This window comes from Micromys minutus (genome assembly GCF_963924665.1).
Source record: "Micromys minutus genome assembly, chromosome: 1".
In the NCBI taxonomy this organism is placed as follows: domain Eukaryota; kingdom Metazoa; phylum Chordata; class Mammalia; order Rodentia; family Muridae; genus Micromys; species Micromys minutus.
Window position 1 is genome coordinate 30,552,793 of NC_137969.1, and position 69,335 is coordinate 30,622,127.

Here is a 69,335-nt window from a genome sequence, read left to right on the forward strand (position 1 = left end):
CTCTGCCAGGAGATGCAGTGGCTGGGCCATGGAGAACTGCCTCAGGCTGAGAAAATGGATGTTTGTGTGTGAACAACTTCTTGGCCAGAAAAAGAAGTTGGAGGTGATAACCAGACAGCTTTAGGTCCTGGCATTAGACCTGGGGCACCCCAGTGTCCTGGCAAACATCCTCAGTGCTCGCACAAGTTGGGGAGCTGGGCTGGGTACCTGCAGGGTGTCTCCTTGGCTGGAGCTGGCTGCCCACTTCATGTTTTGCTTGGCTGGGCTTCTGGCTGAGCCGGCAAACAGGCAGGAATATGAGTCCCTCTACCCCACCCCCATACACACACCACAGCTGCTTATTCCACCTCTGATTTCTGCTTCCTCCTCATCAGACACTGCCTCTTTTTTTATTTTAAATATATAAATATAATATATATATATATATATATATATATATATATATATATATATATATATATATATATATATTCCTTAGATATCAGGGATCCTACTAGACACAGAGGCAAGAATATCACGTGTAGCAAAGTCTGTTAATTATTCCTTGGTATCTGTCAACTCCTTTCTTTAGAGACAGACCGGGACATCAGAAAAAAGCTGTGCTGTGCTTCCTCCCCATTTTTCATAGTAGCTGGCTGTGGCAGTGAGAGAGTTGTGAATGGAGTGAACCCGGTGCTCTGTGGAGGTTTTGTTGTTTGTCTCCTGGCTGGTGGGTTGCCTGTCTTGGGAAAGCAGGGGGAGGGGCTAGACAGGTTTGCTCTGTGAGTTTGAGGCCAGCCTGGTCTACACAGTGAGCTCCAGGACAGGGCTACGCAAAGAAACACTGTCTCAAAAGACCAAACCAAACCAATCAAACAAAAACTCAAAAAACAAACAAAAAAGCTAAAACAAAGGAACAAAAGAAACCACAAGGTAAGAGGAGTCAGAATCTCTGACCATTGTTAACAATTAGATTGCTGTACTCAGAACTCTCAGCCTAGATCTAATTTACATGAGTAAGAATTACATTACCATCATATTTTAGTTTCTACTAGACTGCTTACCACGCCCCCATCGTGAAGTCCTGGATTTGATTTACATCACTTTGCAAAAACCAGGAGTGGTTCTACCACAGGAGAAATGAAGGATGCAGGATCACAAATCTAAAGTAATCTTCGCTTCTTCTTCTTCGGGAAAACACCAAATGGCGGATGACGCCGGTGCAGCGGGAGGGCCCGGAGGACCCGGGGGCCCAGGCTTAGGAGGCCACGGCGGCTTCCTCGGAGGATTCGGCAGTCTTAGGGGCCCGCGGTCGAGGCCGAGGTCATGGTCAAGGCCTCGGGGCTCGTGGAGGTAAAGCTGAAGACAAGGAGTGGATCCCCGTCACCAAGCTGGGCCGCCTGGTTAAGGACATGAAGATCAAGTCTTTGGAGGAGATCTACCTGTTCTCCCTGCCCATTAAGGAGTCTGAGATTATCGACTTTTTCCTGGGTGCATCTCTAAAGGATGAGGTTCTGAAAACCATGCCAGTGCAGAAGCAGACCCGGGCTGGCCAGCGGACCAGGTTCAAGGCTTTCGTCGCTATTGGGGACTACAATGGTCACGTTGGTCTTGGTGTTAAGTGCTCCAAGGAGGTTGCCACTGCCATTCGAGGGGCCATTATCCTGGCCAAGCTTTCCATCGTCCCTGTGAGGAGAGGCTACTGGGGGAACAAGATTGGCAAGCCCCACACTGTCCCATGCAAGGTGACAGGCCGCTGTGGCTCTGTGCTGGTGTGTCTCATTCCTGCCCCCAGAGGCACTGGCATTGTCTCTGCTCCTGTGCCCAACAAGCTTCTGATGATGGCCGGTATAGATGACTGCTACACTTCAGCCAGAGGCTCACTGCCACCCTGGGCAACTTTGCCAAGGCCACCTTTGATGCCATCTCAAAAACGTACAGCTACTTGACCCCTGACCTCTGGAAAGAAACTGTGTTCACCAAGTCTCCTTATCAGGAATTCACTGATCATCTTGTGAAAACCCACACCAGAGTCTCTGTTCAGAGGACCCAGGCTCCAGCTGTGGCTACCACATAAGGGTTTTTATAAAAGACAAAATAAATGAACTAAGTCTGTTAAAAAAAAATAAAGTAATCTTCATCTACAGAGCATGTTCAAGGCCAGTTGTGAGCTACATGATTAAAAAAAAAATGAAGGAAGGAGGAAAGGAAGAAGGAAGGGAAGGAAGAAGGAAGGAAGGAGGAAGGAAGAAGAAGGAAGGAAGGAAGGAAGGAAGGAGGAAGGAAGGTAAGTGTGGGGCGTAGGGCACAATAGAGAGGGAGAGAGGAAAAAAGAGACATAAAACAAAAACCACTTGGTATATTTTGGGTTGATTTTTTTGTTTCATTTGTTTGTCTTTTTGAGAGCAGATCTCTCCATAACCCTGGTTGTCCTGAACCTCAGAGACCTCGGAGTCACAGAGATCTGCCTCCTGACTTACAAGTGCTGGGCTCAAAAGTATGCACCACCATGCCTGGCTTTGGTCTTTTTTTTTTTTTTTTTTTATGATTTATTTACCTTTGTTTTATGTGCATTGATATTTTGCCTGCATGCATGTCTGTACGAAGGTGTCAGATCCCTAGAACTGGAGTTACAGATGGTTGTGAGCTGCCATGTGGTTGCTGGGAATTAAACCAAGTCCTCTGGAAGAGCAGTCCGTGCTCTTAAGCACTGAGCCATCTCTCCACCCCCAAGACTTTTTATTTGTATATATATATTGTGTGGTTATTCAGCTTTCATGTATGTCTGTGCACTGAATGTGCACCTGGTCCCTCTTGGGGGCCAGAAGAAAGTATCCTTGAGACTTGAGTTATAGGTGACTGTGAGTTACTATGTGGGGGCTGGAAATAGAACCCAGGTCCTCTGGAATAACTGTCAGTCGCTTAACCACAGAGCCATTTCTCCGGTCACCTTGGTTTAAATTTAAAAAAAAAAATTATTTACGTACGAGTACTCTATCTGCTTGCACATCTGCGTGCCAGAAGAGGGCATCAGATCACATTATAGATGGTTGTGAGCCACCATGTGGTTGCTGGGAATTGAACCCAGGTCCTCTAGAAAAGTAGCCAATGCTCTTAACCTCTGAGTCATCTCTCAGCCCTTTGAGATCACTTTTATTCTTTAGGTCTTAGTGGAGAGGTTGCTTTTCTGGTGGTAGGTCTAGAGCCCAGGTCCTTTTGCATGCTGGATAAATGCTTTCTCTATAAGCTAGACATTTAAAAGGGAAGTAGAATCGAACTAACTTTTAAAATGCAGCTTCCCTACATCAAAGCATTACTGAGGCAGGCACAGACATACATACAGGCAAAACACTCATACACATAAAAACAAACATTTATTTATTTAGAGAGAGGGTTTCTCTGTGTAACCCAGCCTGTTCTGGAACTTGCTCTGTAGACCAGGCTGGTCTTGAACTCAGATCCTCCTGCCTCCTGAGTGCTACTGGTCAACTCCACCTTGTGCATGTGGGGAGAAGCATTTTTGAATGGAAGTCCAAGAAACCTGGTTTTTGGCATCTAGGCTCTAGGACCTCAGACACTGTCCCTTCTGGACATTGAGTCTTTCCAGGAACAAAACGATGTCTTTAAAAAAATAAAACAAAAAAATTTGTTTTCAGGCACAAGTGTCCAGATGTGTCTCCATGACACCTAGAACCATGACATAGAGATTTAATACTGTGTCCAGATGTGTCTCCATGACACCTAGAACCATGACAGATTTAATAGTGTGTCCAGATGTGTCTCCATGACACCTGGAACTATGACCAAGATTTAATCATGACATTTTGCCCATTTCACAGAAGAGAGAAACAGACTCAGAGATGAAGTCACTGACTCGGCACTCAGGAGGCTGAGGCAGGAGGATCCTGAGTTCTAGGCTAGCCTGGACTACATAGCAATTCCCTGTCCCAGACAAAGCATACAATGTTACACAGTGTGCCTTCACAGCAGGTTGGTCTGAGGCCACAGCTGGTTCCTGAAAGCACAGGAGGCTGTGGATGTTCAGTCTCTGGCCTAAGATGTAGATTCTTTTTCAAGCCATCTGTTTCCTTTGAAATTTCACCCTCAGGGATCTTGATTGTACACAGGGCCAAAGCTTGTATGCAATCAGGTTTTCTATCCAGGGCAAGAAATATCGACATCCTAAGCTGTCTGAAGTGAATTTTGATGAAGGTGTGTGGGGGCTGCAAATATTCATTTTGTTCATGGACCCCATTTTGAGGGGTCTCCTCCTCTCTGGCTTCACACTGGGCTGATATGTCACACTAAACTGTCACATGTCCTCTTCCCAGACCAGCAGGCTTCAGAATTACTCATCAGTACTGGATGCTTGCCCTGCCTGGATGTGGTGACCCCCCCCATTCCAGAGAGTCTCCCCACAGCTGGGCCCACTGTCTGCCCTGTGGTGAGTGGAAGGAATCCAGCACTAACTGCTCGATCAGCAGCCAGGCCCAGGGAGCCTGGACTATGGAAAATCACATGTGGTTTTCAAGTTGTTGGTAACCGAGGGGAGTGTTCTGCCAGTTGGGACAGCTAGCCGCTGCCTGGAAGAGCCAGGTTCACAGCCCAGGGAACCACCTCACTTTGTGGACTTGAGCAGCTGGGCTGCAGAGAAGGAGCTATCTCCAGATACATCCACCAGGGGAAGGAAAGGTCTGTCCTTTTCCCTTTGGTTCCTCAGAAGACCCAGTGTCCTGAAGGGACAATGACTGAGGTCCCAGAGGCCTGATGGTGAAAGCCAGGATTCTTGGACCTTTGATTTAAAAATGTTTCTTCCCAAATGTACATGGTGGTGTTGACCAGTGGATTTGGGAGCAATTGAAGAAAAGGGGCTCATAGGGCCTCAGTACACAAGGCTTTACACTTCCTCAGATGTTCCCTGAAGGAACTGTTGCCACACAGAACCCGGAAGCCTCAGGCTAATGTCTGCTGCCTAGCTCCTGGGTTCTTGTAGCCTCCTGTTCCTCACTGGATCTCTGGCCCGAAGGCCTCTGGCAGCTAAGTCTTGGTCTCTGATCAGGCTCTGGACTCAGCATCATGAGAGTGGTGCTCCAGAGCTGCAGGGAGGGCTTCCAGAAGGAAGCTGGCTCACCTGCCTTCTGTACTGGTGCTGCCGGGGACCTGTTGGCTGTTGGTGGGAGGCAACGGTATCTCTGGAGGGTGGGTGCTGTTCGGTCTCAGAAAGCTTAGCTGGGACTTTCTCTGTTGCTGATACTGATGCTGTTAGGGGAACAAATGACCTTTCCTGGGCCTTAGCTTCTCCACTCAGAAAGAAACAGATTTACTCAGCAGACTGTGCCTCAGGGCCCCACCTGGTCAGGACTTGAGCTTTCATGAGAGGTCCAAAGGCAGAATCTGGATAGCTGGTATTCCTTTACCCTCCTCCAAAGCAGCTTGGGGGTCCTTGTGTGAGTCCTTTTGTCTAGGGTCTTAGCTGTTGAGCTCCTGGAATCAGCCTTTTTCTAGCCCCAACTTTCCAAAGGAAAGTTATACATCTTTGGTGCCTGGAGTTCTGGCCATTCCCAAGCCAGTGCCCTGTTGAAAGCTCCATACATTCTATAGTGCTTTTATTTTCTGACATTTACTTATTGCAAGGGGTGGTGGTGCCACTACACGTGTGGAAATTAAAAAACAACTTGCAGGAACTGGTTCTTCCTAGGGGTAGAACTAGGCCATCAGGCTCAGTGGCAAGTGCTTTTACTCATTGAGTCAGCCATCTTGCTGCCCACTCTATAGCTACTCTTATTTTTTTTTAAGGTTTATTTATTTTTATTATATATGAGTACACTATAGCTGTCTTCAGACACACCAGAAGAGGGCATCAGATCTCATTACAGATGGCTGTGAGCCACCATGTGGTTGCTGGGATTTGAACTCAGGACCTCTGGAAGAGCAGTCAGTGCTCTTAACCACTGAGCCATCTCTCCAGCCCGTATAGCTACTCTTGAATAAATGCATAGGTAAGGACCCACATGGAGATGTGTACAAACTGCCTCGAAATCTCAAGGCAACTGGGCTGGCAGAAAGGATTGACTAGTATTATTCTGTCTTGCCCACCTGCATCCAGGCACGTTTACAGCCACGGAGATAATATTTCATCGGTTCCTTTAGGGAGTGCCACAGCATATGTCTCCTACCATGCTCTGTGAGAGGGGCACTTTCAAAGAGATGCCATTAATTACTTAGAAACTTCTTGGAAAGCCATGATATTCCTCAGACATGGAGTGTTTTAGTTACTGTTTTCTTTCTTTCTTCCTTCCTTCCTTTCTTTCTTTCTTTCTTTCTTTCTTTCTTTCTTTCTTTCTTTCTTTCTTAAGATTTGTTTATTATATATAAGTACACTGTAGCTGTCTTCAGACATACCAGAAGAGGGCATCAGATCCCATTACAGATGGCTGTGAGCCACCGTGTAGTTGCTGGCATTTGAACTCAGGACCTCTGGAAGAGCAGTCAGTGCTCTTAACCTCTGAGCCATCTCTCCAGACCTTACTTTATGGTTTTATTGCTGTGAAAAGACACCATGACCATAGCAAATCTTATAAGAAAAATATTCAAATGGCTTTAATTTAATCCACTCCCATCATGGTGACATGCGGCAGACTTGGTGCTGGAGAAGGAGCTGAGAGTTCTACATCCAAATCAGCAGGCAGGAGAGGGACACTGAGCCTGGTTTGAGCATTTGAAACCTCTAAGTCCACCCCCAGTGACACACTTCCTCTAACAAAGCCACACCCACTCTAGCAAGCCACACCTCCTAATAGTGCCACTCCCTGGTGACCAAGGAATCAAGCACATTCAGACCACCACATGGAGAATGAATAAGGAAGCTTGTGGCCACCACTGGACAAGGCAGGACTGAGATCTGAATACAGGAGAGATGGCAGAGTCACCAGCAAGCAGGAGTGGCTCTGACCCTTGTGATCAAAGTCTATCTGGTATTTCCTGGGGGCTTGAATGATCCTGCACCAATGACATATGCTGACTAGAACCTACTTGTCTGATCCAAAGGAGCAGACCCTTCCTCTTAGAGTGAACTTACCCCTTCCCATTGAAGCACAGGAGAACTAAGACCTTCCTCAATGTATGAGGAAATAGGAAATAGTACCCATCTCCGACCTTTTCCTGGATCTCTTCCTCCCACTTCTGACCCATCAGCAGCCAGCATTGACTGACTAAGCTTAGATTTATTTATTTATTTATTTATTTTAAATATTTATTTATTTAATGTATGTGAGTACTCTATCTCTCATTTCAGACACACCAGAAGAGGGCATCAGATCCCATTACAGGTGGTTGTGAGCCACCATGTGGTTGCTGGGAATTGAACTCAGGACCTCTGGAAGAGCAGTCAGTGCTCTTAACTGCTGAGCCATCTCTCCAGCCCCAGATTTATTTATTATTTATATTTTTGACACAGGGTTTCTCTGTGTAGTTCTGGCTGTCCAGAAGCTCTGTAGACCACCAGGCTGGCTTCAAACTCAAAAATCTACCTGCTTCTGTGTCCCAAGCAATTAAGGCATGTGCCACCACTTCCCAACCCACTCCTTTGATTTATTTTTAATTGTTTGTGTAGGAGTGTGTGCCTACAAGTACAAGTACATTGTGTGTACCATGTGCGTGCAGTACCCAGGGAGGCCAGAAGAGGATCAGATCTCTCCAGAACTAGAGTGGTTGTGAGCCACCATGTATGTGGGTGATGGGAACAGAAGTTGGGTCCTCTGCAAAAATAGTAAAGGCTCTTAACCACTGAGCCATCTCTCCAGCTCTTACTTATTTTTCGAAGCAGGGTCTCACTACAGAATCCAGGCTGGCCTCAAAATGGCTGTCTTCCTGCCTTGACCTTCTGAATGCTGGGATGACAGGTGTGTTTTGCCTGACCTGACCTATCATTTTCAATTTAATTTAAAATGTTGATTTCTTATCCTGCTTTTAGTGTCTCTCCTCTCCATCCCAAGAGCCTGATCCCACAATTGGCCTCTCATAACTAGGGAGTGGGTACCCTTCCTTCCATGGGGAGAGCTGATGCTGCAAAGGCAAAAGGGACTTTTGTGTCTGTTTCCATGTGACAGCTGTGCTTATGAACATCAGTTCTCTTTGCCTTTGACCCAACCTTAGTCTCTCTGTCCTGAGGCTTCCCTCTGGCGGGAGCACACATGGCAGATGTTCCAAGCCCTCAGAGGTGCAGACTACACAGACATAGTGCAGGACCAGAGGCTGGGGTGTCCCCATCGAACAACCTCTGTTCTCCCAGGAACTCTCCTTCTACCTCCGCGGCACTGAAAAAAAAAAAAAAAAAAAAAAAAAAAAAAAAAAAACTGAAGGACACCTTCCTTCTCTCAGGCCAGCCCAGTGCTGTTGTGTGATCCCTTGGATAGACCCTAATGCATTCACATAGAAAGCTGGAGTTGGGAGGGAGGGGAGTTACTGACCTGTCTAGCAGGCCTCAGGAGAACACTTGGACGTGGATAGGGAGTGCTCCTGGTCACGGAAGCCACCAGCCTCCCAGTTCCTCAGGGCTCTCCTCATAGGCTCTGGCTTCTCTGGTTATCCTCTTACCCCAGATATGTGGGCCCAGGTCAAAAGGACTTCCCGAGGATGGGATCCCCCGGGGAGGAACACCAGCCTGAAGTTATGTTCCTACCCACCTTTGTGGACTTTCACCGTGGAGACCTCACCACCTCAGGTCTCACAGGCTCCTCTGCTTACATTCCTGTCAGTGACTCACTGAGGCCCAGGAAAAGGCTCTCTAGACCTTAGGGGATTTTTTTTTTCTTTCCATATTTGAAATGGCTTCTGTTTTCCCTGGCAGAGAATATCCAGCCCAAATTCAGTCTAAGTATGACCCATTCCTCAGGAAGTGCCCCTCATGCATCCTGTGGCCTCCTTAGCATGACACACTGGACCCGACTGGGGGCACGAAGGCACGAAAGCCAGTTCCCAGCATAATGATTCAGAGGATGAGAGTGGGTGAGGCTTGCTTCACTCGTGCTGCCACAACCAAGCTGAAGTCTCTTATGGGGAGGCCTAACGCTGAGAGGAATGTCCTGGGATGGGGGAGGGGAGCAAAGTGCATGAGGACCAACAGCCTGTGGGATGCTAGGCACAGCACAACGTGATCCATTTAATATGCACACAGTAAGTTGTGGACACAGAAGTCCCCTGCTGAAATCAGATGGTTATGAGGGCAGAGATGGAATAGTTCCCCCCCTCCCCCCCAGGGAACAGTTCTTGGCAGAGTATCCCTGCTTCCTCAAGGAGAGCCAGAAAGGGGACTGCTGGGAGGGGGCTCATCTACTCCCAGAGAGCAGTGGGGGTACAGAGCCTAGCACCTGAAAATCTCCCAGTTTTTCTACCTACTCATGCAAGCTGGGGAGGGTCAGGATGAGAGATTGGGGAGGTGGGGTCCTGTTGGTGTTTCTTGACCTGTTTTTTTTTTTTTTTCTTCCAGCTGAGATGTAGACTCCCCTGTGTCAATCACCCTGGGGTCCCCATTCTGCACTGCGTCAGAGTGTCTCCCCGCCTTGGTTGAAAACTGCCTGCCATTGACCTGGACCTATGGATACAAGTCCACTTTCACACCTGAATCCTTCGGTGGTAAATGCTCTGGCATTTCTGGGCTTAGCTGTGCCGGCCATAAGAACCAGCCAACGTTTATCTTCTAGAAGCTAGGGGCAGACACCTTGGCACTTGGACTGATGTATTTTGGGATGCTCTGAGGCTCTACATACCCTCTGGGCTTGTGTGGTAGCTGACGCCATTGTAAACAATCTGTTGTTGTTTTAGCTGATTCTGGTTAGAGGAAGGAGAGAAATAGCTATGACTCCACATTGGGACCTGAGACCTGAGTTCTGGAGTGGTTGGGATGCTGAGAACAGTTTTTCACAGCCTCCCTCGGAAAAAAAAAACTGGCTCCAAAGATCTGTGATGTTGGTGATATCTGAACGAAGGTGATACCTGCTCCAGCACACAGCAGGTGACACTTAGAAGAACTAACCTCCAGAGAGTGGGAAGTAGGGGATCACCAGTACCCTCAGGGCTTCCTCCCTCCCTCTGCTAGCAAGCTTCGGGGCTCGGGCTCGGAGCAGAGGGCACGGGTCTCCTTAGACTCCGCACATTTCCTTCCCCATAACTCTATATTCTCTTCTCTTCTCCCAGGCCTTCCTTCCCCCTAGGCGCCCTGCACCCAGACCCTCTAAGCTGGGCGCTGACGTTGCTATTAGTCGGGGCTCCGTGCTGCTCCGCCTCCCTCCCCCGCAGTCCCCGGTCCAAGGCCAGCTCCTCCTCCTCCCCCTCCGGAAACCCGAAGCCCCCACCCTGGCCGGGCCGTCGCAAGCGCCTCTGGAGGGCGGTCCGCGTGAGAGCTAGCCACGCGGGGTAGGAGCGCCCAGTTGCTGCCGGAGCTGGGCTCGCCAGAACTTCTCCCGGAGGCCCCTGCCCTCCTTGAATCGCCCTCTCCCGCCCCTTTCTGGATACCCTCGACGTCCACGTTGCTCCTCAGGGTTCCTCGGGTCCTTTTCAGCCCCCACGCGGGGCGCCGCCCCTACCACCCAAGTCCCTGCTCGAGCCCACCCGGCTCTCGCGCGTGCCCAGAGCCATGGCTGCGGTGCGCTCCGCATCCCTCCTCTGCGGCCTCCTGGCACTGCTGGCGCTGTGCCCCGAGGGAAGCCCACAGACGGTGCTAACGGACGACGAGATCCAGGAGTTCCTCGAAGGCTTCCTTTCGGAGCTGGAGACCCAGTCCCCGCCCCGGGAGGACGACGTGGAAGCCCAGCCACTTCCCGAACCCACCCAGCGTGCCCGCAAATCCAAGGCAGGCGGCAAGCCACGGGCAGATGCAGAAGGTGAGAACTTGGTGGCATGGGTGACCATGGCCTCAAGTGAGCATACAGGGGCTCTGGAGGGTCTAGCCACTTACCATGTGAGAAACGTCTCTCTGGAGACAAGGCAACACAGTGCCAGGTGGTTCTACCTTAGAGTTTGGAGACCTGGAGGTATCCACAGCATAGGGTGGTACTGGATTTTTGAGGTTCTGAGGATACAGTCACCCAAGTTGTTCATCCCCAGGTCTCAAGAGAATGTAGGTTTGGGCGGGAGGGGAATTAAGATTCACCTCCCTGTTGTTCGAACTGGCCCTAGTCTGTTAGTGGCAAGCTTCAAGCCTAGGCATCTGCCTGTCTCCTCTCCCACAGGAACACACAGGCACGGGAAGGGGGGTGAGGAAGACTTCCAGGTGAAAGTGGGCAGTCTGAGATGGTCAGCGAGGTGATAGCATCCTAGAGGCATGTAACCCCGAGCCTCTTATGTAATCAGTTGTTGTAAATCTTAGCTGTTTTCCATGGCCCTCTGGAGAGTGGCAAAGAATCTTGTGATCTCTCTCCCAGGAGACTGTGAGGCACCATTCATCATCATTCCTGAGGTCAGCCACTCCTCCTCGGGTCCTCACTGCTGTACATCTGTCCTGCTCTCCCTACCCCTCACCTCCCTGCGCGCTTTGCCTCCAGCAACCAAGACTTTCTGGACATTGCCAAGTGACCTTGCTTCTGCGGCATGTTTTGCAATGTTCCCTGTGTTTCAGCCAATTGCCTATGTGTTTCCCATCCACCATTAAATTAAATTAAATTAAATTCTCGGCAGCATTTGCAGCTCCTAGAGTGCTAGGAGGGTGGCCCCTGATGCTAGACTTCTCTGAGAAGAGCCAGCACCAAGAACTACCAACCTCCCTGTACCTCTGTCCTTGATGTGGTACCCGGGACCTCCTGTTGGTTCTGGGCTTCAACTGGAACCGGTTTAGACTTCAAGACCTACTGAGTGCCTGCCTGCCTTCCTCCCTTGGGACAGTGCTAGGGAACCAAACCTAGGGCCTTCCAAATACCAGAACACTGACTGCTTTAGTACAGAATGACACCCCCCAGCCTGACTTGAGTGTCTCTTGGAAGCTTTTCTCCCCGCGAAGAGGCTCTAGGAAGGCCAAACCGTGTTCTTTAATTTGCCTGGCAGTTTGCTTGGGTAGCCTTGCTCTTTCAGGCTTTTCCCTGGACCTTCGATGCCTGGCACAGAACTGTGATCCAGGACTAGGCAGATGTATGAAAATGCAGATTATGAGGGACCCTGGTGGAGGTTTTGGCAGATGGAGATTTCTCTCTGGATATTGTGCCCCGAACTCAGCACGTCAGAGCAGGCAAGGGTTGCTACTAATCACGATGGATGGCCAGACAGGGGGCCCAGACAAGAATCTCAACCTACCACTTGAGCAAGTGGTTAATCTCAGTTTCCTGATCTGTACCAGACCAGGGACTGACAGGTGCTCTCACACCAGGCTCTGGACTTCCAGGGGGACCACGAGGGCACACAGATCTGGCTTTGATTGTCTGTTCCTGTGTCTTCATCCTTGACAGTACCTCCAGAAAAGAAGAAAGACAAAGAGAAGAAAGGAAAGAAGGACAAAGATCCCAAGGCCACAAAACACCTGGAGGGCTCTACCAGGCCCACCAAGAAACCAAAGGAGAAGCCACCCAAGGCCACCAAGAAGCCCAAAGAGAAGCCACCCAAGGCCACCAAGAAGCCCAAAGAGAAGCCACCCAAAGCCACCAAGAAGCCTAAGGAGAAGCCACCCAAGGCCACTAAGAGGCCCTCGGCAGGAAAGAGGTTTTCAACCATGGCCCCCTTAGAAACGCTAGAGTGGCCAACCTCCAACCCCAGCACCAAGGAGCTACCAGAGAGAGGTTTGTAGCAGGATCCCTGGGGCTCTGACCTCTTTGAGGACAAAGAGATGAGGAGAGATTCGTGGGACCTTAAGACAAGGGAACTTTGAGGTCTCATCATGAACTTGGTCGCTTTCTCAGTGACGGTCTGTTAATGCTACTCTTGGGCAGGGAGAAAGCTTGGGAGTTTATAGGTGAGAGCTCTGTGCCCCAGTCCCTCCTGCTTTCCTCTGGTGGCATCAGCTTCTCGGTGAGCGCTCCCACAAACAGCAGCATAGCTCTCTAGCCTCAGGGTACACTAGGACTATACTACATCCCAAGGACTCTGGGATAATAGATACTGTCATCATAGTCGGGGATCAAGTAGATATGACTACAGTTGGAGGGGGGTGCAACAGGGGCTTAGAGGTGGATCTGTGGAGGTAAAGTAGAAGTGAGCTTCCTATGTTCCTTGGAGTGAGCTCTGGTCTTAGGAGGGTACCAATAGCATCTACAAAGACTCTGATGCATTGTGGTCGGAAGCTCTCAAGGTGGTCTGGGTAGGCACCCCTGTCCATCCGTTCTTTGGACTTCTGTGTTGTAGGAAGAACCTTCCCAAATTCCTGGCAGGGTCAAGGAGAGGAGACCCAGGTGGAGGCCAAGCAGCACCGGCCGGGTGAGTAGCTGTCATCTCTGTATTTCAGGGTGACCTGCCATTCAGCCCTACTACACTGAGAGGTTTCCTGGACTGGGCCTTGGCAGGGTTGTCACTAGGCCACTGTTATCTTCCTCTCAGAACCAGAGGACGAGACCGAGATGCCCACACTGGACTACAATGACCAGATCGAGCGAGAAGACTATGAGGACTGTGAGTAAGGCCTCCACCTGGGCGAGGAGTAGACTCTGGCCTGGCTGTGAGGAGTCAACCTGAGGCCCACCCAGCACAGCTGCTCAGAATCTGTCTCCCTCTTAGTCGAATACATCCGGCGCCAGAAGCAGCCCAGACCGACACCCAGCAGGAAGAGGCTCTGGCCAGAGCGCCCTGAGGAGAAGACCGAAGAGCCAGAGGAAAGGAAGGAAGTTGGTAGGATGGGAGGCCATAGATTGGGGATGGGGTAAAGAGAGAGACCCTGGCTCACTCTTACCTTACCTCCACAGATCCACCTATGAAGCCCCTCCTGCCCCCTGACTATGGGGATAGCTACTTGATCCCCAACTATGATGACTGTGAGTATCTACACCTCTAAGTCCTTAGATGCGGGCAGATGGACATGTGGGGTGGAAATTGTAGTCAAGACACTGGGCTTTCTCTGCCTACATTTCTGGCTCTCGACTTTGCACTTGTCCCCCACTAGGGGTATCTCTAGGTCTCTTAGCCCTGTTTCCCTATGTGGGCATCTGCCTTCTCCAGTAGGGTTGGCTCACAACTGGGCCAGTTTTCCTGGAGGCCCCCTGGCACCAGGGACCCCAGGCTAAGCTGTTACCAGGACCCCAAAGATCATGCAGGCCACAAAAAACCCCAGGGGAGAGACACCCTACTGGACCTGAAGACCAAAACCCTGTGCCATTCAGGCCAATAGAGGAGAAACAGAAACTAAGGGGAAAACATCTAAAAAGCTCCCATCCAACAATGATAAAAGTCGGATATCAGCGTCTAACCCTATAACAACTGCAAGACCCAGATGGCTGAAGGCCAGCCTCAAAACACAACAGCCAGGGAAATATGGCACTAGCAGAACCTACTGCCTACTACAGCAAGCCAGGGATGGCCTAACAAAGCTGAAGCACAAGAAAATGACTTTAAATCCAAGGGGCTTGACTGATGACCTCGGCACACTCCTTTTCCGGATCCCTTCAAAGCTCTTCCTTTCTGAGCGCTGGACTTGTACAGGTCCTTACCACTTCCCTGCCATTACTGTTAATGTCTTTATCCCTGGCTTCAGCCCAGATGGCAAAGCCTGACTCCTCTTGGCCACAAATGGCATAGCTGCCACCCAGGCACATGTCTTATCCTGGTGCCACTCTCCACCCATCTTTGGAGCCCGGGCCAGCATAGGATTAGAGCCAGCTAACCCAGACTTTCTTTCTACAGTGGACTATTACTTCCCCCATCCTCCACCACAGAAGCCTGATGTTGGACAAGAGGTGGATGAAGAAAAGAAGGAGATGAGTGAGTCAGAGCAGGCAGATAGCATAGCAGGCTACCTCCTGAGGCCAGATGTGTCTACCAGATGTGCCCCCAGCTCAACTTGAATCCCTCTGTCCTCTGTTCAGCCTGATAATTATCTGCATACTCCAGGCTCAGTCTGACCCCTCCCCACATGTTCTCAGGTCAGCCTGACCCTCGTGCATCCCCAGCTTAGCCTGAACCCTACTCCATAGCCCCAGCTCAGCCAGATCTTTCCTGCTTGCTTTTAGGTCAGCCTGACCCTCATGTACCCCTAACTCAATCTGATCCTTCCTTATGCCCAGCTCAACCTGACATCCCTCCCCCATGATTATCCAGTTCAGCCTGCCCCCCCCCCCCCACTCCAGGCCTGGGTCCAACCTGACTGGTATCTTTTTTTTTATCTTACATGCCCCAGAGAAGCCCAAAAAGGAGGGCAGTAGCCCCAAGGAGGACACAGAGGACAAGTGGGCTGTGGAGAAAAACAAGGACCCCAAAGGTGCATGGCCATTCCCCATGGGGAAGCATTTGGCTTTTGATGCTGTAGGCCCTTGGTTTTAGCTCCTCCCTTTGTTGTTAGCAGGGCCCCGGAAGGGCGAGGAGCTGGAGGAAGAGTGGGCTCCAGTGGAGAAAATCAGTGAGTAGGGCGACGCGAGGGTGAGGACCTACTCAGGACCATACATAGGACCAGATTTCCTGGTGCAGCTTTGACCCCCAGAAGCCCACATTGTATGGAGGGCCTCATGAGCTGAAGACAGTCTTTTTCAGCTTCATGCATGCTCTGGCCTGAGGCTGACCTTCTTGCAGGGGCAGGTGTTGGGGGCTTGGAGGGACAGAACTTGTTATCCAGTGACTGGGTGATGGGATGAGGGCAGGGCCTCAGGGAGGGAAGGAGGTCCCCAGCTGCCTTTATAGGTTTCATTTTGAAGCCAGTGTGCAAATGGTCTCATCTGGGTGAACTCCCTGGGGACTTGGGTCTTATCATTAGTCAGGGGCTCATCAGCTCTTTCTTTAGATGGCAGCTAATGCAGAGGAAACAGGTTTGGGGCAGTTAGGCTTCTGGCCTGATCTGAGTCAACTGCCATTCACATGTAAGGGGTACGGGCCATAGGATTGTTGGCTCTGGATTAATGGAGGGAGGCTGAGTCCCTGAGCCGCTAGCCCAAGGTGTACATTTGCAGAGTGCCCACCTATTGGGATGGAGTCACACCGCATCGAAGACAACCAGATCCGAGCCTCCTCCATGCTGCGCCACGGCCTCGGAGCCCAGCGGGGCCGGCTCAACATGCAGGTGGGTGAGCGGACCGTCCGTCTGGCCATGGGCAAGGGTTCGTCTGCCCGTGCTCAGCCTCCCCTCTGACAGGCTGGTGTCAACGAAGACGACTACTATGACGGGGCGTGGTGTGCTGAGGACGAGTCACAGACCCAGTGGATTGAGGTGGACACCCGAAGGGCGACTCGGTTCACAGGCGTCATCACTCAGGGCCGGGACTCCAGCATCCAGTATGTGGTGGGCTCCTAGGCAGCGGGCAGGGTCCCTAGCACCATGTGGCGCATTCCAGACAGCCCTTGACCTGAATGAACTGGGAAGGCCCAAAAATATCAATGAGGGCCCAACCAAGTGTCCACCTCTCAGTCACGGCTACTCGGTCTACATGTCCAGATGGGCAGACAAGCTTTGCAACAGCAACTGCCCATGGCCAAACAGTCACAGAATCTGGCTCCAGAGATCTGGACCATTCTCCATAGCCCTGTTAGCCCAGAAGTTGGTCTCGGGGCATTACCTCGGGTGAGAGCAGCTTCGTCTTGTGTCTGTTCCACAGTGACGACTTCGTGACTACCTTCTTCGTGGGCTTCAGCAATGACAGCCAGACCTGGGTGATGTACACCAACGGCTATGAGGAAATGGTGGGTGTCAGAGAGCTGCTCATGTTTGGACCGGGGAGGACCCTTGGGAGAGGCAGGGTGGGACACGGAGGCTTGCTTCTCTCCAGACCTTCCATGGGAATGTGGATAAGGACACCCCTGTGCTGAGCGAGCTCCCCGAGCCAGTTGTAGCTCGTTTCATCCGCATCTATCCGCTCACCTGGAACGGTAGCCTGTGCATGCGCCTGGAGGTGTTAGGCTGTCCCGTGACCCGTGAGTGAAGGGGGCTGCCTGTGATTTTGGGGGTAGCTGCGTGTGATTTGGGTGTAGACCAAAGGGCAACCGATCCAGGCCCTGTATGCCTGCTCTTCTGCAGCTGTCTACAGCTACTATGCACAGAACGAGGTGGTGACCACCGACAGCCTGGACTTCCGGCACCACAGCTACAAGGATATGCGCCAGGTTAGGAACCCCAGTTACAGGCTGGGATGGGCCACGCCAGGGTATGGGAGAGCTTAAACTTAGCCCTGTTCTTACTATTCCAAAGGCATAGTCTTCCCTCAAGGGGTCTGGGTCACCCCTTGCTCTAGGGAGGAAACTGGAGCCTGGAGGTATCTGAGAGGGGCTGGAGTTACCTGCTCTTCCTGTAGAACCCATCTTGGGAGCAGGAGGATCCTGGTCAGTGACGCCCTATCTCCTCCCTGGCAGCTGATGAAGGTGGTGAACGAGGAGTGTCCTACAATTACCCGCACATATAGCCTGGGCAAGAGTTCACGAGGGCTCAAGATCTATGCAATGGAAATCTCGGACAACCCTGGGGAGCATGAACTGGGTGAGAGCCGGAGGACACTGTTCTAACCAACGCCCAGAGCACCAGGGTCCTGCACAGCTGTACAGTGGATATGCCCACTCACCGTCTCCTGCCTGACTTGGAGACCCTAGGGATCCGGGCTTGCCTTGCTGAGCACCATAAGCCTCAGCTTGCCTCCAGACCTTTTGGGTGCAACTGGGCTTGCCAGGCTCAGTGCTTTTGGTGGCTCCTGTCTTTGCAGGAGAGCCTGAGTTCCGATACACAGCTGGGATCCATGGCAACGAGGTGCTAGGCCGAGAGCTCCTGTTACTGCTCATGCAGTACCTGTGCCGCGAGTACCGTGATGGGAACCCCAGAGTACGAAATCTGGTGCAGGACACACGCATCCACCTGGTGCCATCGCTGAACCCTGACGGCTATGAGGTGGCAGCACAGATGGTGCGTGGTGGGTGAGGGGTGGGAAGAGATTGGAGGCATGGGCTCCCTGACTCTCCATCCCATAGTGACCTATGGTTTTCCTCACAGGGCTCAGAGTTTGGGAACTGGGCACTGGGGCTGTGGACTGAGGAGGGCTTTGACATCTTCGAGGACTTCCCAGATCTCAACTCTGTGCTCTGGGCAGCTGAGGAGAAGAAATGGGTCCCCTACAGGGTCCCGAACAATAACTTGCCAATCCCTGAGCGGTACCTGTCTCCAGATGCCACGGTGAGAGGCGTTTCTTGGCTTGCTGGATGGTGGCAGGCTTGCAGGGAGGGGATGTTGGGGTGTGGGTTGCTGACAGGAATCTGAGGGGCTGGCACAGAGACTCTGGAGGGCAAGAGGAAGACTCAGAGGGCCATAGATAGGGTGTAATGTGGTGCTTACAGAGGAATGGAGGCATGGCTTCTTTCATTTATTTTTAAATATTTATTATATGTAAGTACACTGTCGCTGTCTTCAGACACACCAGAAGAGGGCATCAGATCTCATTACAGATGGTTGTGAGCCACCCTGTAGCTGCTGGGAATTGAACTCAGGAACTCTGGAAGAGCAGTCAGTGCTCTTAACCACTGAGCCATCTCTCCAGCCTGGGACATGGCTTTATGTACCACTCATTCCTAGGTATCCACAGAAGTCCGGGCCATCATTTCTTGGATGGAGAAGAACCCCTTTGTGCTGGGTGCAAATCTGAATGGTGGCGAGCGGCTTGTATCTTACCCCTATGACATGGCCCGGACACCTAGCCAGGAGCAGCTGTTGGCCGCAGCACTGGCAGCTGCCCGTGGAGAAGATGATGAGGAGGCATCTGAGACCCAGGAGACTCCAGATCATGCCATTTTCCGCTGGCTGGCCATCTCCTTTGCCTCTGCCCATCTCACCATGACTGAGCCCTACCGGGGAGGGTGCCAGGCCCAGGACTACACCAACGGCATGGGCATTGTCAATGGGGCCAAGTGGAATCCTCGGACTGGGAGTAAGTCAGCCTGCAAGAGCCTGGGAAAGGCGGGTGGAAGAGATGGGGAGAGGGTGACCACAGGTCTGCATGTCTGCTCAGCTTTCAACGACTTCAGCTACCTGCATACGAACTGCCTGGAACTCTCTATATACCTGGGCTGTGACAAGTTCCCCCACGAGAGCGAGCTGCCCCGAGAGTGGGAGAACAACAAAGAAGCATTGCTCACCTTCATGGAGCAGGTGGGATGACCTGGGCTGCACAGAGGTGGGGTGAAGCTTGGGAGGGGTGCAGACATTGAATCTCTATGTGGGTTTCCACCGCGTCTCCCTTTTGAAGGTGCACCGTGGCATTAAGGGTGTGGTGACGGATGAGCAAGGCATTCCCATTGCCAATGCTACCATCTCTGTGAGTGGCATCAACCATGGCGTGAAGACAGGTACTTCGAATGTACTTTTTAAAAGGGTCTCACCATGTGTAGCAAGTCTCTGGCCTTCTGGACCATACCTAAGATGTTGGCTTGCCCAGGACTAGGGAGGGCAGGGCTGGGAGACCCTGGGACAATCAGGCCCATCTTCCCTATACAGCAAGTGGAGGCGACTACTGGCGCATTCTGAACCCGGGTGAGTACCGTGTGACAGCTCACGCAGAGGGCTACACCTCGAGTTCCAAGATCTGCAATGTGGACTACGATATCGGGGCCACCCAGTGCAACTTCATCCTGGCTCGCTCCAACTGGAAGCGCATTCGGGAGATCCTGGCTATGAACGGGAACCGTCCCATTCTCCGAGTTGACCCCTCACGACCAATGACGCCCCAGCAGCGGCGCATGCAGCAGCGCCGTCTACAGTACCGGCTCCGGATGAGGGAACAGATGCGGCTGCGTCGCCTCAATTCTACCATGGGCCCTGCCACGAGCCCCACTCCTGCCCTCACACCTCCCCCTTCCCCCACACCAGGCATTACCTCGAGGCTGTGGGAGCTTCTACCCACTACCACTGCAGGCTGGGGAGAATCAGAGACTGAGACCTATACAGAAGTAGTGACAGAGTTGGAGACAGAGTATGGGACTGATCTGGAGGGGGAGGAGGAGGAAATGGAGGGGGAGGAGGAAGAGACGGACACAGGGCTCATATTTCCAGTCTCAACAGTGGAGACCTACACAGTAAACTTTGGGGACTTCTGAGACTGAGATCCCAAAGCCGTAGCCCAATTCAAACTAAAGCAGCATTTCCCAAGCCTGTGGTAGACACATAGCCATCAGATGCTCCTGGGTGGGCGCCACTACCCCAGTGTGGGACATCAAAGCCACCGGCACCAAAACCAGAGTTTGTGCAGAAGCCCCAGCTCTACCTGCCAGCCTTTGAGGAGGGGCCGGCAAGGATGCCAACGTCACACCAATAAAACAAGCTCACGACACCACCTTCCCCTGTTCTGACTGCTGGACAAGAGGCTGGCTTGCTGGGTGTTCTCCCTGTCTGTCCCATCCCACACACTACAGGTTCAGACCTATAGAAATTCATGTTTTATTTACAGGGCACACATTGTAAGGGTGATGTCCTGACCCAGCTGCCTCTCACTAGGGACCTAGCCCCAGGTCTTCCAGGTCCTCTTGTTCTGCCCCAAAGCCTGCAAAGCTGATAGGCTGGCAGGTCAGGCTGCGCAGGTTCACTAGGCAAGCTGTCTGTGTGGAGCTAAAGTCAGGAACAGCCACCAACAGCACCACCTGATCCTCAGGACCTGTAAAACAATCGTATGCAGTCCAGCTTAGGTTCTGGGTAGGACCTGCCCTTCAGGAAAGTCCCCAGAAAGAACAGCCACAGTTGGACCATGTGCTTAGAGCCGGCTGAGACCAGTTAGCTACACCATGACACACACAGTAGCCTGTCTAATCCTGTAGGAACCTTTGTACCCAGGTGAGAAAAATGTTCCTCACAATTCAGGCCTGGAGCCTCCAAAAGACAAGACTCACCTCGGATGATTTTGGAACCGAAGCTTGGGGTGTTGCCACAGAAGTAGACGTGAGGGCATTCCAGACAAATGAACGGGTCAGTTTTGTAGAAGGGGTAGCACCCTGGAGAAAGGCCTGTTGGTGAGCTGTCCTACTAAGGGGTCCCTCCCTCCTCACTGAATGCTAGAAGCACCCCAACTGTGACCAAAGTGCTCTGTGGTATATGGCCCAGTGGCACTAAGGGCTGTGTGCTCCTAGTCAGTACAGTACAGACTTTCGCCATGGACAGAACAGACATTCTGGAGTGGTTGCCAAAACAGCTTTTCTGAATACAAGGCTGTGCTGGGAACCCATCCCGGCCTCTTGGTCCCACAAGCGTAACTGAGCAGATACCTAGGGTGTCTGGAGCTGTGGGGCTGATGTGACGGACCCTCAGGGTCCACTCTAGGATCTCTAAATGGTCTTCCATGCTGCTATACCGGAAGATATCACTCACGTTCTGTCCAGATGTCCCCAGGAACCTGCAAGGGAAAGGTTCTGCTGACTGTGGCCTGGGGGACAGGGGGTTATTATTATTGCCACTCCACCCACAAACACAATCTCGGATCCCACCTGATGGCCTTGTGGGGTTGCCCAAGCCAACCTTGCAAGGCAGAGAGATGCCTTCTGCAGCCCAGCTCCCTCCCTGGGGATTTTGTCCCTAGGTCTCTTGTCATCTCTACCTTATTCCATCGATAGTGGCTTGGTATGGGTTGGTGACCAGCTGGAGTGTGGCATAGGCAGTGGCCAGTGGGAACATGCAGGGGTGCAGGGGCTGCTGCGGGAGCGTATAGTTGGTTGGATCAAATTCGCCTGGCATGACATCCACAGGTACTGAGGCCTGGAGGGCACAAGGTAGAGAGAGCTCATGGGCCTCAGGAAGCCCCACTTTCCAGTACAGTCGCCCTAGGGGAAGCCTTCCCTTCCCTACACAACAGCAATTTCACTAGCTGGATCTCCAGCGGCCAGCACCCCCAGGCTGCTTACGCTCAGCTGCAGCAGGATCTCGTCCAGCATCTTGACGGCCTCCACACTGGCTGCCTGGGTTTTCTTGGTGAGGTATTTGGCCTGGGAGAAGAGGCCCAGGATATAGTCAGGTCCTCGGGGAGGCTGACTCGGGGGACACCCAGAGCCCACTAGGGCCCTTGACTCTGAGAAAGGAAAAGGGCAGCAGCAGGTAGACAGGGAGTGGCCGACAGGCCCTGAGCTCCATACCTTGTTGATGGAGTCTCTGCTCTGGGTGTTGTGACTGAGGAGGTTGCCTGCAAGGATAACTCGGGAGACGTGGGCAGCGCTGCACTGTTCTCCTTCGTCCCCAAGCTGTCCCGTTACCACGTCCACCAGTAGCTGTGTGCCCAGGAGGCTTTCCCCGCCACCGCCACCCAGACCCAGTCCGGACACCAGCAGCACAAATCTGCAGAGGATGGTGAGGTCTTGCAGGCTGCAGGAGGAATGAGGCAAGTCCTCCCAACACAGGCCCTGGGGTACCCAAGTCGGGCTCCTCACCTGTCTGTGTCAAGTGGGGGTGCAGGCTTCTGTGAAGCCAGGTCAGCGAAGCAGTGGTCCTCAACCTGAAACCTACCATCGTCTTTCACAGAGCCAAACACGGCCAAGACCGTTCCTGGGGAAAGGTGAAGTCAACGGTAGCCTTTGAGGCTCCTCTACTACCGAGCCACCCCACCTAGCCACTCCAGGGAATCCTCTCTGAGGACGGATGCCTACTTCTTGAGCTCACTGCTTTTGGGTGGAGACAGGAAGACTGACCTCCCAGATGATCATGCACAGGCAAGCAGCCTCCGAGCATACAAACTCATACCTACTTCCAAAGACTCTGGTGTACCAGCCTGTAACACATAGGCCACCCCCTAAGGGCTTCTCTAAACACACTATTGCCAGGCCTCCCTGAGCCACCCTCATTTCAGGCTCCCCACATCCCCTGGGCTCCCACCTGTGACCAACTTTGACACATCAATGGTGCCCTTCAGTTTGATGCGCTGCAACTCATCTTCTAAGACCAGCTCGTCGTCTGGGTGGATGTATTTGCTCCGGGGAGGCTGGGGGATCAGGTTGTGCTGGGAGACAGATGGAAGGCAGTCAGAACCCAGGTCTCCATGGCTTCTGGGTTATGAAGCGCTACTACAAATCCCTGCCTGCCTGGGTTGGCTTTCTTATCCCTACACTCTAAGGCCCAGTTCAATCCACTGGCCAAGGTTGGCATGTCAGGGGTGGTAGGGCTCACCTCCTCGCTGATCTCCCGCAGGATGGAGGGTTGAAGAGGCATGGCTTTGAACAGTGTGCCCACCACACAGCACTGCTCCCCGGGCTGTAGCTCACACAACTTCTTCACTTCAACTTGGCTGCCTGGATGTGAGGGCAGAGTCACACTATGAAACCCTACCCTGAAGACACCACAGAGGACCCTGCACAGCCTCTACTGAGGCTCACAGGAGTGCTGCTTCCCGGTCTTGGCCAGGAGGGAGAGCAAGGAAGTGAAGGATCTTTGAACCTCAATGTGATGCTGAAGGGGGGTGGGGCCCACCAGAGAGGATAAAGGGGCTCTAGGCGGAGTGGGACCCTGACACCAAACATCCAAAGAGGCAGGGAAGGCCAGAGGCAAGGCCATGTAGAGACAGGGAACAAGCTCAGGAACCCCTGGAACAACCAGAAGCCAAAAGGCCCTGACCTTAAAGCCTCCAGAATGGTCCTCAACTTGTGGGTCTTGAATCTTTGGGGGGTCAAATGATCCTGCATATCAGATGTTTACATTACAATTCCTAATTGAAAAATTACAGCTGTGAAGCAGCAATGGAACAATTTTATGGTTGGGAGTCACCATAACATGAGGAACTAAAGGGTCACAGCCTTAGGAAGGCTGAGAACCATTGTTCTACAAGGAATCAGCCCTGCTGACCTGATTTCAGACTCTACACTTCCAGAACTGTAGGAGAATGTGTGTTGTCCTAAGTCCCCTGTTGATAGCACTTCCTTACGTGGACACAGGAAGTAACTGTGAAATAATATATTACTTACATGTCTGTCGCGTGCTCTGTGCTGGCAACTACCATAAGACTTAAGACCATAAAGTCCTTAAGACTCTGTATTCTTTTGCTCTTTCCAGTTAGGGTCTTAGGATATAACTCTGACTGTCCTGGAATTCACTCCATAGACAAGCCTGGCCTTGAGTTCACAGGGACCCACCTGCCTGTGCCTCCCCAGTGTTGGGATAAAAGGCCTAGCTAAGTCTTTGAATTCTCAGGTGCCAGCCCCTGCTCTGCCTGATCTTTCACCCTCTGAAAATAAACACACCTCACAATTCCCACTTTGTGTCTCCTCAACCCCGGCCCACTCTATTCCCGGTGCAGTGAGCAGCCTCGTTCATTCAAAGTCCCCACGAGGAAAAACAGAACATGTGTGAACGTTCCACACACCAAGCAGGAAAGATGTGGAGAGCCACGCTGGGCAGGAAGAAGGAAGGCACGTTCCAGAGTTTCAGAGATTCATCAGCACAGACCCAACCCTAGGACAAAGTGCTGAGGAAGCAGGGTGAAGTGGAGGCTGGGCCAGATCCACACTCAGGCCCCAGAAGAGCCAGGAACATTCCTCAGAGCTCCACCCAGAGGAGTAGACCGTTCCACAGAGGGAGAAAGGGAGTAACACCACACAGAAACATCAGAGGCCAACATAAACAGCAGATTCTGAATCCCCACCTATAGTTCTGTTATGGTTCATGTGTTGGCCCATCCCTCAAAGACCAGGGCAAAGTTTTGGTGCCCAGCCTACCATCATGAGGACCTCTCTAGCTAGACTGGGCACACCAGGGACCAATCACCCTGAAGATAGTGACGGCAGTAAAACCATTTATTTCGTCTGCGGATGAAGTAGTAGCCATCACTGCCAGCGCTCAGCCCCATCTCTGACCAGCCTCTAAGCCAAAGCAACTTTAACCCCACAGGTTAATTCAATCCTCACTTTTAAGCTTACCCCAGTGCTGCTGTGCCCGGCTCACCAGGAAGGGTCTCATCTGGATGAGGCGGGTGGCATAAATGTGGGCGTACTGTCGGCTAAAGCTGCGCTCTCCCAGTCGGAAGGGCTGTGAGGAGTTGGTGTAAGTTGCCACCGGCACCCGGGCAAAGGTGGCATTGCTGGCTGACGGTGGGGAGAGCAGCGTGTGGGCCCTCTGGGCTGCCTGCTCTGAAAACATGGTGGCACTCCTGGCTTGTTTGGTCCAGGCAGTTGTGTCCAGGCCAAGGAGTTATCACTGCAGAGACACACAAAGGCATTCCTGCAATTCCCACCTGTACCCAAAGCAGCAGCCCCCCTAGTGTCCGCAGATGTCACCCTATAATCTAATCAGACAAAACCTGGAGCTTGCTCTAAATCTTGTTCATTACCTTCTCCTCTCCATATTTCTACCCAATTACTAGGGTCTCAAATTCATCATACCCCTCAAATGGAACTATTGATCTGTCTCTATCCAGCTCCCTGCTAACTGTGCTACCTCTGTGAGGCATCACTAAAAAAATAAAAAACAAATCTGCCATAATTAAATTAGTGATAAAAATAAAGCTGTCCCTGTTTTGCTCAAAACTCTCCAAAGGTTGCCTTTCAGTAAACAAAACCCCAAGTTCTTACTGTAAGATCAGCTCTGGGCCTACTGGTCCTCCCTCCTACCTATTTCTCCTTCTAAGTGTCCCTTCGACAGAAGAGGTTCCAAATAGAGGCCTTGCTACTCCTCCTGGCTTCCCCCAAAGCTTACTAGCTCTTCCCCTTCAAGTCTTTCCTTAAAGTCCAATTTAGATGTGCTTGGGGGATGCATAGTGGATTTCGATATATAGTATAAAGTATTTCAACATATGCTTCATCCATAGATAAGATGACAACAGCCAGGATGTAGTAACGTAAGTTTTGAACACAGCTTTCCTCTCATTTTACTTTTTTGGTACAGCTATTACAAAGTTCAAATTCCCCTAGCTGGCTCGGCTCAGGGAGCGGACCCTACGAATTTGCCAAAAAGGAGCGTGTAAACTCAATGTGAGGCAAACACGCACGGTGGTGGCAGCGGCCCACACGGTGCCCCGAGCCGGACGCTATGGGCGACCCGCCGCGCAGCAAACGCGCTCAGCTCCGGTCCACGTAGCACTCCGAAGCACCCCCAAGGCCCCGGCCCGCTGCCCAGGTAGCCCCCAGCCAGACCCAGCACCCACATTGACCCCGCTCGGCAGTACACTCACCGCGCCGCGCCGCGCCGCAGCCCGCCAATCTCCGCGCGCCCGTCCCGCCCATCGGCGCGTCCGGCCAATCGCCTCCCGCCCCGCCCCGCCCATCGCCGCACTCCTCATCCAGCCAATCCCCGTGCGCTCCTCCTCTGAAGACCAGGAAACATGGAGCCACGCCTCCGGTTCCCCGGGCAACCCCTCACCTAGCGTTGGGTTTCCCGTGCGCATGCGGTATTTGCTACTGGGCCTCATCTTGTGAACTCTTTGGTTTGCGTGGGCCGTTGTGAGGCTCTGCGCCGGGCTCATCCCACTCTCCCCGGGAGCTGGTGATCTGCTGGCTCCTGTGTGAATGAAGCTTCCCTCCCACTCTATCCTGCTCTGTGATTCTCACTGACTTCTCAGATTCCCTTGGAAACATAAACAAATTCTCCCATCATACAGGCAGGGAAACTGAGGCAAAATGACCCAGCTAGGAAAAAGCTGGGATTCACACTAAGACACCCTGACTTCAAGTGCAGCAGTCTTAACTGGTAAAATTGTTCCTTTTTTTTTTTTAATGCCTAATTATTCAATCTGAAACTTAATATTTAAGGTCGTTTTCTTCTGCCTTGGTAGCTTTTGTTTTATTTTAAATTTATTTTGTTTTGTTTTATGCGTATGGGTGTTTTGCCCGCATGCTTGTCTGTGCCCTGTGTGAGTGCAACGTCCTCGGAGGTCAGAAGAGGGTGTCCATATTTCCTGGAACTGGAGTTACAAATGGTTGTGAGCTGTTGCTTGAGTCCTGCTCTTAACCCCCCCCCCCCCCAACGTCTGGTTTTGTTTTTTAGAGGGTGTGTTTATTTTGTGGGACTGTGTGAGGTTGTGTGAGTGTAAGAGGCCTCTGTTGAAAGGGACTTAGGATGCTTTGAGCTGGAGTTAACAGGTGTTGTGAGCCTCTGAAAGAGCTCTTCCCCAGCCCTGTTTCTGTTTTTTGTTTTGTTCTGTTTTTTGAGACAAGGTTTCCCTTGTTTCTGTTTTAATAATGATTCAAATCATTTGTTTTGTAATGTTTCAGTTTGTTGAGTACTTTTTCCTTTGTAAGCTGGGGTGAGTGTGGGATTTTGCCTATTTAATTCTGTTGAACTGTCCTTGTATTCCAGGAACAAACCTCATTTGATGGATTTGGAAACCACTTAGTAGAATTAGAAACCAAAGTTTCAGTGACACTAAGCTCTCTGTTGCCCAATCCCTTTACTGGAGGAGTTTATTTTGCTCTTTGGTTGCTGTCTCACCGCTGTCCCTTTGGTCTGCAGGACTCTCCTTATAACTTCTTACAGTAAACATCTAATGGTAACAAACTCATTGAATTTTATCCCAGAACGTCTTTATTTCTCCTTTTTCCTTGAGACTGTTCTCATATATTCCAGTCTGGCCTAGAACTCATGGTATAGCCAAGCAGGGCCTTAAACTCCTGGTCTGTCTACACCTCTGGAGTGCTGGGGTTACAGGCATTGTCACTTCCCTGAGTTTCTTCCCTGAGTTTTATGCAGTGCTGGAGAGTGACCCCAGGGCTTTATATACCCTCAGTGAGCACTCTGCCTCTGGACTACAGCTCTGGTCCACTTTTGTTTGTGTTTTGAGTCAGGTATCTTGCTGTGTGTTCTGGCTAATCTCCGATTGTTAGCATCTGCCTCCAGAGTGCTAGGATTACAGGTGTTCTACTAAGGTTTCTATTGCTGTGGTAAACATAACCAACAACATGGGGAACGAGGTTTGTTTATGTCACCTTACAGGGAAGGACGAATGTGCTGGTCACCTTGATGGTGTGAACACGCCTGGAAAGATCTGTTCACTTAGGTTTTTTTTTTTTCCTGTTCCTTAGATATTTTTTCTCCTAAAAGTTTTTTATGTATATAAGTGTTTGCATGTACATCTGCACACCATTTGCATGCAGTGCCCTGAGTGGCCAGCAGATGGCAAAAGATCCCCTGGAAGTAGTTACAGGCAGTTGTGAGCTGTCACACCCAGGCCTCTGAAAGGGCAGCAAGCATTTTAAAAACCTTCTGAGCCATCTCTCCAGCTTTCTATTCCTTACATTTGGTAATTTTATCTGAGTTTTACCTTAGCTGTTCTTTATTGTTGCCCTTGCTCAAATTACTTTAAATCTGTGTCTGCTAGAAGTTTGTTGTTGTTGTTGTTGTTGTTGAATTTTTCAGCTTCAGAATATTTTTGCTAACTAAAAAATACCCTTAAAGGCTTATTTATCTATACTCCCGATTGTTTGTGCGTCACTCACTTGATTGTGTGCATGCTCATTTAGATCACCATCAATACAGTTGTTTCAAAGAATTTCTCTAATGACTCAGCTGTCTGGCCTTTCTCAGGCATATGTGTCCTTCCTCCTCATGATCCCTGAACTCTTCACAAATGGAATTTGTTGATTTTTCCCTCTTTGAATGGGTCATACTATCCTGTTTGTTTGTATACTTTGTGATCTTTGAATTTTGGGGGAGTTGAAAGCTTCTTTTGATATTTCTGTATAATAATTTTAAAATTAGAAGATGGGTTGGAGAGATGGCTCCGTGGTTAAGAGCACTGACTGCTTTCCCAGAGGTCCTGAGTTCAAATCCCAGCAACCATATGGTCTCATAACCATCTGTAATGGAATCTGATGTCCTCTTCTGGTGTGTCTGAAGACAGCTACAGTGTACTTATATATAGTAAATAAATATTTAAAATTAGAAGACAAAATAATGTATTCATTATGGCATTTTCATACATAAATGACATTATACTTTGGTCCCCTCTCCATCCACGGCCCCCATTTTGGCTTTTTGAGACAGAATCTTCTATGTAACCTTGGCTATCCTGGAACTCACTATGTAGACCAGGCTGGCCTTGAACTCACAGAGATCCGCCTGCCTTTGCCACATGAGTGCTGGACAGAGGCATGTACCACCACACTATCAGTCCTCACACTCCTGTGCTCTTCCTCATCCTCCCTGTCCCTTTCTCTCTGGTCTCCATTTTCCTTTCCGTCTGTGCATTGATGTTAAGGTGATATATAATTGGACAGTGGAGGGATAGGCAGGTGAAAAGTCCAGGAAAATGGAAGAGGAGGAGATTCTGGGAGGAACAGAGATGGAGGCAGAGGTGTATGTTTCTCTCCGCACATCTCTAGCTTGATGAGGTTGTTATTATTTCTAAGGGTTTCTATGGGTCTTTTTATCTCATATAGAAGGACAGTTTGTATCTTTGTCCATTGGTTGTAAACTTATTGTGTAGAGGGTTTGTGGATTGAGAATTTAACATATAAACCTGTTTGATAAGCTCCCGGACTTTGGAGTCATGTTTGTACCGCGTAGTGGAGGAAAGGAACATGCCGGGCATCAAGAGGACCCACTGGTTATGAGCCTGTACTTCTGAGCCAAATTTAAAACAAAGCTTCTCTTCCCTCCCAGGGTCTCACAATTTTAATAAGGCTAGCCCCATGTCGTAGGCCTAAGCACTCCTCTTGCCTCATCTTTTGAAGTAGCAAGAACTATGAGCGTGTATCTTTGTTCCTGACTAAGCCTTTTCATTAGTTGATTATCTTGGTATTTTGTTCCAGTTGTAGAACCTGGTTCTAGTTGGGTCCAGGACTCAGAAGAGAAGCTCTGGGGACCGTCAGTATCTTAATTAGTGTTCCACTGCTGTAGGAAGACACCATGACCAAAGCAACTAGTAAAAGAGAGCATTTAATCGGAGGCTTGCTAGCGGTTTCAGAGGGCTAGTTTGTTTCCGCCAGGGTTGGAAGCAGGGCAGCAGGAAGCCCTGGAGCAGTAGCTGAGAGCTCACACCTGATCCACAAGAGAGGCAGAGAGACTGGGCTTCGTGTGGGCTTTTGAAACTTAAAAATCCACCTCCAGGTGACACTTCCTCCAAGATCCCTAATCAAAAACTCCTAATCCTTCCCGAACAGGTCACTCACTGGGGACCAAGCATTCAAATGGCCTTTGGGGTCATTCATATTCAACCCATCACAGTCAAGGAACTGGAGGGGTGGGGGATGTCTTTAACTGAAATTAAATCAGATGTCTCCTGATTCTCTAGGGGATGTCTTAAACTGAAATGCTGCCCTTTCAGCCAGCTGGTCCTGGAAGTTCTTGTCTCTGCTAGTTAAAAGCAAACCAGGTAAACAGCCTGTGGCCTAATTGCTCTGGGCCTATGGTGAGCTGAAATCACACCAGCGGGAGCATGGAGAGGAAGTCATTCATGTCACTGCAGACAGAAGCAATAGAAAGCAAGATGCTGAGCCAGAGATGCCTGGTTATTTCCTGTCTCCCACTCTTTTCAAGTTTGGGGCCATGTAGAAGAGCCTTTGATTGCAGAGTTAACCCAGCAGTCATAGAATGTGGTCATTTGTCTCTTGGTCGGCTGGAGCAATTGGAGTGTGGTTTCCCTACCCAGGGCTCGTATCTCCCTGGGCAGAATGTACTTTCCGTGCGTTCAGTGAAAGCTTCAAAAGACAAAGACTTTCTGTGGCTGGTCCTTTGTTGTCTTCGGTCCACAGTCTTGCTGCTGTAACATGCTTTCCCTTTCCTGAACTCTGCTTCACACAAGGACTAAGATGGCTTCCAGTTCTCTGGAGTCAGGCGTTGGGAGAACCATTGATTTGTGCTTGGAAGGGGCCATCCCTGGCTGGCTGAGCTTTTGATAACTCTAGAAATAACTGGCTAGCTTTGAGAGGAGCCATTATAGAAGCCCGAGCTCCGGCTCAGCACCCATATAAAGGGGGAAGGAGAAACTGACGCACAGAGTTGTTCACGTGTGTAATGGCTCACAAATACATGCATGTGCAAATACGTGGTGATAAGATTAAAAATAGGAGATATGGTTAATCTAATTCACCTTGTGATGAGATAACACCAGATGGACAAACACAGTCTAAGAAAGTACAGTTAGAATATTGTACCAGAGAACTCTGGTGCACATTTGTCATCTGAGTGGGAGATGGACACCTGTGCTCCCTGCCCCACCATCTTCCCTAATACTCTGTGTGTGTGTGTGTGTGTCTGCTTTGAGGACTGAACTCATGGCACTGAACATACTAGATAAGAAGAGCTCTACTAAAATAAATTATTTTAAATTTATATATATATATATATATACATATATATATATATATATAAAAACATTTTGCTTGCATACAGGTGTGTGTACCACATGCATGCTTGGTGCCCATGGGGGCCAGAAGGTTTTTGGAAGAAGGTATTCACTCAATTGAAACTGGAGTAGTCATGAACCACCATGTAGGTGCTGGGAATCGAACCCAGGTCTTGGGTCCTCTGTAAGAGCAACAAGTGCTTATAAGTACCAGGTCATCTCCCCAGCCCTAAAATAATAGCTTTACCATCTGGCTTCTGGTCAGACATATAAAGAGTTGGGAAGTGACCACTCCATCTACACAATAAAGAAAAATGTTGAGCAAACCGAAAATTAACAGCTTTTGTTAGAGCCATCAAAGAATTGAGGTCTCAGGGTGAACCACTGTCCGGGGAACCACAGTTTACCCACAGCTAGAGCCATACTTGGGCTGAAGAGCTGAAACTGTAATCAGCAAATTGCTAGTCTCACTGCTTGGGAGCCCACAACCCTCCAGCCCTCTCCCTCTGGTGTTACAGCGTATGTCACCAGACCTGGCACTAATATGGACAACATCGAGGGAAGAAAGGACAGCCAGGGATCCAGGTGTGGTTAGGAGCACCTGCAAGCCCAGCAGGAGGAGGCTAGTCTGGGCTTCCTGTGGCGCTGTCTTCATGAAACCTCTAGGGAAGCTGGTTTTTTGTTTGTTTTTGGTTTTTTATTCAGCATTCAATATATGTATATATTGTATACATATATAATGTACTTTCATTATATCCCTTCATTATTTTCACCCCTCCCTCTGAGCCCCTTTCCCCCCAACAGTTCATAGCCTAGTGGATGTGTGGAGTTTGGTGTGTGATTTTGGTGCTCACTGCATTTAATTAGGGTTGTTTGCATGAGAATGGGTGAGGGGTTATTTACTTGAGCAAGGTCAGTTTCCTAGAGTCTGCCCTACTAGGTGTGTAGCTTTAATCCCTGCACCTTGGATGCAGAGGGAGGTGTATCTCTAGGAATTCAAGGCCAGCCTAGTCTTCCTGGTGAGCTGTGAGTTCCTGTACAGCCAGTGCTATGTAGAAAGACTCTGTCCAAGGAACCAAAATATACCACTACCACCACTACTACTATTACTACCACTACTACTACTACCACTACCACCACTACCACTACTACCACTACCACTACTACCACTACTACCACAACTACTACCACTACTACTACCACTACCACCACCACTACTACTACTACTACTACTACTATTACTACCACCACCACTACTACTACTACTACTATTACTACTACTACTGCTACTACTACTACTATTGCTATTACTACCACTACTACTATTACTACCACTACTACCACTACTACTACTATTACTACCACCACCACTACTACTACTATTACTACCACCACCACTACTACTACTATTACTACCACCACCACTACTACTACTACTATTACTACCACTGCTACTGCTACTACTACTACTATTGCTATTACTACCACTACTACTATTACTACCACTACTACCACTACTACTATTACTACCACTACCACTACTACTACCACTACTACTACTATTACTACCACTACTACTACTATTACTACTACTACTACTACTATTACTATTACTACCACTACCACTATTACCAACACTCCTCCACCTCTTCTTCCTCTCAGCAACTACTAACTGCCCCTGGCTCCTCAGGGAGGGGTGGCCTGTGAATCCCTTCCCCTTCCATGACAGTGTGCAGAAGTGTTGCAGCTCTGAAGGGACAGGTCCCCTGGCAGTTGGGAGCCAAGAAATACCACCAAGTCACATCACACAACAAACCCCACACAAGAGATTTATTGGAAAAGGCACAAGAGGGTGGCTGCCTCTGCCCCCGAGAGAAGCAGCAAAGAACTGGGCAGGAAGCGGGTTTTACATGGGGTTCTTGTGTTGGAACTTTCCGGGATGGAGCTTTCCAGGGTGAGGATTGGAGTGAATTCAAGTCCTGAACTTGGAACATACTCAGGGATTGGTGGCATTTCAAGCCCAGACTCTGAAGAGTGAAACTTGATCTGCATCTGTAGGGACTGGGTTCAGTCCTTGTGATGACATTTGAGTATTTTGGGGGGGAGGACCTGGTGGTTAAAGGTCCTCAGGGGTGGGGTCTGGCCACCAGCATCTCAAGGGCCTTACAGAATGTTGGTACTCCCACTCTTGTTCTGGTGGAAGCTCCATCTTAAGAAAACCCTACACTGTTCATGAGTCTCACCTTCTGAAGCCCCTCTGCTACAATCATCTGGCTAGGATCTTTTACCTAAACAGAAATTGTGGATAGGCAAGGGCAAGCTTTCCAGTGCTGGTGTTTGTTGGTGTTGAAGCTTTTATCTTCAGTGAATGGCAGCAGTGAGCAAGTAGGAATGTGTAGTAGCTGGCGCCCTCTAGTGGAGAGCTTGTGCAGTCCTCCACTAGAGGGACCCTCGACTCTAAGCATTGTATAAGGTGCTTGTGTTGTTAGTTTACTTCTATGTGTACTGATCTGTTATCAGGTATATGCCTGTTACCCTCGAAGGCCAGAAGGAGTTGGTTTCCCTGGAACTGAAGTCATGGACGGTTGTCAGCTGTCTTGTAGGTGCTGGAATCAAACCCCGGTTCTGTAGAGCAGTCAGTGCTCTTAACTGCTTAGCCATCAATACAGCCCTACATTCTAGCTCTAGTGTGGGCTTTCCCAGCCATTGGCTGCACCTTGTTACTGTAACTTGCAGGCAAGCCTAAGCATGAAGATTCCCACATCCTTCACGGCAACAGTGTTCTGGCTCAGGCTGAGGCCCTTGGCCTTAAGGTTTGGCAGTTCTCGGGAACTCTGCCAGTGACCAGAGCCTACAGTTCCTATCTCTGGCTCCTGCCAGCCTTTTATCCGTCTTCAGCCTCAGATCTCTGCCATCTTGACTCCTGCTTGTTCCCTTGTTCCTACCCTGGCCACTCCCTTGAGCTATTCATCTCTTCTCCAGCTGCTGAGGAGACAGATGCCTTCCCCCTTTGTCCCCCTTATTGTCCCTGCGTGGTTCCTTCTTTTAAAATTATTTTGCTTGTAAAAGTGTGTGTGCGTGCACACATTCATTCCACCCTGGAGCTGGGGTTGCCGGAGACTGTGAGCCGCTTGATGGAGATCAAGACCAGGTTCTGTGCAAAACCAGTTCACACTCTTAACCCCTGAACCATCTGCCTGCCTGTCCACTGCTGGCTCCCTGCCGGCTCCCTGGCCTTTTTCTTGTTATCAGCTCAGCCTGTGCTACTAAAAGTAGGGAAGAGAAGACTGCTCAGAGGTCTTCTGTTGAGCCTGAGGTTGCAAATTCTGGGGGGTGGGGCACCCCAGGAGGGTGCCTCTGAGTCACCTCACTGATGCTAAGCAGCCTGTAGAAATGGTTAGAGGAGGGGAACAGAGGCTAAGCATAGCACATGTCACCTGCAGATGACACATTTCTTGCAGGCAGATCATAGTCTTGCCTCATTAGCATCAGTCACGGTGATCCCCCCCTTCTGACCTTGGGGAGACATACTGCAGGACCATCTAGAGCTCACTAAGGTGTTGAGAGTACAGTGTCTGTTTGAAACACTCCTGAAGTGGTGGTACTTTTGGAGCTAGAGCAACCAGCTGACACTGCTGGGCAGTTTTTTTTAAGGTGTCCATGGAACATTCAGAATGCTGGTATTAGGCTGATTGATTGTCCTTTTAAAAAATATACTGCTACTGTTGTTGTTGTTAATTACGAACTTGTATGTGCTTGAGTGTTTTGCCCGTGTAAACATGCGTGCACAATGTTCATGTGGTCTCCTTGGAGGCAAGAAGAGGTTGTCTTGCCCCCAGAAATAGAGTTACAGACTGTTGTGAGCCACCATGTGGGTGCTGGGAATTGAACCCCAGCCCTCTGGAAGAGTTCAGTATTCTTCACCCTTGACAGTCCTCTTGCTCAAGGCAGCCAGGACAGCAAGAGTCATGTGTCTGTCCCCAGCTTTGCTTCTTTACAGGAACATAAACATCAGGAAAGTCTTCAACTGATGACATCACTAATACAAAGAATGGTTTTTAACAGATTTTAACAGCTTAACACCTGCCCAGTGCCGGGGAAAATGAAGGTCTCCTTCTTCTGTCTCACTACCTGGTTGCTACAGTGAAGCAAAAACTGAGAAAAGTCCCTGAGTGTCTTCAACATGGGGACAGTTTCAAAATAGCAATTTTAAAATAGACAGGGTCATTCTATTCTTAATAGACTTTTATACGGGAAAGCATTTTACTAAGGAGATAAATGAGATTCCAGGCACCTCCCAATCTCGCCTCGGAGTAAGGAGTAGAGAAAAGAGCCCAAGAGTCCCGGGGAGCCACCAGCACACTTACTAACACACTGAACCCCAAAGTTGCGCTTATGCCTGCACCAGCGGTTCTGGGGATGTTTGGTCATGCTTAGTGGTAAAGCCGTTTGCACCTGTGTTTTTATGTGCCATTGGTTTTCCTGTTTCTGATTCCCAGGGACCTATGACATATTTCTTATAGTTGTAAGGATATAAGAAGCAGCAGGCAGGAGCATGGCTGTTTATAAAAGAGCCCATTGGACTGTCAGGGCGTTTTCCCAGGCTATCTGGAATTCACTCCATTTCTCCAGAAGGGTGCGGATGCAGAGGAAGTCAAAGTTCAGGGGGTCCTGGGGAAAACAGGGTGGAGGTGCTGCTTTTGGCAAGTGGCCAAGAGGGGAGATAAGGTTCTATTTTTTGGAGCTGTGGGGTTTTGCACATCAGCAGCACATTCCGGGAGATGATCTTCAGTTGGGGGAGGTAGGGCTAAGGATAGAAGGACATGGAAGGACAAAAGTGGGCTCAGATGCCTATGGTTGCAGAGACAACGTTCTGAAGAAAGGGAGTAATTTATGTATAGGGTGGGGAAGAGAGACCAGCAAGAGCGTCTCTGTATTGCACACACACACACACACACATACACACACACACACACACACACACACACACACACACCTCACCGCAGTGCACACCTAAGCCACACAGTGCAGATGCAGGCAGCAGAGAGGCCCCTTCTCTGCAAAACCTCTGTCACACACCACCTCTGCTTGCAGGAGCAGGTCCTGTGTCACCAGCCTTTGAAGGAGAGACACTCTGCTACCCAGAGAGGAAACCAGGCGTTACCTGCTCCCAGTGACAAACTCTGTGGACCCACTTCTGCCTGGAGACTTATTTTCTCTTTATTCACCTTCAGAGCGCCTGTTCTGTGTGGGAATGGGGGGTTACACTCACATCATTCTCTCAGTCATGGTGAGCCCTGAAAAGCCCTGGTGGCCACTTCCATGTGTCCTGTCTTAGCAGTTTGGTCACAGCCTCCACTCCCCATACCTGACCAGGTCTTCCTCCCCCCCCCCCCATCCCTTTCTGTCTGGCCACTCTGACTTTTGCTTTCAACAAAAATTCTGGTCAGTTAATGCAGTCGGAACTCCCTACTCTGGTGTCTCCTCAGTTATTTTTCCATCCACAGATACTGTCTCTGGCTCCTTGACCACGCTATATCTGGAGTCAAGCCCAGTCTTTGTCCCCACTACAAAATCTGTTGCTGTGGCTCCCACACCTATTACGATGGCCCAGAATAGAGCCTGTCTTGCTATGCTTTAACAGCTATCACTGAAGGGTTTGTGTTTGTTTGAGGCAGGGTCTTGTTCTATAGTTCAGGATGATCTCAGCGTAGGAGCAGTCCTCCTGTCTCAGCTTCCCTGTTCAGCTTGACGTCTTTCTTTGAAGAAGAGGAGGACTAGGAGAAGGTCTGGTTGGAGTCTCTTGTCACGTGACCAGGGCAGCAGACACAGGAGTTCACTGTGGGCTACAGAAGCTTATTCAACCCCGATGAACTGGCCAGAGCTGCTCCATTGTCTCAGGCACGGCCTAGACTCTCTGATCTTGATGCCCCATGCCTTCCGTTCAGTTCTGGCTTCAGGTGATTGCCCAGAAAGCCCCAGGTTCCTGTGGATTTAGCTGCTAATGCTTCTGTGGACTTCACTGGGACATTGGCTAAGCTGATAGACCATGGATCTGCAGGACAGGCCTGGCCAGGTTTTGTTGGCTCAAAACAAGATACTGTAGGTTGACCATGCGGTTCCTGGTCTCTTACTTCCTGAGCTTGGTTGGACATGGTCATTTGACAGGAGATAGGGATCCATGGGAATCTTCTATGCAGAGCCCCAGGTGAATGGCTAAGGGCCAGGCCGCTGTCTGTGTATAGTCTCTTACTCTGTTTTTCTGTTTGACAGGCTCTTCTCACTATGTAGCCTTGGCTGACTTGGAACTCACTGGGTAGAGCAGATCTCTCAAAGTCATAGAGATCCACCTGCCTCTGCCTCCTGTCTGCTGGGGTTAAAGGTGTGCACCCCTATGCAGCATTATTATTTTCAATATAGTGCCCTTTGGATCCCTAAGCAAGTGAGGACAGAACTTCCATCTTGGGGTCAGCATGCCACAGGCTGTCTTCCATCTTGTCTTCCGGGTGGAACAGCAGCTTTGGCTCTTGGTGGGAAGAGCAGTTCACCACTAAACTCTGTGTGTCACCACTCCTGGGTGCTGCTCACGCAGGACTATGGCTTTGAGGATGTTGTTTTCTGGAGAGGAGTTGGGGGTACTCACTCAGGCCTAGAGTGGATGTGCCTAGAAGTTTTGAACCAGAATCAGATTATTCCAGGCGGACTACCCAGAAGAGGAGGTTGCAGGGGTTGGATGGGTGCTGTCAAGAGACTGTGCAATGCTGATGTCTCCATTTGAAACCTCTGGGGATGTGAGAGTCACCGACTCTCCAAGTTGGGAGCTGTACCATGAGATCATTTCTGCTGGTGAATTCTGCAGAGACATACCTCTAGGCCTGGCAGCTCTCCGTTCGGCTCTGGGACTCCTAGGCACAAATATCAATGCAGTGTGGCCTGAAATCCCCAGGAGGAAAAGACACACCTTGTTGCAAGACCTACAGCCAGAGGGGCTGTTGGGAACTGTGACTGTTGAGAGCTGGAGCCAAATTATCTGGAGCTATCTTTAGCCCCTTGATATCCTCACAGGGCCCATCTCTGTGTTTGCGACAATTTAGGGAAACCTTTTTTGGGATGTGTCAACAGATTACTAGCTTTTAACCAAGAGCTAAGAATGTCAGATACCAGAGGCAGAAAGACATTCCTGTGTCTGTCTTAGGCAAGAAACGGCTACTGTCTGGTTATAATTTGCCGGCAAAATTGCTGAAAGTGGAGTGTAGATTCTGGAGCCAGGAGCCCAACCTGACTTAGTCACTGTGGAGGAAGAGAGGACATCTGGGGGAGGGGTGCACTGAGGAGAGAGCACCGTGGCCAGCCATCGAGGGCTGTTAAGGTGCCACCCAGTCAGATGCCAGAGAGGGTAAGGTCGTACGTACGTGGGGAGACGTATGCCTCCTTCTCCGCGGCTGTGATTCCCTCCATATTGCCACACCTTCTGCTATCAGTCTAGAAGATTCCAGCAGTTTCACTGCACACGTGGGACCACTTCTGTGTCTACAGCATCCCTGGGTCCCCTGACCTCATATGCAGTAAAAGGAGAATGTGCCGGGTGGAGGTTGGTCTGGATTAAAGGGCATGGGCAGAGCCAGCAGGCATCCCTCTGGCCTTGACAGTGTGGGGCTCTGAGCAGCCGACGCCTGCTGGAGGAGTATGTGGGGTCACATAGTCCTCATGCTAGGGCCGCAGTCTAAGAGTCTGGCTCCCATTAAATCCATGGTGTTCATTCAGGTGAAGAAGGAATGTGGAGAGAGGCTGAATAGGAGTAAGACAAGAGTTGAGATTTGGGGCCTGAAGCGGTCTCAGCATAAGATCAAAGGACACAAAACACCAGGGCCCCAGCCTCCACCAACTGGGCCTTCAGGGCGGCTTGCAATGCATATTCCTGGCTTGTAAGGGCTCTGGAAAGATGGATCACTGGGCCATGTCAATAAGATAATGAAAAACAAAATGTTCTGTCAAGCCAGAAAACCATTTCACAAAAATACAGAGAATAACCACTAAACGCTCCATAACACTTGCCTCTGACAACACAGAAGAGATCAAAGACATCTGCTGCCAAAGGTAACCTGTTCCGTTCAGTTTCTGGGGACATATGGGACCCATATGTCTCACACAGTGAATCTTGAGTCCCCCTTAGGATTGGACCATCTGCGTGTGCTAATTGCCCAAAGGAAAAAAATAAACGCTTATCTTTAAGGCTGGGAGTGCATTTACAAGCATAGCCAGGCGCCTGCTGAAGTTAGGCCTCTGCCCTCCTGGGGCCACTGGGAGATAAGGATGCTGTCTCCCATGGTGATGACATTTCAAGTGGGGCTCCCAGGCCATTAGGAAACAGTCCTGGGCTGTGACTCTGGAGAGAGACTCATTTAGCATTCAGATGGATTTATATACCTAGAAAGATGCTAAAGTTACAAGATTTCTAAACAAATACCCCAATTGAAGACAAAGGGGGGATTCCTACACTTCCCTTGTACTCTGGGGAATTAACTTGTTTTTATTTTGTTTATTTTTAAAACTAATATTTGCTCGTGTGTGTGTTACCTGTATGTGTGTCTGTGCACCACTTGTGTGTCTGGTACCTGCAGAGGCCGGAAGAGGGGATCAGGTCCCAGGAACTAGAGTTATAGGCAGGTGTGAGCCCCCATGTGGGTACGGGGAATAAACCAGGATGCTCTACAGAAGCAGCCAGTGCTCTTCAACCACCGAGCGTCTCTGAAGTCCCTGTTTGTCTGTTTATTTCTTGGTGAGTCGTGTCATCATCCCCTGCCCCCAGCCTCCGGCTTGAGACAGGGTCTTACCATGTAACACTGGCTGGCCTGGAATTTGCTATTACATAGGCCAGGTTGGCCTTGAACTCATAGAGATCTGACTCCCAAGTAATGGGATTAAGATACTTGTGGGGGAATCACCTGTTTCTGCAACCTGTGGTTTGACAGAGAAGGGGCATATGGGGGAGATGAACAATTCTGTAGGGGCAGTCCTCGCCCTAAGCGCCAGTTGTATGACCCAGAGCTAAAACCCTTGATGAGGGCCTCATGAAGCAGGAGACCAGTTTCTAGCATCTGCATGTGATCTGGCTCTGCGTCCAGCGTCATGTCATAAGGGACCTGAGTGTACGGGGGGGGGGGGGGGGGGGCTATGTGGTTGGGAGTCCCTGGGGCTGCATGTTTGGGAGAAAGTATCCAGCAAGACGTTTCTTCCCCAGACCTCAAGGGCTGTGTTGCCCACGTGTGGCTCATTCCTCGGCCTCATGGAGGTTGTGTGCAACCTGTTTCCTCTCTTGGAGTTTAGTGGTGGGCAAAATAGTGGTTGATATTTGACTTGGTGGTGATGGGTGAGTCAGGGTGGTACCACTCCATCCTGTCTGTCACAGTCAAGCCAACACCCCCGTTCTGGTTCAGACACAGAGTTTATTGAGGTGACCCCAGCATGTGTCTACTCCTCTTTCTCATCCCCATGGGTGATGATATAGCAAAGGGACTTGTAGTCGATGTTGCCTGCCAGGTCCATGGGCGTCAGTGCAAACAGCTGCTCCACCTGCAGGAGGAATGACAGCAGAGGTGTGACCTAATGATACCCTGTTCCAACATCTGTACTTTGGGGACTCAGCCTTTCAACCCCAAACTGCAGTCTGGTGGTTTTTCCCATTTGTAAACAGACTAGGAAGTGGACCCAATGGGGAAGAGGCCAAAGGGCTCACCACAAAGATAAGCCCACCCTCTTACCCATTTGGGTCTTCTGGGATGATCCTGTTACCCATTTAGCTCACACCAATATAGCCCTGGGGGCGGTGAGTCATGAGACCTTCCTGGGGCTCCCCACAAAGCCAAGAACAGGTGTTTATGGGGGCAGGGTGTCTCACCTCAGCAGGAGAGAACTTGTCTGCCTGGGTCATGAGAAGCTGCTTGAACCTGAAGAAAGAGAAGGCCTGAGCTGGGAGAGAGAGGGACAGGGGCCTAGGGTAGAACTGGTCACATGCCTGTGACACACAGAGGACCTCACCACCCTCCTGGTTTCCCTGTGGTGTCCTGAGGAATGAAAGGACCTCACTTACTCCTCCTTGTTCACCACCCCCTGGCCGCTGGGGTCAAACATTCGGAAAGCACTCAGGATGGCTTCCTCGGGGTCGGTTCCTGGGGGTGGGGAGACGGGGCAGGCAGGTCAACTCTCACATCCCCAGCCTCTAGACCCCACCCAAGGTTACCTCATAGTACAAGGGAACTTCCTTCTATTGGGGCCTGACAGGCTTGGGCTACGTCAAAGGAATAAAGGTAAGGTGGGATAGGTTTGAGGGAGCAGAATAGGTGTGTGTTGGGGTTCACTCTACTGAGTATTTCTTGGGGATCAAAGATTAGCAGCCCTGGCTGGGAAATCAAAGTTGTGATTTGGAAGTGGATATTTTCTGAACCCAAGTCAGTCCAGGATGCCCCACATTCCCCGTGTTGGCCATGGGCAGACGGGGTCCACAAGTCTCAGGTGAGTTCAGTTGAGCCTCCCATTGGGCTCAGGGGTCAAGTGAGGTCAGGTTTGCTCTCTGGCCGAGGAAACTCAGCAGATGTGATGAAAACTCACCATTGAGCTTCTCTCCGAAGAGCGTGAGGAAGACAGTGAAGTTGATGGGGCCCTTCCCTTCTTGTAGCATGGCGTCCAGCTCCTCCTCTGGGACGCTTACCCTCCCTACGAGAGCAGGACTAGAAGTGACCTGGGCTGCCCTCCCTAGCTTCCCAGTCAGAGGAAAGGCAGGGGCAGCTCTAGCTGTAGGGAAGGAATGGGACGGGGGCTTCATGATTGTACTGAGGCTGTGTAGGAGAGAAAGGGTGGGGGCACTGTCCTCTCTCGGAGCAAGCTCCTGAGGAGAACAAGATGGGTCACTGAGAGGTTGATTCCGGATCCACTCACCGAGCTGGGAATAGGTCTCCTTCAGGTCTGACTTGCAGATGACACCATCTCTGTTCTGGTCAATACAACTGAAGGCCTGTGAGGAGAGAGCCTTCAGGTAGGAGCTGCTAATCCCATCTCTTGCAGGGAAGGCAGGCAAGGGAGAGTCTCCGGTGGTATGAGCGAGGTTGGAGGAAGGACCACTGACCCTCAGAGGAGAGCAGTGTGCATGGGGTGTGAAGTGGTCGCCCCTGGGGTGAGAGGCTGTTTGAGATAGGGTACTCACTTCCTTGAATTCCTGAATCTGGGCTTGTTCGAACATTGAGAAGACATTGGAAGAGCCACGTTGAGCCTGCTTGGTGGCTGCAGCCTTGCCCCGCGTCCCAGCCTTCCTACTGGCCTGTAATACTGATGGTCAGAAGGGTCCTCTCCAGTTCTCCAGAGACCTCCCTACCAAATGTAGTCTCAGGGCACCGGGAGTGCCAGGGAGAGGGGCCTTTCCCCACCCTGAGAGATCACTTCCCTGAACCCAGCTCAGGCACAGAAGTCCCTGGCTCTGCCCCCTGGCAGCCCAGAGACCAGCTCCTGGGTGTGCCTGGTCTCTTGTTCCCCACCCAGCACTCACCATGATCTGTAGTGGTCTGACTGAATGCTCTTGCCACTGGACTCTTTATGTCTGAGCCTTATCACCCAGAGGCCCAAATAAGGAGAGGAATGGATACCCGGGCTAAACTTGGAAGCCCCCGCTGGCGGAGAACGACAAAGCCCCAAGTAGACCCCACTCACACTGCTGGTGACTTGCAGGCCTCCGAGTGGAGCATCCTAGAATCCACAGATTCATCTCTTATGCCCAGGCTCCATGTCTTCTCTGGTCAGAGCCGCCCAAAGCTTTCGTTGTCCCAGGTCATGTTGGAGGTCCCTGTGACCATCATCTGACCATCCCTCTACCTGACTAGCTGTCGTTACTCTGGGTTTAGGAAGCAGTGCATGTTTCTGAGGATGGTCTCTGGGTCAGCTAAAAACCCTGAGCTCCGGCCTGCTGCCCAGCTGACCATGGACAGAGAGTTCTGAGCAGGCTGTGAGCCCCACAGCACCATTTGCTTGGTTTGGGGGGGGTAACTCAGGATTGGGGTGACAGACTTGCACTGTTGTTCACTCACACCTGCCCTGATGATTCCTGTACCCACCCCTATTCAGAATCTTGCTGTTTGTTGAACTTCCTCTCAACTCTACCCACCCCCACCAAGTTCTCTCTGACATTCCCAACTGAGAGCTGTAGCCTACTCCTGGGCGCCCAGCCTGCTTAACATCTGGAATCCAGAGGCCCTGCCACGAGGCAGGCCTGCGTGATGCCGGAAACGGGAAGGTTTTGGGTTCCTGTGAAACTGGCTCACAGAGCCCATCTCCTGTTTCTGAATTGTGGACCAAGGGGCTTTGCTTGCAAGCAGCGAAGTCAAATTTAAGGACCCTCGTGTGGCAGAGGAGACAGAGAAGCCGGACAGCGTAGGGGAGATTGTGAGTAGGCCTGTGACTGGATTCTGTGTTCATCCTCACCCCATGTGGCTAGGTGGGGTGAAATATGGCCACTCTCCCCTGTTACGCTGCAAGTCCCACTCCACCCTCTTTTATTTTGAGATAGAGTCAGCTATGTAGTCAAGGCTAGCCTGGAACTCACTATGTTGCCCAGGCTAGTGCCAGATTACAAGTCTGTACCACGTACAGATCCAAGGCCTCCTTTTGTATGAGTATTTTATAACACCTCTCTAGCTATCTGAAAATAAAGTTCATTCATTCAAGTTGGATGTGTAAAAAGAAACTTAAAAAAAAAAAAGAATCAGTACAATGCTTCAGATTCCAGCATGTAAGAGATGAAAGTCACCTGTATTGAAAATCTCTTCCAATGTGTAAGTGTGCAAACATGAGTGCTTTACTCATGATAATAATAATAGTGATAATAATGATAATAATAATCATAGTAATAATGCTCGTGTTGATTCAAGAAAGTGAAGCCAATCAGAAGCAATTCACACAAGAATTACCAGAAAACAGCAAGATTTCAAGGAAAACGTGACTTTTGCCCAAAACCACCAATTTGTTTTTTTTTTTTTCCTGAATGAAACAGAGAACAGAGAAAGCCTTTGACTCCCTGGGTATTTCCACTGAGAACTAAATGTGCATTAAACTCATACAAGCTTGTCCACCTCATGGCACATTCATGTTGCATAGAAAAGGCATTTAGACCCCTTGCTAGTGACTGCATCTGCCAGAGCCTCTGCAGGGACCTTAGACACTGCGACAACTCCTAACCTTGGCCTGGATTGCTAAATCCCTGGTTCTGAGTTGCTGCTGGGACCATCCTAGAGCAGAACCAACCCCTCCCCCACCCCTGACCAGAGTAAAACCTGGCCTGGCATCCTGCCTTTCTCTCACACGTTGCAAGGGCAGCTGGGGGGGGGAAGGGGGTGTGTGGGCCCAGCAGGGGCTATTCAGTGCCCATGTCACCTCATTCCTATTCCTACCTCAGCATCCCCTGGATATAGTGCCTGGGACACAGCAAACTGAGACACAGCCAAGTTAGGGAGTGTCTGTGTATCTCAGTGGTGAGGCCGAGGAACAACGGGCAGGCCATGTTTAAGTCGTTTTAAGTATTTAATTAAAAACTCCCCCCGTAGTCCCAGGTTGGTGTAGAGAGGCTGGTATGGCATTTGGGGGGCCTGGTGGGGATGAGAGAGAGGGGACCTGGGTGGTCTCTCGGAGGGATACTGAAGGTGCCTTTTTCCTCCTGGGTCGCGGATGTGAGAGTTGAAGACGCCATCCTGCTCGAAAGAGGGAGCGCCTAATAGTGCAGAGCCAGGCCTCCCCTTGCTGGTCCCATGAGAGCAAGGACTCTGGGGCATCTCCTGAGAGGGTTCATCCCAGGACTGTTAGCCACTCAGGGTGGAGGTATATGAAGGAAACTCTCTGGCATGTTCAAGGTCTGGAAAGTCCCCTCCATGTAGCTGGATAGTCAGTCTCTCGTGGCCTCCCAGCCTCTTCAGCCACAGACAAGAAAACAGCCAGGTCTGGGTGACCAGCAGCCCTTACTGTCCCGGGGGTCCAGGTCTGGTCTGGCCAAACTGCTGAAGCTACCTTTTCATGGAGGTGTGTTCCCTGGGAAGCTAGGCTGTCTTACGTCCAGGAGGCATTACCTCGGGAGGCCAGACCCACAGCTGTGGGAGGCAAGAAGTGTAAAGTGTGTTCCGCCTTTTTCTGTAGCTGATTCTAGCAAGAAAGGCTTTGGTGCCTCTGATCCTCTTCTTCCTCCCAGCCCCTTGCCCCAGGTTGGTTGCCCTAGGGCTGTCCCACTGGCCGACTCGGCTTGCAGGGGCCTCTCCCCATTTTCCAGGGCTAGCAGCAGAATAGGTCTCCTGCCCTGGTGGGCCGAGAGCATTTGTGGGGCGTGGAGTCGCCGTGGAACCCAAGTCCCTGTCCTTGTGGCCTGGATTTCACTGGCCCAGCATGCAAGCCTTCTTGCAGGCCACTGCAGAGACCAATGCGGCTCCCCTGCCGCTGCCCTCCTCTGATTCGATGAAAGTGATTTCGCAGTTGGGTGTCAGCCTGCGCACACTGGCGTGAAACCGCTCCTTGAAGCTGAACAGCAGGAAAATAGGGTTGCTATTTCTATTCCCACCCTTTAGACCCCACTTTTGCCACCCTGCCACGGCAGCCCATACCCTATCTCTTCATGTCCACCCCATCTTTTAACTCCCACCCTTCACCCTAGAATATTCAGCCTTCCCGGCCCAGGAAGAGCCAAGCAGGATCGGCTCACCAATCCCTGGAGCTGAAAGCCACGCCCTTTGAGCCTCCCTTTAGAAGGAGAGGTTGAAGCCTGGGAGGTTGGAGCACAAGCGAAGGTGGAGGCTGACCTCGGGTGCAACTTGTATACGGAGCCATCCACGCCCACAGTGATGCGCATCACGTCCTCGCTGCGGCTCTCGCGCATGCGATTTATGACCCCAGCTAGTCCTGCGGAGCACATGTGGGCGGCGCGAGTGGACACGCTTTCACAGGCACGGCGAACAATGTCGCAGTCGGTGACAGAGGGTCGAAGCCCCAGAGTGCTAAGGATGTTGTGGATCTGCTTTCGGTCCCCGGAGTCGCTGCGTGCAGAATTGGGGAGGGAAGTCACTGAGGGTCCTCGGGGAGCGGGAATGACCAGCCCTGCCAGCCCCGATTCTCTCTATAATGAGGATAACAGTGACACTGGCTCTGGGTAGTGGAGAGTGACTTGGGAACGTGGACACTGACTCCGTGGACTCTCAGTGTCAGCATTCCTTCTAGGCTTTGCCCAACAGTTACCTGGCAATAGCTAGGTAGGCCTGGCTTGCTATAAAAGGGGCTCGCGCGAGTGTGCACGCTCTCGCTCTCTCTCTCTCTCTCTCTCTCTCTCTCTCTCTCTCTCTCTCTCTCTCTCTCTCTCTCCCTCCCTCCCTCCCTCTCCCCCCTCTTGCTCGCTCCCTCCCTCGCCCTCTCCCCCGCCCCCCATGTAGTATGGCTGGTACCTCAGGGGGAGGGGATGCCTCAGCTTGGGCCCACCAAAGGCACCTTCCCACCTCATCATACCGCACTCTACAAAACATATCCTCGGCTTTTGTATAAATCACTACACTCAGGGGCCCCAGGAGTGTTGGGCCTACTTTAGTGTTCTCCTGTGCCCCTGGCCTAATAATCCTCTTCCTTAGAATCCTGCTCCATTCCTTTGTGTCCACTGAGCCAGTCTCTGTCCCCACTCCATCCCTTTTCCTCCCACACTCGGTTCTGCCCCCTCCAGGCACCTCTCCACCTGCGACACAAAACGGGTCTCAAAAGCACCACGCGTGCGCAGCTGCTCTGAGGCCTCTCCGCGGAACAGAAGGTTCTCGTCCACCAGCTTGAGCAGCACAAGTCGTACCAGCTCGCCCATGTACTTTCCACCGATGAGCTTTTCGTATCTGGATACGGAATAGTCGGTTATGCCAGCGAGCCATCGGGAAATCCCCACAAGTCCTGTTCTGGTTAGGAGGTGACCACGTGGGGCACTGTGATTCCTCTCATTCCTACCCCAAGCTATTATTCAAGGTCCTTGTCTTCACGCACTGCCCCTCCCCCCATTTGTCAACAGAGGCTTCAGAAACCTCAGGTCCTAGGGACATGCACATCTTTAACACAATTGAAGAACCCATCTGGCTCTGTGCTGGCCCTGACATATGAAACGGTCACAGAGTTAAGGAGCCTCTGTGGTCCTTTGAAAGCTTACTGGTGGCAAGCCTTGTGTGAAGCCCACGCCCCGGGAATTTAGTGACAACCATGTGAAGGGATGCTAACTATTCTCAGTGGCTCACAGGACTGGTGCCCAGCATAGCACACGGCAGCCTGGTAATTTTGTCTAATGTGTGAACCTCCATATTTTTTTGTCTTGAAATCCAGCAGATATTGAATGATCTAACAGAGGCCTGTGAGGTTCTGATATGAAACTCATTAAGTAGTTAGCATGAGAATGGTACCATGCAGGTGGCTAACTTGTGACAGGCAGGGTTCATTTTATTTACTAAATTACTTTTATTTTGAGACAAGGTCTCACTATATATCCCGGGCAATTCTGGAACTTCCTATGTAGCCCTGGTTGGCCTGGAACACAAAGAAATCTGTCTGACTCTGCCTCCCAAGTGTTGAGATTAGAGGAGCATACCTCAACACCCCGCAGTAGCCATGATTCAAGACAGTTGGTTCCCAAGATATGTTCTGCCAACCTGCAGCATTTCCTAAACGCCAATACTCATTTTGTGGGACTGGCATACATATGTACTTTGGGGGCGTCAGTCTTTAACTGGATAAACCTTGCTGAGGGTCTTTCGGGGCCAACTGGTGATGGGCCACCTATTAAGAGGGTGTAACTAAGCTGAAGAAAAGAGCCAGCTCAGAGGGATCATCAATTTGCTTCTTCCCAGAGCTGCTCATAGACAAGCTATTGTGCTGTGACCAGGCCGGGAGGTTCTAGGCCAGAGCAGCTGCCGGGGCGGGTTAGGAGGGCAGGAGGGGGGCGGCATCCTTACAGCTGCTGACCGGGGTTCGCTGAGCTTTCATCCACCATCCGGTCGTACTCCAGGAGGAACTCATCCAGCTCGCCGGAGTCCCCGAAGGCGCCCCACTCCGTGTTGACACACATGCGCCCCTCGTCCCCTTCTACCAGCTCCACGTTCTGCATCTCCTCCATGTAGCAGGCATTGCAGCCAGTGCCTAGAGGGATGGGACACATCGAGGCTGTAAGAACCAGGGCGTGGATGCTGGAAGGCCGGAGCATCTGTGTGAGGAAGAGTAGAGAGTGACATCCCCCACTCCTTTCCTGGGAAGTCAGGGACGGGTGGAGGAGAAATGAGACGTGCCAGTGTGGTTTTGACATGTGAGGTGTCATGGAATGTGAGGTGTCATGGTTTTATCTTTTTTTTTTTTTAATTTAAATGTTATTTATATAAGTGTTGTGTCTACACACTGCATGTGTGTCTGTCTGATGCCTAGAGGAACCAGCAGAGGGTTTAGATCTCCTGGAACTAGAGTTACAGACAGTTGGGAGTCACCATGTGGGCGCTGAGAATCAAACCCAGGTCCTCCCTAACCCTAACTCCTCGGCCGTCTCTCCAGCCCCTTGTTCTCCAGCATGTCTCAGGCACATCTCGAAGTCTCTTTCCTGAGCCCTTTTAGAGAGCTTTCAAAGTGAATGAGGCACTGTGTAGGCCCTTGGAACCATCCAGAAGCTACTGCAGGCAGGACCTGCTGCAGTTTGTCACGGGTCACCCAAAGATGCCCGTCGCTTTTGCATCACGCCACAGGAGGTGGTGTGCTTGGGCAGAGTAGCTGCCAGTGGCTGGGCTAAGCTCAGACTAAAGTGTCTTGGGAGCCCCAGGAGGAGTTAAGGAGGCACAGCCGAGGACAGCTGGAGAGAGAACTTGTCACTACAAAGGCAAGATTGAAAGTAAAAGTAGGAAATGAAAAGAGATGCAGAGGGGTCAGGGTGGAGCATAAATATCAGCGCATAGCTGGGTGTGGTGGCACATACCTCCACCACATACCTTTAGTCTTAACACTCAGGAGGCTGAGGCAGAAAGAGCTCTGTGAGTTCAAGGCCTGGCCATCCTGGTGAGTTCTAGGATAGCTAGAGCTACATAATGAGACCAGTCTCAGAACTATCACAACAGCAGCAACAATATGTGTGTGTGTGTGTGTGTGTGCATCTATAATGTTTTATAGATGTATGAATATAAAATGAATGATGTTTATAAAGCATGTATTCTTTAGGGCACAAGTTTAAGAACAGATGAGAACCTATGGATATAAACACATGGCATTGGAGATCTGGCTCTGAAGAGCCTAAAACAAACATGGATTTTCTGGGCAGTCGGGGCCCAGAGAGTCCAAACGTACATCTTGACATCTGTGTGCAGAGCAGACAGATTTGTGAAAACATTGCTTCGGGAGAACTCAGGAACTTCCAAGAGTGGGGAGCAGGGGTGGGAAGAGGGAGTTGGAATGGAGCTCCCACCCCGGGTTAAGAGAGGGAGCTGTGGCTTCTTTGTCAAGAGTCTGCTTTCCTCCAGAGTGGGTTTAGGATCTGGCAGTTCATAGATTCAGAGCTGGGTCCACTGTCAGGGGCAGGGCCAGGCTGGGGCAGGGACGACCAGCCACATGGATGGCACCACTTCTGCTGATTCTCCCCTGCTCAGACAGCTCTGTACAGTGTGGTCAATTTACTAGATGAAGCAGTTTAATTACATCCAGATAGGTAGGTCAGGTGTGCAACTGGCAGGCCATCTAACACCTCGTGCTGCAAACATCGAAATACTTCCTACATCCAGTTCCCACATCACCAGACACACACACACACACACACACACACACACACACCCGACACCTGGCTCAGGGACCAGGCCTGTTCTGACTGGCACTTGTTAATGCCTTGGCGTTGGCTGCTATGACCCTGAGCAGCCTGGAAGGCCTGCAAGGGAGAGAGGCCCTTACCCACAATCATGCCGACCTCACATTGGCGGTCTTCATAGTAGCAGGAGATCATTGTGGCCACCGTGTCATTAACCATTGCCACCACATCCATCTCAAAGTCCTGTCAAGAAGTAAAGAGACTATGCACGTGGAGCTGAGGAGAGGGCCCTGTGATGAAGGAGGCCATGCTCAGGACAGCACCTCAGGGCAGGCAAAACTATGCTCACCCCTCTCCTCTTGATAGCATCTCGGAGAAGTCCCACGATGTTGTTCCCTTCTGCTCCGGAGGCCTTGAAGCCCTTGGTCCAATTGAGGAGGATGCCCTGTAAGGGTAGGATGGCCTAATGGCTGCTGTACTGGCAGGGATCTGTAACCTTAAACCAACCAGGCCATAAGGTTATGGCCAACCCCTTATTTCATATTTGAAGAAGTAGACTTACACAGTTTTGAGAAGCATTGGGAATAATTTTCTACACACGCGTGCATGTGCGTGCACACATGCACATGCACGCACGCAAACACACATACACACACACACACTCTCAGAGGAACCAGGACCTTGAGAATTTGGTGAAAATGCTCTATAACCCCAGCCTAAGAATGTTGAGCAACAAAGCTCAGGGGTACAATTTCAGAGTAGAGGTAGACCGGGCAGGCCCCTGGGAGAGCAGCGCTGAATAACATTGGGTTCCTCTCTTACAGTGAACCCTACTGCATGTGGATAAACCAAATGTGGATTTCTCTGTGGATCTTGGGGCTTTAAAACCTACAGATGTTGGCTTGACTGCTGCTTTTGCCTCTTAGAACATGACTTGGTTTTGTCTTTGACAGAGGTTGTAACGATTTGTTTTGTCAACTTGTTGTAATGAAGATTCTCCTGGGAAGGGAGTCTCAGTAAGGGATTGTTTATGTTAGGTTGGCCTGTGGACAGTTGTCTTGATTACATTGAAGTGGGAAGACTTTCTTCCAGTGGGTGGCACCATTCCCTTGGCAGAGATGTGTAGAAAACAATCTGAACTCAAGCAATCATGCATTCTTTGCTCTTTGTTTCTGATTGTGGATGTGATGTGACCAACATTCAAGCTCCTGTCTCTGTGACTTCCCTGCTATGATGTATTATAACCTGGAACAGTGAGCTGAATTAAGCCCTTTCCCCCCTAAGTTGCTTTTGTCAGAAGAGTACTTATTCACAGTAACTACAAAGGAAACTAAAGCAGAGATCTTATGATATGTGTGCATATGCACATGTGTGTGTGTGTGTGTGTTTTGCAGGATATTTTCTTACACCATGAACCCTGAGATTGTGTTATTTACTGAAGAAAAATAAAACCCCTATATTTAGTTAGGATATGGCTCACACACCTTTAATCCCTCTGGCTGGAATTCAGACATACTCTTAGTACACACCTTTGAGCCTAAATAATGAATGTGATGTTCGTTTTCAAAACAAAGCACCCATCTTTGAAAAGTGGTGTCTAACTGAGTCGCAGATGACGTGATGAATCAGAGAAAGATTTGACATAATAGGATATGCCCAAGTCTCATGAGAAGAGAGGGGAAAGGGAAGCTACTTGAGAGAGCACAGAGAGAAAAGATAGAGAAAAGTGACAGTTTTACTGGGAGACTTTACAGAGACAGGTTGCAGAGAGAACATGCTAGACACAGGTAAAGATAGAACAAGCCAGAGAATGAGAAGGAGCCAGAAGATTAGAACAGATTGTTAGAGGTCGTTTGAGGCCACACAAGATAATTTAAGAGCGGAGGAGAGAGAAGCCAAATTGAATCAGTCAGCTTGGAGAGAAGTTTGAAACAGACAACTGAGTTGAACCAGCCAGCCAGAGTTCAGAAAAAACAAGAAAGGGTGAGATTCAGCAGTGAGTCCCAGAGGCTGGTAACATTCTAGGCCTAGATGAAATGTATGGAGGCTTGAGCTTCCGCGACTAGACCTAGGTTAGCAAATGGAGGTAGTCAACCTCTAGAAGACAGTTACATCAGGAGGATAAAAGTTACATTTGTGTGTGTGTGTGTATGTGTGTGTGTGTGTATGTGTGTGTGTGTGTATGTGTGTGTGTGTGTGTGTGTGTGTGTGTGTGTGTGTGTGAGTGAGTGATGTAACTCATGAGGTTGTGGTTGCTGGTGGGTAGATTCTCAGAGCTTTCCCACTTCTGACTCAGCCAGAAGCATCGAGGTATCTTTCTGCTCTGTGGTGGACTGGGACCTCATGCTTACAGCGTGTTACCACCTCCCACTACAAACAACTTGCTTAACCTGTTTCTTTATCTGTAGTGGGGTGACCATAGTGTATCTCCTAAGAGGCTTTGCCACACAGTCAGAATCAGCTGATGTCATGTCTATTTGGCAAAGCTTTACAGGTAGGAATTACAGGGGCCACAGCTGCCATCCCCTCTGGGCATGGGCTCTTTCTCAACATGGGTTGGGGAGCTGCAGCTGAAGGCAATATAAGCAAAGCTCTTCCAGAGTGTGTTCCCACCCACCCATCCATCCCTCTTCCCTCTCCTCCACCTGGCTCACCTTGTCTATGTCTTCATGCCTTACAGGGAAGGAGAAGGTGAAGCCCAGGGGCAGTTTCTTGTGCTTCATCTGATGCTTGTCGAGGAAGTCAGAGATGCACTCAGAAATGTAGTCAAAGAGCTAGGAGTTGTACCAGCATGGCATTAGGTCAGGGCTGGGACAGTAGCAATCTCTCCCGAGGGACTGTGCCACAGTGTCTCTTGGAGATGTTATGACATTTGACCCCAGCACCTTGCAATTGTACGATGGACCTGTCTAGAGTTTGTTTCTCAGCAGAACTCCGGCCCTGCACTTCCCTGGATGGAGACTCCTGCAGATTGCAGTCCTCAGAACAAGGTGACACAGCACAGGACTGACCGGCATCAAGCCTGGTAGGCTGTCTTGTGAATCTCTGGGTGGAAGTCCATTCTTGGCCATGACTATGATTTCTGTCTCTTTTGCGGTTTCCCAGGTATCCTGGCCACCTGACCCCTGCTGAAAGCTGGCCCTGATCCTTCCAGTGGAGCAGCTCACATGACTGGGCATTGATGAGCACTTTGCAGATGTATGAGGGAGCTGTGTCATGACCTGCCCAGTTCAAGGTGTGCTAAGAGAAGGCTGAGTGACTACGGACAACTTTTTGCCTGGCTACCCCTCTGGTGATGGGTTTTGCCTTGTCCCTGGGGATGGCTGTGGGGGGAGTCTATCTTAACCCTGGGCTCCTTCTATTTCTAGGTCTCCCATCTTCTGCATGTTTAGGGACCCTTGCTGCTTGGGCAGTGTGGCTTCTGCCATGACACTATGACACTTGGCATATCCTGTTGGTGGGTCTTGGTAGCCTGTGAGGAAGGCTGGGCAAACATGGCTTATAGCTGCTCAGGCCTAAGCTTTGCTTTTCTTCTAGGAAACTGGACAGAAGCTGGGCTTTTCTCCCGCTACTGACCTTTCTTTAGCCCTTTCTTGTTCTGGACAGGCTGGGATTGGGACTTGGAATACTTTAAGCCTCTGAGCCACCTTTATGGGTCTCTGAAGCTGAGTGTTCCACCATTACTCCTGTTCTCAGAACCCTCCTGAGATCCTGGGCAACCTTGACCCCTAACCCTCCTTTGCCAGCCCCTCGGGCTGCTCACCATCTCAGCGGTGCCCGTCATGGCGTCCTCAGGAATGGAGTACATCTGGTGTTTCGTCTTCACGCTCCACTGCCCTGCCTCCCCCTCTCCCACTTTCACCAGCATCACCCTGAAGTTGGTTCCTCCCAGGTCTAAGGAGAGAAAGTCTCCAACTTCTGCAGGCAAAGGGAGAGATGTTCAGTTTCACGGCCAATCTGACAGTTGGACTAGGTATAGGGAGCCCAGAAAATGTGGGTGAAGAGATGCTAGCCTAAACACTGCGGGTGGGATCATGCTAGAACAATCTGTGGAGGGGTCAAAGGTGAACTAGCATCAGCAGAAAACCCCTGCCTTAGGTAGAGGCAGCCAGAACCTAGAGAGCTACATTAGACCTAGAATAACAGACTCTGGATAAGAAGGAGAATCCCCAGTGAGCTTAGAGACAAAAAAAAAAAACCAACCCCCCCCAAAAAAAAAACAAATTCTCCTAAGAATTGATAGCTCTAGGCTGGGCCTGAGCACCCCAGGGCTTCAGACAGCTGGACAAACACTGGTCCAGTGATTTGGGGATGTCATCATTTGCCTAGAGGGTTCTATCTAGGGACAGATGAGCCCTGCGGTACCTGAGCCTTCTGGGGTGGAACGCACGTAGGTGGGCAACATCTTTACACTGGCCTCCTCATGGGTCTCCAGCCTCAGGCCACGGTCCATCTCCTTCTGCATCCGGCTCATCACCTTCTTCAGGTCTTCCTCCTGCAGCTGGAACTCTGCCAGGATCTGCTCTACCTATTCAGGAAAGGAGGGGAGGGTGACAGCTGTGGCCACCAGCGGAAGCCACCACTACATCTCTGACCATTTACCATAGTTTATGTCAGTGATTCTCCTCACTGATGGTTTCCATGGCTACGCTGGAGTGGCGGGCAGTAGGGAGCTGGGTAGCCTTTGTCCTTAACAGAACCTTTGCAACACGATACCTTGAGTGGCTCCCATCACCTGTAAGATTTTGGATGAGGGGAGAAAGATGCTCTAAATGGGAATTTGGTGAGGAAGAAGTGGAGATCCAGAGAACTGGATGCCAGTCACTGTGTAGAGAGCCAACATTTTTCTGCGGTAAGGCTTTATGGAATGAACAGGCCGGTCAGCATGCACAGGGTAGGCAAACACTAGAGTAGCCTCCAGGACTAAACAGGGGTCTGGCCAGCACAGCATGGCCACCCATAGTGTGCAGGCTTTAAGTGGGGAGGGAGGACACTCTCGATACTGACAAGGGAGACACGACATGTTATGACATGTTTATGAACATCTCTGATCCAACACAGTGTTGGGACTCTCCCTCCACATGATAGTCCAAGAACAGCTGAACTCTACAGGTGGGAAGCAGTAGGGCCGCCGGCCTTGTCCATGCTTTTCTTGGTACCCTGGCCAGTGAGAAATAATTGCAAAGATGCTTGTATTTTGAGTAAAAGAGAAAAATGAGAACTCTTCTTATGAAAGCCACAGATTCATTATCTCTTACGAGGATCTGTACTTCTTGTGTGTTTCACATAAGCTTGGCGGGTTAGAGGAATTTGGACGGTAGCGGGGGCATCTTCTCAGTTACCCCGGCTTTAGTTCAGGAGGGCTGGGCAGAACAGTAAACCTCAGTTAGACTAAGCCAAGCACAGTCATTCTCTCTCCTGCGCCTGGAGCCTAGGCATAGGTCTCCGTTCAGATGAAGGACAGGTAGAGGGAAGCCCCATTTTATCGGAAGAGGGGACTAAGGTGCCTCATAATTTGTGAGCACAGCTGTGTACGGCCGTGATGACTGGCATAGCTACCTGGTAACCATGGAGACAAGGCTGTGAGGAAGAGACTGCTAGCCTATTGCATAGGGCAGAGAGGGGCTGTTGTCGGGCCTGTCCAACTCTACATGCAGGTTATCCAACTCCACCTGCAGACCAGAGTTTAGAGCATCCCAGTGGGAATGTAGTGAGTGAATAGCACCTGCTGGTTCTTATTTCACTGTGCTGGGGGATTGACCATTCTCATAAACAGGATTGCATCTGGCCTGTGGATCTGCTAACATTTAAAAATCTCTTTAACATTGAGATCCGACTACAGAAATTTCCAACAAACTAGGTCTGCATGTTCATAAGGCTGAGAGGACATGGAGACACTGCCCCCTAGTGGTAGAACCTGGCCACAGACCCTTCATTCTGAGCCTTAGCCAAATCAGCCATGCCTCAGTGCATCTCAAACTGACTCAGACCACTGTGGCTAGAAGGACGCCTTGCGCACCTCCACATGTCTTCCCCAATCCTGGCGATGCCGGTTGGAGGGTGGGTGCTGGAAGAGGCTTAGCTAAGCTGCAGTATCTAATGGGCTCTGCTCTTGCTGTGGAGAATGCCTTCCAAAGACAAGTCTCATCCTTGGAGGCAGAAGCCCTTTCCTCTGTGTGAACTGGGTCTGAAGATGCCCATACTTCTAGCACTAGCTCAGTGTGCAACCCTGGGGAGGTCTGACAAGGAGAAGCTTCACAGTCCTCAGGCTGTGGGTTTGAGAGGAGGAAATGGGCATCATGTCATGATGAAGTCTACTATACAGTCCCTGAAGGTTGTGCACAGGAGCAAGGATTATGGGCCAGACCCACTGTGGGCATCCCTAAGACTCCCTCCCTCATATTCCTGAATATGCAAGACACTCCCAGGATGCTGAAAACACACTGTACAAACCACTCCCACAAAGTCAATGGTGTGCGGATCCCACAGAGCCAAGAATGCGGAGCTGGGCTGCAAGCAGATGCCTGGTCTCGGAGCCTGCACCCACCCATTGGGCTCCTTCCTGCATGATTTCAGGACCTGACTTTGGCCTGTGTCCAGGTAGCCATTCTGATGTGTCTCTAGAAGTACCTTGTGCTTGCTACAGGGAGACCCTGTTAGCTCGCCTGATTCTCTTGTGGACCTTGTGTGCAAAGTCACAGGACACCCAACCAAGGTTCATGGCCACAAGCAAACATAGGACTCCCCTCCCCCGAATTCCCTGAACAGCTCCGGCAGGTTTCCTGAGCTGATGCTAGCCAGCTCTGGGCAGTGTGCAGTGTGGTGCGTGGGATGTTAGAGAGGAGCCGAAAGCACATTTGCTGTCTGTCTGTCCAGGAGCATCTGTCCCAAGCACAGTACCACGTGAGGCCAGTGCTCACGGAGAGTTACGGGGGAAAAAAAAACCTGACATGACAGTGGAGTGGGAGGTGAGGAGAGGATGTGGGTGTCAGGGTGGGCTGAGAGAGTGCAACTCTTCGCTTTTCTAGAAAGTGGGAAAGTTGTATAGAGGGGAGAAGGGAGTGACCCCCGACAACCATGGGAAGGCTAGAGGTGCCTGGTTACAGAGTGCAGGCTTCTTGGGACAGGGTGAAACTGGGCTGTTCCCAGAATCTGGGTACTATGACAGTGCGCACAGGACAGAGATGTGGTAAGGTCTAGAAAACATATATGCATCTGATGACAGCCTAAGGTCCAGGGGGTTCCGGAAGGGACACATTAGGAGGATCACATGGACTAGCCTGAGCAGCTGCTGCAGGGATCCTTTGGGACCGGGCATCCCGGGAAACCGATCTAAAGATGTGACCCAGCTGCCTGTGCACATTTGTCTTGTGTGTATGACTGGCTGTGTGGGGAAACGGTGGGGATACACCCTTGAAAGCCCTCAGTGTGGAGATGTTCTTAAGGCTACAGGTCTGGGTTAGGGCACAGGCTGAATAGCAAAGTGGGAGGGACGGAGCTGGCAGGGCCAGATATCCTGAGCAGGCTTATATTTGCAGGAAGAAGGGAGACGCCATCAAGTGTTGTGTTTACCATCTTGGCACTAGAAGAGGTGGCCCCAGGGATCTGTGGACCTCAGAGGATCTGGACAAGGGCTGGAGAAGCCTTGGAACAAAAGTTACAATCCTGAAGGCCCAGAGATAGTGTCAGTGCCCTCATGCCCAGCCTCAGTCCGGCCTCTCTTTTCTCAGGCCCTGTGGTGGCTACGTACACAGGAATGAGTGACCTTAGGTCAGCCATCCACGTACTCCCGGGAAAGAGCCCCTCGTTCTTCCAAGCACAGACATGAGGTGTCCCTTAGAGACAAGCAGCACTCAGAAACGTTCCCCAGGCGAGGCATTGCCATCCCAGATATAAGCCCCGTTGACTCCCCAAGAGCTGAACAATTGCGGCACCGGTGAGAAGAAGTGCAGGGAAGAAGGGGGCATCTCGGGTCTCCTACAGGATCACACCCATCCTTCAAGGGCCATTGCACCAAATCCCTCTCTCCAACCTGAGCATGCTGCTCTTGGGGTCCTCCACCCCCCCAGTTCAAGGCCTTTGGCCTGTGAGTGGCCCTTACCAGAGTCAACGACTGGGCTGCACTCCTTGTCGCATCCACAGCCATCTCTCTGAGAGGACAAGCGGGGGGACACTGGGGAAGTAGAGATGCTCCTGACTCCTGAGGCCACCTGTTGCAGGTGGGAGCTGTCTGGCTGAGAGTTGCAGAAGACAGGCAGCCAAGGACTTCTGCACTAATGGGCCTGAGGGGTGGCTCCTGAAATACCCTGCCTGCTGCCACAAGGGTCAGGGCCAGGACAAAGAACCACGTGGGGTCAGGTTTAACAAAGGCCACAGGGACAGGGCTATGAGACAGGCGTCCCTGCTCTCTGAACACTGGTTGGAGTTGCTGTGGAGAGGTTGATGAGGTGGCTGGAGCCAGCCCACTCACACCCCACCTTTCAGACTTGTTAAAGATGATGACAATCAGGTGCCTTGAGACAGGTAAGCATGAGGAGCTGTGTGTGCCAGTGAGGCTTCAGACTTGTGAATAGTGGGATGCTCATGGGATTTCATCTAGGGGTTGACTATGCATGTTACACAGTCTGGGGCTCCACCATGGAACTTGGGTGGGAAGGAGAAGCTGGAGGAAGGAAGCCAAGCATTTGTGGAAAGAACAGAGCTTGGCCATGGTATGGGGGGGGGGTGCAGATGGGAGGGGCACCTGTGCCCATAAGAGCAGGAGTAGTCTCTGGTCCACTGGCTGCCCTGACACCTCCCACCCCAAGTAGAACAATATGCATTTTAATCAGATTTTTTTTTACTGTTATAGAATCTCCTTAAATTGCCTTGAACCCAAGCAGCAAGATATAGGATGGAAGAGGCCGTTAGATTTTGTGACAGCAATGCTCAGGGCATTCTGGGCTCTTCTATGAGGTTCAGACACCTCCTAATCTTTTCTTTGGGTTTGGCCAGGAGTTACCCCAACACACTCTGCACTTGCTGGCATCTCCAAGCCCTGCTAAAATTAGCTGCCATTGGCAAGTAGGTCAGGGTACATAGGGTGCCTGTCAGAATGCCAGGTTCTCCCAAAATTGGCTAGTATGGTCACCCCTTGACATGATTGATCACTTTTCCAAAAATAGAGCAAAACCGGCCTCACCAGACCTCATATGACAAGTCCCTGACTACCCAACTCCTGGCTCTGAGCCCCTTTGCTTTGGGGGTTAAGCTCAGGCCTGAATTTTGGGTGGCTGGTCTTGGACCAGCCAAGCCAAGGGCCAGATGTCTGGGGGTCTTGCTTCTAACTCCTGGGACAAGCCACAGCACAGAGGAGGAGGGGGAAGAGGAGGAGGAGGAGGACAGAGAAGAGGAGGAGGAGGAGAAGGCAAATCCTCAAGCTCTAGTCTGGGAGATGGAAGGAGTGATCTCTTTCCATTCACTGCACCTTTGAGTGAAGAATGGGACCTGGTCGGATAAGCACCCAGGACAAGATTCTAGCAACTCACATCCACCCTCCTGGGAATCCACCTTGTCCTAGAGCACCATCCTGTAGTAAGGATATGTAACACGATGTAGTTCCTACACTCAAGAGTCATGACTGAATAGGCCTCCGGATAAGAGGGATCTGGACAGAAGGTGCCTTAGGGACAAGATCTCATGATGGACATATCGGACACACAAAGATTCATGAACAAAAGTAGAGCTTTGTAGCCACAAGTCAGGACATTTTCCCATCTTCATCTTTTCTCTGATAGAGGGAAGTGAGCAGACTGAATGAATCACTTTCCGTCCTAGTTGGTAGTCCTTTTTACTCCTCTCATGTGTATGTATGCGCGCGCGCGTGTGTGTGTGTGTGTGTGTGTGTGTGTGTGTGTGTGTGTGCGCGCGCGTGCGTGTACTTGTGTGTGTGCACATGCATGCCTGTGTGCAGGTACATACATGTGTGTTGTATTTGTATACTGTTGTGGTAAAAAGCTTCCTGTTGTGGTAATTTAAAAATAACCACATACCCTCACTAGCCAGCATCTGACAAGCCACATGGCATTAGTGGGGTAATTCATAAAACAATTTAATCACACTTATATCGATACCAATATCAATAAGAAGTAAGAAACTTATCAAACCAGGACTTCAGCCCAAAATACATCGATCTGTCAGATTTTTATTTATTGAGAACTTCCATAATATATATCTGTATTCACTCTGCCTGGTGCACAGACTTCTGTTGGGCGCCACCTGTTGCGGTAAATATTTTATTCTGCACTAGTGTAGGCACCAGGAGGGCCACATGGCACTGCAAGGTGTCTTTATCTCAGTGACTCCATGTCCCCCACAAGTACTCTTAGACCATGGCTTTCTTTGACTCAGGAGGTCTGCTCTGCCCCCCTGGCTGCTTCTGACCCGGACGGTCCATGACCACTCCAGCGTGTTGCTTTCATTCACTTTCTCTTGGCCGGTTGTTGCCAAGCCTTGCGCACACACATCCCAACTCTGCAGCGGGCTTTGTCCCGCTACTACACCCTCTTTTGAACTCAGTGAAATCACCACATCCAAGAACACACCAAAATACTCTGATCCAATTGGTATGATATAATTTGCCCACCTAGATAAGTCAAATCATCCTGTACAATTCCATCCCTTATAAAATGTTCATAACAACATTTATCCACAGAGATGTGCTGAGAGAAACGTCTACGTCTGCCTCCGTGTTGTTCCTTCTTCAATCTCCTGCTTTCTCCTTCTCTCTGCCTTACCAAAGCTTTGTCCCCGTCACACTCTCTGTTGTCCAATCATGTATTGCCTTAACATCAACCTACAGTAAGCAGATGCATGCCTATGTGTGCGCACACTTGTGCATGTGCATGCATGTGTGTATAATGGTGTGTGTGTGTGTTGTGTGTGTGTGTTGTTCATGTGCAGGTGCATTTACCTATGCACTGTCATGCAAAAGAGGCCAGAGGAGGATATGTGAGTCTTTGTCTGTCATTTGCCATCTTCTTTGTTTGAGACAGGGTCCTCTCACTGAACATGAAGTTCATGTTTTCAGCTAAGCTGACTGTCCAGTGAGCTCCAGGGATCTGCCTGTTTCTGTCCTTCAAATTCTGGTGTTTTAGTAACATATAGTCATGCTTGACTTTTGTGTGGGTTCTGGGGATTCAAACTCAGGTTCTCGCACTTGCCTAGCAAGTGCTCTTACCCAGTGAGCTCCTCTCCCACCCCCATGCCTTGTGCAAGAAGCCAATTCATACATTTGGCTGGGTCTTCTTTTCATTTACATCAAGATAACAGCAGGACAGGTATAGTAACTGATAATCAAGCTTATTCATTCTAGTATCAAAAATAAAATTTGTGCAGTACTTCGCTGCAGTCTCAACAAAGGTAATGTGAAAGCTGACAAGATGGCTCAGCAGGTAGGGTACTTGCCATGGAAGCCCGATGACTTGAGTTTGATCTCTGGAACCATGTAAAGATGAAGGAAGAAGTAGGAGCTGGGGCGATCTTAGCAGTTAAGATCACTGGATGCTCTTCCAAAGGACCCAGGTTCAATTCCTAGCATCCACATGGTAATAATCCACAACTTTCTGTAGCTCCACTTTCCTCTTTTGGCCTCTCTGGGCACCACACACACACATAGTGTGTAGACATGCATGCAGGCAGAACATCCATAAACATAAAATAAATGAAAGAAAAGGAAAGATGGAGAGAACGAACCCCATAGAGCTGTTGTCTGGGCTCAGCAAGTGTGCCATAAACACAGATAATAATAATAAGTTAAAACAAAAATATTTTTGGAAATGTTAAGGTTGATCTTTTTTTTTTTTTTTTTTTTTTTTTTTTTTTTTTTTTTTATGTATATGGGTGTCCTGCCTGCATGCCTGTTGGTATGCTGTGTGCAGTGCTAGAGGAGGCCAGAAGAGGTCATTGGCTACCCTGAGACTGAACTACAGATAGTTGTGAGCCACTATGTGGGTACTGGGAGTGGAACCCAGAAGAGCAACCTGTGAATGTTCTTCCTGCCAAGCCCTCTCTCCAGACCTTAGGCTGATCTTTCATATTAGCATATGAAATGTCCCTCAGAGCTGGGAGAGGGGGGGACTATCTATTTTGGAATGTTGTGTAACCTCCAGGAGATGGCGCCTCACTAGAGGAAGTGAGTCACTGGGAGGCAGGTCTTATGGTTTTTTAGCCAGATCCTGTTAGGGTCAAGCAAAAGAAACTTTAAAAAAATACTGCCATTTGGTTTTCAAGACTACATGTAATCATAGGGGGAAACTAAGTTCAAAGTCCCTGGTGCTAGGGGAGCCAACAGCGGAACAGCTTCTGTTGTTGGGAGACAGTGGTCTGATTCTAGACATCTCGGAGACAACTTGTAAGGAGACAGTGGTCTGAGTTCATCAAACTCAAGGATAACTTCTATCTTTCTGGCAAGGTTAAACTAAGTCCAGGCTCAGGAATCAACTTCTATCCTGATTGATGGGAAAATGCAACAATAACTTGGCTCAGATGTTTGTGATTTGCAAGCTAAAACATTGTTGCAGTTTAGATCATTGTTGCAGTTTAGCTCCCTAGTCTGTTCTGCAGCTCCAATACAATAGTAGCAACTTGATTACAGTACATTTTATCATCTGCATTGACCTGGTGTTGGAGTTACATTGGATTTAAGCAGATCCCATAACAACACTAATTCCTGACTTCTCTCTGCTTCTTGGCCACGGACTCAGTGTGAAACCAGCTGCCACATGGTCTATAGCTGTTCCTTTCCTGCTGTGTTGGACCCTGTCCCCTGAAACTGGAAGCCACAAAAGGCTCCCCTAAGTTGTTTCTTACCAGACATCGTCACAGCAAAAGGTAACTAACACAGCATGCAAAAAAGATGTCAGTGACGATTACAAGGATCCCAGCCACCCGCCTGCAATTCTCTACTAGACACTGGCCTGCTATACATTTCAGCTCTGTCCCCCCGTGTGCTCAGGTCTATCCTGGGTAAAGGATAGGATCTTGTAGAAATGAGGGCAGCTATGCCACAAGACATTGTGGCTCCTGTATTTCTCTCAGTCTGTTCCCTCTGAAGGAGGCTGAGTACCATTAGGTGAGAATATGACATGGGAATAAGTTTTCCCATAGCACTAGGAGGAAAAACTGAAGACGCCATGTTGGCAGCAGATCTATCAGCCACAGTCAAGCTCCCTGATGATGCTGCTCAGCCACTCCCTTGACTAAACCTCAAGAGAGATAATAAGGCAGACTGAAAGAGTTAAAATTTCAAGTTAGCCTCCACTAATCTTGCCTTGAGGACAAGTATGTCTCAAGGCTGAGAACAAAAACCGCAGATCACCTGGTCTTGATAAGGTCTGACTCTGCAGTCCTGAGAAAAACTAGTATGAAGGTCAGTATGCCTCAAAACAGATGGTCTAGAGTTGAATCATATCCAAAAGCAGACAGAGAGTGCCAATTTGAATAAACCAATGAAATTATTATGTGCTTGTTGCTAACTGCTTATGTAATTTTCCCTATAAATATGTCCCCTAATTGAGTTCAGGGTCGATGCCTCTGTCTCCTGTGTGAGATATGTATCGGCCCGGAGCTCCGTCATTAAACTACCTCCTGCTTTTGCAGCAAGGTCTCTCGAGTTTCATTGGGTAACCCTGTGTCCTGAGACTTGAGTGGGGGTCCCCGAAAGGGGGTCCTACAAGACCACCTGGTAAACCCACAAAAACCATGTAGGAGAGTAAAAGTCAACTTATCTTAAGTCTCTAAGTTTTGAGAGTAATTAAAAACAAACAAACAAACAAACAAAACCCCAAAAAAAAAACAGAAGTGGGTTTGCTAACGTATTGCTAACATGAAAGAATTTTTTAATGTCATTTGTTAATGATGTGGATTTGTGACAGATATGTTTAGGAGATGTTGGTGATATTCATGTTGAAGAAAATATAACAAATGGGCCACCATAATGGTGTAAATATGAGTATTTAATATATGTGTGTGTATGTGTGTGTGGGTGTGTATGTGTATGTGTGTATTTTCTTTAACATTATGTAGACCAGACTGGCCTCAAACTCATAGAGACCCACCTGCCTCTGCCTCCCAGGTGCTGGGATTAAAGGAAGGAGCCACCACGTATGACTTAAGTATTAATTAATTTTAAAAAAGAACAGTTTAGGGAGGTATCACTACTTTTTGTACAAGAGTTCCAATGCCCAGATCCACAGTTAAATTGGTCAGACTTCCAGGCCCCTTATCTAGAGGGAAATAAAGTGGATGCCAGGGAGCACACAATGCCTGCCCACCCCCAACTGGCCTGTTCTCTGGCTGCCCTCAGTATCAGTCTAGTTCCAGGTACAGGCGCACTGATGCAATGGGATGTGGAGGCCAATGAATGTTGCAAGTGTTTGCTTAGCGCAGAGTGAACTAGAAATTGGCTGGGCCTTTGTGTAAAGGGGCAGGCCATAGGCCTGGTGAGTGGGAGGTGTCAGACGGTAGGGAGTGGTTTGGGACCAGGATGTTGGGGATGGAGACCAGGGGGAAGGTAGACTAAGAGACCGCAGAGCTCACCCTGACTGAATGCCACAGCTAATCTGAGATCATCAATGACCTCTTGTAGGATGCTATGTAATTTAACGAAATTACAGCTTATGTGCCTTGTGGAGTCTGAGGCCCATAACAGTTAGGGGATTTACAAGGATGCTCCAGTTGCAAACCCAGGCCATTCTGGTTCCAAGATTGTTAAGACTTAAACACTTCTTGCTCCTCCTCCTTCGTGACAGGGTCATGCAGTATAGCTGTGATGGTCTCAAACTCATGATCCTCCTATTGCCACTTCCCAGGTGTTCAAGACTTCCTTCTTCTTGACTAGACGTGGAGGGAGCATTCTAGGACTAAGCACACGTGTGTCAGGAAACAACCTCAGAGCTGCTTCTGAGGGAAACAGATGTGGTGGAGGCTTCAGCTTCCACTGGTAGGTGAGGGAATGTGGTGGCTTGTCTCAGAGCAGGAGAGGATGAAGGGGAACTGTCAAGAGTGACACTGAGAAGCCAGAACTCTGCATGGGGTGGGGATGGGAAGGGGAGGGGCCTGGATTAGGGGCGGGGCAGAGCAGAAGGCGTGTGCCGGGTGAGGGGGCGGGGCATGGAGTGGGAAGGGAGCAGAGACCAGGTGAGGAGCTGAGCAGAGCCAGCAGTTAGGTCTTGATGCCAAGTTCATCTACTCTGCTGCTGTCCACTGCAATTGCCTTTCTTTACTGGAAGCCCTGCCTCTCCAGGAGTCATTTTTGCCTTCAGACCCAATCCAGGACAGTGGAGACATCTAGACTCATGACAGGAATAGCTACCAGATTTTCAGGTTCCCCAGTGTGACCAACAGGCACTATTGGATCATCCAGACCATATCATGTAAGCCACTCTAGTAAATTCCCTTTTAATATATATCAGTCATGTTCCTTTAGAGAACTCTAATACAGCATGTGAGGAAATAGGAACACAGTAAAACAAACAAACAAACAAACACTATTAGTCAGAAGCTCAGACCCTGGAGTTAGATGTCTTAGACATACTTAGTGGATGGAGAAGTAAGGGAAGTCAGGAGAGACATGTATCGACAGATAGAGATGATCACGAAAGCACGGAAGGTATTAAAAACTCAAGAGAAACTTAAGGGCTTAACAGTATACCAGATGTGGAAACGTCACTGAAGGGCTCAATGGCAGAGTTTTTAAAGGTTATCTATTTTTATTTTATGTGTTGGGATGTTTTAATATCATGTATGTCTGTGCATGTACCATGTGCATCCTGGGCTCCCTTAGAGGCCAGAAAGAGGGTGCTGGATCCCATGGGACTAGATTTACTAACAACCTTGTAAGCCACATGTGAGTGCTGGAAATCGAACCTGGGTCTTCTGAAGAGCAGTCAGTGCTTTTAACCACTGAGCCACCTCTACAGACCTCAACTACAGATTTTAATGGGCCAAAGATAGAACCAGCAAAGTTGGAAGTCAAGCAATTGGAAGAAATCGGTCTTCAGGACAGAAAAAGAAAAGGAAGAGGAAATGAAGGAAACTGGAGGGACCCATGAGACCCATCAAACATCATCATAAAGACAAGACTTCTAGAAGGAGAAGAGGGTAATTAGGGGCAGAGAATAGTTGGAGGAATAGCAGTAACATAGTTTCCAAGTCTAATGAAAAATACAAACACACATACCAGCTCCTAGCTGGAGAAACTCCAAGTGATTCCAGTTTGGACACATTGTAGTCACAGTGTCAAAAGACAGAGACTCTTGAAACCTGCTCCAGAAGAGGGAAATGTGGCACACAAGAAATCCATAGCTCCCTGAGACTGAGAAGCTATTTTACATCAGAAGCTGCACAGGCCAGCCAGCAGCATCCTTAAAGTACTGGAAGAAAAAGTTGTAACCTAGTGTTCCATTGCCTCCAAAACTAGTCTCCAACAGAAAGGAAACATTAAGATATTTCAGATAAACAAAACCATATTGATGAAGTCCCCTGTAAGCCTGCCCCACGGGAAATGCTACAGGGAGCTATTCTAGACAGAATGCTGGGAAACGCCCTCTGGTTGAGAGGGGACCCAGGGTGGGTTAGGACGGCATAAAAAGATAGAATTGTGGTTCCTATAAATTCCCAGTCAAAGGAACCTGTAAATATGTCACTTCCTGTGGCACAGATGACAGCACACAGCTGACGTCATACTCAGCAGTAAAATACTCACATTTTTCTCCACTAAATCAAGAATGTGACAAGGAAGCTCACTTCTAAACAGCACACTACGAAAATGTCTAGCCAGAAAACTGGGGAAGAAAAACAAAAGATGCCCAAACTGCAAAGGGTTGCAGTGCTGATGTGTTTTACTTTCAAAGCCCATGTGTAAAATCCTAATTACCATCTTAGGGTGATCTTAGGGTGAGGCCTCTCAAAGCTAATTAGGTCACAAGGGCAGAGGCATCAGGGATGCAACTATGTAAGAGCTTCTCGGCTTTGCACTGTGTGCCACTGAAAATGTGACGTGAAGAACGGGGCTCTGACCACACAACAGCGTGATCTTGGACTGCCCAGACTTCAGACCTGTGGGGGGGAAATGCTGCTGTTTTCAAGTGGCTGAATACAAAATTTTCTTCAGTATCCAAATGGACCCTCAACAATCTCTAATTGTCTCAGAAGACATCACTGTATCTGTAGAAGGCCACAGATAATCCAGAAAGATCCTTGAGTTAATGCTCCCATTCAGCAAAGTAAAAATTATCACACAAAAGTCAGTTGTATTTTATACACTAGCAGCAGGTAACTAAAAAGAAATGGAAAAGCAACTCCATTTAATTTACCACAGCACCAAAAAAAAAAAAAAAAAAAAAAAAGAGCTCCTTGAGAATAAAGTCATTGACAACTGCAAAACATTGCTGACAGGAATGAGGGCGGCTCAGCAAATGGAAACCCTGGGAAAACCACACTGCCCCATGTGACCCACAGATTCTTCACAGTCCCCAACTTTCCAAATCATGCTTTTTGCAGAAGTAAAAAACCTATTTTGAAATCAATATGGAATCTCAGAGAGCCCTGAATATGCAAAACAATTTTGAAAAAAAAAAAACCCACAAAACACCAAATAGTCCCAATTTCAAAGTTACTACAAAGTGTCATCAAGTATTATGATAGATGTTGGCTTAATGACAGACAGACAGCTCAGTGACACAGAGTGGCGTGCCCGGTAACAATGTTTTCCCACACATGGCTTGAATTTTGACAAAGGTGCTAAGATGATTCAGAGGAAGAAAACCAATCCCTTTTAGCAAAAGATGCTGCATAAATTTGATGTCCATGTACATAAGAAGAAGGTTGAGGGGCTGGAGAGATGGCTCAGTGGTTAAGAGCACTGACTGCTCTTCCAGAGGTCCTGAGTTCAAATCCCAGCAACCACATGGTGGCTCACAGTCGTCAGTAATGGGACCCAATGCCCTTTTTGTTGTCTAAAGACAACTACAGTGTCCTCATATACATAAAATAAATAAATATTTTAAATTAAAAAAAAAGAAGGAAGTTGAATTCTTTCTAAATGCCATAATAAAATGACCTTGACATGGATGGGTGGAATCAGGTGGTAACATTGTATATGTGTGCAGATATCACAAGGAAACCCATTACTTTGTTTGCTGATCAAACATTAATTTAAAAAAGAAATGGTTTGAAGTGGTGACCATGTCTTGAAAGATATGGGATAAATCTTGGATTTAACAGTGACTTCTTTGGGACGTTTTTCTAGTGTTGAGGATTAAGGTCTTTATGGAGGCAAGTGCTCTGCCACTGAGCTGCACCAGCCCAGGAATAAAGTTAAATGTGACATGAAGGGCACTGCAATAAGAGGTCAATCAGGCGTCATAAACGTGTTGGAGACATGTATGGTGGCTGGTTTCGGTAGTCCTAGTGGCTCAGGACACTGAAGCAGCAAGAGCACCATCTCAGGTAACCACAGCAACGAACAACAGCAGACTTGGTAGGCGGAAGGGCACTGTCGTGGGAGCGTTGAATGGAAGAAGGTATTTGTGAATCTTGCATCTAGTAAGGAATGGGTCCACCCTGGGTCGCCTCTCAACCAGAGGGCGTTTCCCAGCATTCTGTCTAGAATAGCTCCCTGTAGCATTTCCCGTGGGGCAGGCTTACAGGGGACTTCATCTATATGGTTTTGTTTATCTGAAATATCTTAATGTTTCCTTTCTGTTGGAGACTAGTTTTGGAGGCAATGGAACACTAGGTTACAACTTTTTCTTCCAATACTTTAAGGATGCTGCTGGCTGGCCTGTGCAGCTTCTGATGTAAAATTCCTTAATTCACATCTACCAATAAGAAATATTATTACAACTCAACAACACCAACAAAAAGACAAACAACCCCATATATGGGGCAAAAGATTAGGACCCTTTTCTGAGGGAGATTTAGAACAGACAAAAATCACACGAACAGATGTTGGTAGATTGGAGGAAATGCTACTCAAAACTGTGAAGCCCCCTCCTACCCACTGAGACAGTCATCTTAAAAGGGGCCTGAGGAGGGGCACAGAAAATAACAAGAGTTGTTGGCCATGATGAAGTACTGGCAGAGGAGAGAGTTCGGGTCACTCATATGTGAATGTGCACGCAGATGTGCACACAAATGCATATGCAAATGCATAAATAATCCAGCTGCTGTGTAAAACAAGCTTG

At 49.8% G+C, this 69,335-nt stretch overlaps 4 protein-coding genes and 1 pseudogene across 7 annotated transcripts in view; 2 read left to right on the forward strand and 3 right to left on the reverse strand.

The window, feature by feature from the left end:
* Nucleotides 1-1,183: 1,183 nt before the first annotated feature.
* Nucleotides 1,184-2,056, forward strand: LOC308436617 (small ribosomal subunit protein uS5-like; annotated as a pseudogene). The gene has a single exon. The product of its transcript is annotated as a small ribosomal subunit protein uS5-like (transcript).
* An 8,365-nt stretch (nt 2,057-10,421) lies between these two features.
* Nucleotides 10,422-20,383, forward strand: AEBP1 (AE binding protein 1). 2 transcript variants are annotated; one of them, XM_080914539.1, is made up of 21 exons: nt 10,422-10,859; nt 12,414-12,740; nt 13,303-13,374; nt 13,495-13,566; nt 13,672-13,782; nt 13,857-13,925; nt 14,791-14,868; nt 15,284-15,364; nt 15,446-15,502; nt 16,047-16,156; nt 16,229-16,368; nt 16,689-16,773; nt 16,860-17,004; nt 17,108-17,193; nt 17,440-17,563; nt 17,784-17,980; nt 18,068-18,247; nt 18,644-18,995; nt 19,077-19,216; nt 19,314-19,413; nt 19,562-20,383. In XM_080914539.1, exons 1-21 carry the CDS (start codon nt 10,613-10,615, stop codon nt 20,158-20,160), a joined length of 3,372 nt encoding a protein of 1,123 aa, XP_080770665.1. In that variant the 5' UTR covers nt 10,422-10,612; the 3' UTR covers nt 20,161-20,383. The 2 variants fall into 2 exon arrangements, with proteins under 2 accessions (XP_080770665.1, XP_080770666.1); XM_080914540.1 differs by having other exon boundaries at nt 15,449-15,502.
* Nucleotides 20,384-20,518: 135 nt separating this feature from the next.
* On the reverse strand, nt 20,519-26,231 carry POLD2 (DNA polymerase delta 2, accessory subunit). The gene is made up of 11 exons (XM_080939603.1): nt 26,196-26,231; nt 24,946-25,222; nt 23,204-23,325; nt 22,913-23,036; nt 22,471-22,585; nt 22,180-22,378; nt 21,952-22,032; nt 21,648-21,805; nt 21,319-21,446; nt 20,947-21,048; nt 20,519-20,714 (listed from the first exon to the last, which is right to left on the reverse strand). Exons 2-11 carry the CDS (start codon nt 25,163-25,165, stop codon nt 20,554-20,556), a joined length of 1,410 nt encoding a protein of 469 aa, XP_080795729.1. The 5' UTR covers nt 25,166-25,222; nt 26,196-26,231; the 3' UTR covers nt 20,519-20,553.
* Nucleotides 26,232-40,775: 14,544 nt separating this feature from the next.
* Nucleotides 40,776-42,621, reverse strand: MYL7 (myosin light chain 7; the record flags this gene model as incomplete). The annotated part of the gene is made up of 6 exons (XM_080908979.1): nt 42,505-42,621; nt 42,240-42,315; nt 41,913-42,017; nt 41,395-41,473; nt 41,203-41,251; nt 40,776-40,877 (listed from the first exon to the last, which is right to left on the reverse strand). The coding sequence occupies exons 1-6, from the start codon at nt 42,538-42,540 to the stop codon at nt 40,776-40,778; spliced, it is 447 nt and encodes a 148-aa protein (XP_080765105.1). The 5' UTR covers nt 42,541-42,621.
* Nucleotides 42,622-45,703: 3,082 nt separating this feature from the next.
* GCK (glucokinase) overlaps nt 45,704-69,335 on the reverse strand; it is a gene marked incomplete at both ends in the record, with an annotated part of 38,348 nt that continues 14,716 nt past the window's right edge. The window contains 10 exons of one of the 2 annotated variants that reach the window (XM_080925258.1): nt 45,704-45,848; nt 46,127-46,360; nt 47,036-47,191; nt 48,293-48,476; nt 50,253-50,352; nt 50,459-50,554; nt 52,764-52,883; nt 53,873-54,027; nt 54,475-54,637; nt 58,211-58,255. In XM_080925258.1, the coding sequence (XP_080781384.1) occupies nt 45,704-45,848; nt 46,127-46,360; nt 47,036-47,191; nt 48,293-48,476; nt 50,253-50,352; nt 50,459-50,554; nt 52,764-52,883; nt 53,873-54,027; nt 54,475-54,637; nt 58,211-58,255 (1,398 nt within the window). Of the gene's footprint in view, nt 45,849-46,126; nt 46,361-47,035; nt 47,192-48,292; nt 48,477-50,252; nt 50,353-50,458; nt 50,555-52,763; nt 52,884-53,872; nt 54,028-54,474; nt 54,638-58,210; nt 58,256-69,335 lie in introns of those variants that run through there. The other variant, XM_080925257.1, reaches the window with a different exon arrangement.

Bases quoted from the DNA above. Each gene is read 5' to 3' on its own strand.
- AEBP1 (XM_080914539.1), top strand. From the start codon at position 10,613: ATGGCTGCGGTGCGCTCCGCATCCCTCCTCTGCGGCCTCCTGGCACTG. The intron at 13,375-13,494 runs GTGAGTAGCTGT...TCTTCCTCTCAG, and splicing joins GGCCAAGCAGCACCGGCCGG to AACCAGAGGACGAGACCGAG. The intron at 17,005-17,107 runs GTGAGTGAAGGG...GCTCTTCTGCAG, and splicing joins GTTAGGCTGTCCCGTGACCC to CTGTCTACAGCTACTATGCA.
- POLD2 (XM_080939603.1), bottom strand. From the start codon at position 25,165: ATGTTTTCAGAGCAGGCAGCCCAGAGGGCCCACACGCTGCTCTCCCCA. The intron at 23,326-24,945 runs GTAAGCTTAAAA...CCTCACATCCAG, and splicing joins CCGGGCACAGCAGCACTGGG to GCAGCCAAGTTGAAGTGAAG. The intron at 22,586-22,912 runs GTGGGAGCCCAG...ACCTTTCCCCAG, and splicing joins TGTGTCAAAGTTGGTCACAG to GAACGGTCTTGGCCGTGTTT.